Genomic DNA, 67315 nt, shown 5'->3' on the forward strand with positions numbered 1-67315 from the left:
GCAGGGCAGATTCAGCTAACTTACACTCCATGCTAACTGCTCTCCTAATTTTTACCTGATTTGATCCTCTCAATCTTACGTTCACTCAATATTCATTCATTCAGTTCACAAATATCTGCATGCCTCCTATGTTCCAGAAACTTAAGTGCTGGAGGTAAAGTGCAGAAGAATAAGAACTTGGTCACTGCCTACAAAGAGCTTACAAATAATTTTAAGTGTGATGACTGCTACAAAAAAGGATAGGATGGGGCTTCCCTGGTGGCGCAGTGGTTGAGAGTCCGCCTGCCGATGCAGGGTACGTGGGTTCTTGCCCCGGTCCGGGAAGATCCCACATGCCGCGGAGTGGATGGGCCCGTGAGCCATGGCCGCTGAGGCTGCACGTCCGGAGCCTGTGCTCTGCAACGGGAGAGGCCACAACAGTGAAAGGCCTGCGTACGGCAAAAAAAAAAAAAAAAAAAAAAAAAAGGATAGGATGATATAGGAACATGACAGAGAATCCTAACTTAGAATGGAGGTCAGGGAACTCTAAGTAAGTGACTCATATCTGAAGGATGAGTATGAGTTGGGGAGACACAAATGGAGAGTGGGTGTGGGGTCTGATGTGGGTTCAGGAAATAGCAGATACAAGAGTCCTCAGTTGAAAGAGAGTGTGGTAATTTCAAGAGAGAGAAGTATAGTACTTCAGAACACAGTCGGCAAGGACAGTGCTACGAACTAAGACTACAAAGATAAGCAGTGAGTCAGCACACATTTGAGAGCCTACTATGTATCAGGCATTGTTCTGAGTACTGAGAAGAGTGGGTAACAAGAAAGACATGTTTCCTTGTCTTTAAGAGCTTAGATTTCAGGAGGTTTGGGGAGCAATAATAAACATATAAATAAATAAATGTAATTTGAAGTACTGTAAGTATTATGAAGAAAATAAAACAGGGTTTTGTAGTAGAGAGTGACTGGGAGGCTGCTTTAGCTAGTGTGGCCAGCGAAGGCCTTTCAGAAGAGATCACAACTGAATTGAGGCCTCAGTGGAAAGTGAAACAACAAAGTCAAGGGGAAAAGCATTCCAAGCAGGAAAAAACAGCAAGCACAGACGTCCTGTGATGATGGTAGTTTAACGCAGCGGTCTCAAACCTTTTTGGCACCAGGGACCGGTTTCGTGGAAGACAATTTTTCCACGGACGGGGGTGGGGGAGAATGGTTTCAGGGTGATTCAAGCACATTAAATTTATTGTGCACTTTATTTCTATTATTATTACATTGTAATATGTAATGAAATAATTATATAACTCACCATAATGCTGACAGGAGACGGAGCTCAGGCGGTAACGTGAGCGATCCGGAGTGGCCCTAAATACAGATGAAGCTTCGCTCACAGGCCTGCTGCTCACCTCCTACTGTGCGGCCCGGTTCCTAACAGGCCACAGACCACTACCGGTCCGTGGCCTGGGGGTTGGGGACCCCCGGTTTAATGGACAGAAAGGTCAGTGTGACTGGATCACAGAGAATGAAGACAGAGTAATGAAATGAAGACAGAAAGAAATGAAGTCTGAGAGATAGGCAGGAGCTAGATCATATAAGGCCTGTAGGTCATTGTAAACAGTTCAGATTTTATGCTAAGGGTTTTATAAAAAGAAGTGAAATTATTTGATTTATGCTTTAGAAATAGCACTCTGACTGCCACGAAGAAGATGAACTGTAGTTAAGAGTACAAGAGTAGAAGCAGGGAGACTAGTTAGGACGATTTGTAGTAGTCCAGCAGAAAGATGCTTCTGATTTGGACTTTGAGGTCTTAGTAGTTAGTGACTAGTTAGATTTGGGGTATATTTTAGACTGATGGACTAGATGTGGGAATCAAGGATGGCTCTTGATTTTGGCCTCTGCTATTAGAAGGTAATGGTACACACACTTTACTGAGATGGAGAAGGATTCTGGGGAAAAAGATTTGCCATTCTCTTTCTGTTCTGTTTTGGTTAAGTGTGAGAGGCCTGTTAGACATCCTAATGGATGTTTCCAGGGGGTGGTCTCCTACTACGCAAGGAATGGAAATCAGGATAGAAATATAAATGAGTCATCAGTGTTTAGATAGTATTTGAAGTTATTGGAATGGATGAGATCATCCAGGGAGACAATACAGATAAGAGAAGGGATGAGGGCCTTCCTCATAGGCCAGGTTATGGACTGCGAAGTCTATCCTAAGAGAAACAGGACTGCGTAATAAAGAGATGACATGACCACATGTCTGTGAGTTTTAAAAAACAAACAAAACAAAAAACCAAAACAATCTCTCTGACTGTAATGTGGGAAATAACCCAGAACCAGAACAAATGCAAGAGGATCAGCCAGGAGACTCCTGTGGTTCCAGGCGGAGGCTGATAACAGCATGGTCTACAGTGACGAGTGGAGATGAAGAGAAGTGGACTGGTTTGGAAGATGTCTAGTCATGATTTGGTGACTTCATGGCGTAAGGCAGAAGGACAGATAAGGATAATTGTGAGTTGCTTGAACAAACTGAAAAAGTAAAAGTGCCACTTCCCAAAAAAAGGAGCCTTAGAAAGTAAGTTTTTGAGGGGAAGATGTTGAGTCCATTTTTGGACATGCTCCATTTTAAGGTGCCCACGAAGTATCCGAAGAGAGATTCTAGGTAGACTGCGGGTTATTGTGGTAGATTTACTACCTGCAGATGAAGAAACTAAAGTTCAGAAAAGTCCAGGATGTACGGCCGAGTGTACCTTTCCCAGATGCCAACATTCAAGGACCTGAGTAGCTGAACAGAGAGAGCTGAGTGCCCTGACGCAGATTCAGTCAGGCATCTGAAAGCCAGAAACTCATTCAAATCATTAAGACATGATGTGACAAGACATGTTGCGATGGAAGACTTGTTTTCAGGGCAACTGCTAAGCCTGGGTTAGAGGATGGTTATGGACAGAATGATCACTTTTGTCGGTGGTTTTTTTTTTTTTCTTTTTTCAAAGGGGTGCGGTGAGCGGAGCTGGGGGCCTGAGAAGACTGGATCTCTGCCAGAGGCAGCATTCGTGCTGGGTGTGGTGTGGCGGCAAGAACAGCCCCCAGGACAGGGATCTTCGCCTCGGCGCTGCTCACTCGCCCGTGGAAGGGGATGCGGACACAGCTCGCGGCGCCCGCCCGGCTTCCCTCCCTGCCCGCCCGGCTCCCCCTCGCACCTCCACCGCCTGCGACCTGTGCGCCAGGCCTGCCGCCCCGACCACGAGGCCCTGCGCTGGGCACAGCCCAGGCGTCGTGTGCACTGGGCTTCCAAAAGGACCCGGAGCTGCGAAGGCTGCCTCAGGGGGCAGCTGTGGAGTGGGGCTGGGGTCTGAAATCTCCCTCAGAGTAGGGCGCCAACCCCACCAGAGCACCAGGCCAGTGCCGACCGTTACCTCAGACCCGAGGACCTCCCAGGCTCGGCCAGGCTCTTTCTCATAAGGGTTCTTCGTGCCTCATCAAAGTGGCCTCGGCCGGGGTACCCACTAATAACTGCTCTCTGAAAAAGGCAGGCGCCGACCTCTCACGAAGCCTGGCTGGCTGACTCGACGACACGCCCGGCCGCTCGCCCTCGCCTCAGTTAGAGCCGCGCTCCGGCCAGGCCCTTGGCGCACGCGCAGCTGCGCTCCGGGGTCACCTGGTGGGCGCACGCTCCGAGGCCTGGCCGCGGTCTGCGCGTGCGCGCCGCTCCGACAGCGTCCAGGGGTCGCGCAAGGCCAAGACCCGGGGCGGCCTCGGGCCCCACGCGACCCACCCGCTGGAGCACAGAAGTTCAGCGCCATTCTGTGGTTCCCGGGCTTGTCCGCCCGTTGGTCTTTTCGCGCCTACTGCGCGCCTGGCAGGGGAAGGTCCGGTGCTGTAGACCGCGGAGCCCCTACTGTGTGTGGAGCGTCGTGGTAGCACTTTTCGTACACGCTCTCCTTTAGTCCTCACCCCGGTGCTGTACAGCAGTATTAATACCTCAGTTCTAAAGAGGCTCCAAAACGGGAGCGACTTGTGGACATTCAAGAACTACAACACTGGGCTTCCCTGGTGGCGCAGTGGTTAAGAATCTGCCTGCTAATGCAGGGGACACGGGTTCCAGCCCTGGTCCGGGAAGATCCCACATGCTGCGGAGCAACTAAGCCCACAAGCCACAACTACTGAAGCCTGCGCGCCTAGAGCCTGTGCTCTGCAACAAGAGAAGCCACCGCAATGAGAAGCCCACACACTGCAACAAAGAGCAGCCCCGCTTGCCACAGCTAGAGAAAGCCCGCGCGCAGCAACTAAGACCCAATGCAGCCAAAAATAAATAAATAAATAAATAAATATATAAAAGAACTGGAACACTCAGATGGGTATGGGTCTTTGTGATTCCAAAGCCCAGCACATTCCCATCCACTTCCTGCTGATCAAATTCTGACGGTGTTGTGAATTATTAAGCCATTTCGTTGCAGGAAGGTGGACCCCTTCCAGGGCCTGAGAGTGGGCTCTTGTCTAACACTCAGAAATGAATTTTCCGAGGAGACACACGTGCTGACAAAGCAAGGAAGGGGTGCCTCGGTGGAGAACAGGAGGGTAAGAGAACCCAAGAGGACTGCTCTGTGCCACGTGGCTCGCAGTCTGGAGTGTTATGGTGATGGGATTAGTTTTGCCACCACTAATCTGTTCTCCATAATTTTGTCATTTTGAGAATGTTACATAGTGGAATCTTACAGTAGGTGGCCTTTTGAAATTGTCTTTTTCCACTCAACATAATGCCCTTGAGATCCATCCAAGTTGGTATGTGTCTCTGTAATTCACTCCTTTTTATTGCTGAGTAGTATTCAATGGTATAGATAATTTCCCCCTGGCTTTTCAAATTTCCTACTGAGCGTGAAATATTTTAAGTCTTAGGGAAAAGGAAACATACTTGTGAGAGGAGCAGTGCAGAGAGAAGCAGTTCATGCATTCAAGGAAATTTTGTGTTGAATTAAATAATAGAATTTTAGTCTTGGCGTGCCCTCAGCATTCACCTGGGTAAGTTCTTCATGTTGTAGGAGCCCTCCTTGCAGTATCCTGGCAGGTTTTTGTGAAGCCTCTGTGTGGATGCTCCCAGTAACAGGGAAATCACTACCAGATGAAGCGGCTCATTAAATTGATACAAAATATGCCTTCCTTCCTGGAGCCTGTGCATGACTGAGAAATCTTCCATCATAGGTTATTTTTACCCTGCCTGGAGTCCTTCCCTCTCCCCACTAACTAGATAAACACAAGCTCAAGATTGTGAGCAAAGCCTGCAAGAACCTGAGCAAGATGGGGATGTCCTGGATCCAGGATTGGCCTCTCTAGGGAGATTTCAGCATTCACTGGCTTAGAAAAACAAGGGGCTGCAGACTTTTTAAAATGGAATGAAATTCTGCATGAACACACACACGGATACCCATGGTCCCCTAGGAATATTCTCCTTTCTGCATGATAGGAGTGCCCTTCAGAAGGAACTGAACTGCTAATCTCAGAGGAAATGTCTTAGATTCTCTCCTGCCTCGAGTCCCCTGTATCAGACCAGAGATCTCTTCCTTTTCCTCCAGCCATCCTTGAATGCAGATTCTGACCTGTCCATGGTTCTGATTGTTAATGGCTTCACTTGGGGCCAAGGCATGGGTTCTTTCATTCATTCCTTTGGGGTAGCTTATATTTATTGCTCACTTGCTATATGCCAGGGACTGTGATGTGCTCCTTACATCCACCCTTTTCTATTGAAGTATATAAGACATAACAGGAAAGAGCACATTTCATAAACATACAGCTCAGTGAATTTTCGTACAGTGAATATATTCATGTAACCACCACAAAGCTCAAGAAACAGAATATTATCAGCACCCCAGAGGGCCCTCCTGTCCCCTTCGAGGTTCTATCCTCCAACTGTAACCATAACCCTGACTTTTAACAGCATAGATTAGCTATTTTCTACTTTTAAACTTTTTATTTATTTTTATTTTTGGCTGAGTTGGGTCTTCGTTGCTGCGCACAGGCTTTCTCTAGTTGCAGCGAGTGGGGACTACTCTTCGTTGCAGTGCGCAGGCTTCTCATTGTGGCTTCCCTCATTGTGGAGCACGGGCTCTAGGCGCGCGGGCTTCAGTAGTTGTGGCACGTGGGCTCAGTAGTTGTGGCTCGCGGGCTCTAGAGCGCAGGCTCAGTAGTTGTGGCACAGGGGCTTAGTTGCTCCACAGCATGTGGGATCTTCCTGGACCAGGGCTCAAACTCATGTCCCCTGCATTGGCAGGCGGATTCTTAACCACTGTGCCACCAGGGAAGTCCTTATTTGTTATACTTTTGATGGGGCATTTGGGTTGTTTCCAGTTTTCTACCCTTATCCATATTCCTGATATAAAAATTCTGTTCATGTCTTTTGGTGAACATATGCTTTTCTATTATATATATAATATATATTATATTTACACGTATATATGGATATGTATACACATACACACATATACATAGGGTAAATTGTGGGTGGGTACATTTTTCAGTTCCCATTTTTCAGATAAGAAATCTGAGGCTTGAAGAAGTTGAGCCAGGAAGTAGTGGAGCTGGGACGTGAACCCAATCCTATCTGACCCTGGAGCTCAAGCTCTCTCACCATCATGCTTTACTGCCTCCCAGTGAATGAGCTGTTTAAAAGTACTCATGGAGGGCTTGACTAGTTGCTGCCATTGAGGGAGATGGAAAGATAAAAAGCCACAGTCACACAAGAAGGAAAATGATAGATGCTGGTGAAAGGCACATGGGTGTGATTAGGAGCCTGAGGGGGTCACTTTTACCTTGGAGGATCATAGGAGGCTTCCTGGAGGAAGAAGCATTTGATGAGAAAGGATGGGGGCAGATTCTGGGCATGCAGGAGGGAAGGAGTGCCAGGCTGAGAGAGCTCTGGGGCACAAGAAGAGGAGGCCCACATAGAGACACAGCTTCAAGGGCCTTCACAGATCATTTTATCTGGTCCCCAGTGTCCACCCACCCATCTGTACACTGCTGGCTTCCAAATTTATATACCCAGTCTTGACCATTCCCCTAATTGCCAAACTCTTTTTCTATTCAGTTAGATGGCAAATAGGCATCTCAAACTTGACATGGCCAAAACAGGCCTCCTGATCTCCCCTCCCCGCCACACACACCCACTCCAAGCTGCTCCTCTCCCAATCTTTCTTGGTCTTTGGCACTACCAACCACCAGTTGCTCAGGCCCCAAGTTGCAGCCTCATCCTTCCTTCCTCCCTTTCCCCACATCCAATCCATGAGCACATCCCATCAGCTCTATCTATAAAGCACACCCTGAATCAGGCCTTATCTTACCACCTCCCTGCTACCCCCTGGTCATGGCCACCACCATTACTCACCTGGATGAGTACAACAGCTTCCTCACGGCTCTCCCTACTCCTTCTGAAGTTCCATAGGGGAGAAGCCTTCTTAGCTTCTTCCAGCTTCTGGTGGTTCCAGACATTCTTTGGTTTGAGGCTGCCTATCTCTGCTTCTGTCTTCACATGACCTTCTTCTTTGTGTCTTCTCTTCCCATTACTAGCGACCTCCTCTTATTGGTCATTGGACTTAGGGCCCACCTGGACAATCCAGGATGATTTAATCTTGAGATTCTTAACCTAATTACATCGGCAAGACCCTTTTTCCAAATAAGGACACATTCACAGGATATGGGTGGACTTATCTTTTAGGGAGCTACCATTGAACCCACTATAGAGGTGAATACCAGAAAAAAAAAAAAAACAGCTCAAAGAGTTTAAATTGAATTTAAACTTTAGTCCTCCAGTGAGTGATTACTTTTCAAAGCACAGAAGACTCTTGGCCCACACCTACCTGCTATTTCAGCACTGACCGTTCATGCATCACTTCAAAGGTCATTCTGAGGAGTGAGTGTCTGCATTGTACTTGCTGCAAGGCTGCCTTGAGGCTGTGGATCTCTAGCCTTGCTGCAGCCTCAAACCTACCAGATCCTCTCTGCCCACTGTAGGGGCATTGCCACTGCCGCAAAAGGTTCAAAATTGTTTCCTTCTAAAGAAATGGTCTCCCCAGAGAAAGCCAGCTGCTAGTGCTGATGATAAAAGGAGAAAGAAGGGATCCAAGAAAGTGCTGGTTGTCACCCAGTGTGATGGGCAGCCTCTAAGATAGATGTCCCCCAACGATCCTGCCTTCTGGGTTTTATGCCCTTGTGTAATCTTTTCTTCTTCAGCATGGGCTGGATCTAGTGAGTTGTCTCTACTCAATAGAATATAGTAAAAGTGACAGGATGTCATGTCTGAAATTAGGTTACAAAAAGACTGTGTATTCTGTATCGCTCACCTTTTTTCACTCTCTAGCTTACTTGCTCTGAGGGAAGCAGCTGCCATGTTGAGCGGCCCTGTGGAGAGGCCCAAGTGGCAAGGAAATAATATCTCCAACCAACAGCCTATAAGAACCTGAGGGGGACTTCCCTGGTGGTCCAGCAGTTAAGACTCTGCGCTCCCAGTGCAGGGGGCCCAGGTTTGATCCCTAGTTAAGGAACTAGATCTCGTGTGCTGCAACTAAAGACCCTGCACAGCCAAATAAATAAATAAATATTAAAAAGAAAAGAAAAAGAACCTGAGGTCCTCAGTCCAACAGCCCTCCAGAAACTCAATCCTGCCAACAACCTTGTGAATAAGCTTGGGGGTGGACCTTCTGAGGCCTGTAGACAGCCACACAAGTGAGCCTGGATGTGGATCCTCCCACTTGAGCCTTCAGATGATTGCAGCCCTGGACAACACTTACATTGGAGCCCGTGAGACACCCTGAGCCAGGGGTACCTTCTAAGCTATGCCCAGATTCCCACTCCACAGGGACCGAGATGATACATGCTTGTTGATTAAGCCACTGAGTTTTGGACTAATTTGTTACGCAGCAATAGATACACCCAGATACAGATTTCTAGGATATATTCAACCATGTGGAAGGCTTCTGCTACAGTGGTAGCTGTGTTTACAGTTTGGGAATTCACAGATATTAGCTCATCTCCCTCAAGAATCTACAACACCTCCTTGCACTCCTTTGATTCTGTCTATATTTTTAAACAAACATAATATCACGCTATAGTGACAGTTGCACATTCTATTTTTTCTGCTTGATATGTCATAAGCATTTTCTCACCTCACTAAATATTCTTCAAAGCATTCTTTGTTCTTAGCATCTGTTCAGGGTATGAATGTACCAACGTTAATTAAGTGACTCCCCTCTCTTGTTTTGAGCTTAAAGTAGGGTTTTACCTTCTTGGGTCACATCTATGGGCATGTTTCGGCTCCTCCATTCCGGGCCTAACAGGGAAGGTTCCGGGAAGGTAGAAGGCAGGATCACCTGTGGTTAAGTGCTCCTAAAAGTTACATTGACCCTACACCATTTCCTAGCTATGTGACCTTAACACCTCTGGGCTTCACTTTCCCCTTCCAAACAGAGGGGTAATAAGTATATCTACCTTGCAGAGTTATTAGAGTCATCATTGAGTAAACCCGAGTTAAACACAGAGTGCCTGACAAATTTTAGGGTATATAGACACAAGCCAGGCCACAGTATCCTCATCTCCCTGTGAGTCCTGGAGCACCGTACATCATATCGACTCTTGTCCCAGACCTCCAACCAACAGCATCTTGGCTTCCCTCCCACCAGTCTGTTCTCCCTGAACCTACTGGTGACCCCAGCTCTGCAGCCATCCACAATCCTGTGGCCATGACACCTCCTCTTACTGCATGAGTCCAAGCACTTCCATCCCATCTCGAGGCCTCAGTTTCCTCATCTGCAGTATGGGAAGGGGGGTTGGATTAGGGGGTCTACGAGGGATCACCCGCCTCTGAGATTCTAGACTGTTCCCTCTTCTTGCAAAGGCCCTTTGGTTTCAATAGTGCAAAGTACAGCCAGAGCTTTAAACAAATAACCAAAGCAAAAAGAATTGGACAACACTTTATTTACCATAAAGTCTAGGTACCAAGACTTGTACTCAGCATCCTGGAGTGTGTCAAATACTCGCATAGTGTCTGTTTACATGTGTGTGAAAATCTGGGTGAAGAGCTGGAGTTTCTCACCTCAGGCCCCTTACAGTGTTTGTCCTGAGTCTGAGTGAGAATCCGCCACCCCCCACCCCACCCCCATCCCCAAGCAGGCGCTACAGCTGAGCTCCCACCTAGCCCCAAGCCCTGCTCTTCCAGCTGCCATCAGGCCAAAGAGCAATGAGGGGCACTGCTCAGAGGGGCCTGAGGGCTGCACAGGGATGGGGGTGATACCGGAGAAGGCACAGTTCTCACCGCGGCCAGGTTCAAGTCCAGCACTTGCTTAAACATAACTTTGCACCTGGTCCTTCCCTCATTCTTTCCACCTGCCTTTTGTGCATGACGTGAATGCTCTCAGAAGTCCACCCACCATGGCCCATGGAGTTATTGGGGAGTAGCCTGGAGAGCTAACCCTTGGCAATGTCCCCAAGGTCATGGTATGGCTATGGGTACTCAGCGTGTAGAAATCCCAGGGGGGACTGCTCCAGGCTTGTCCCCAACTCCAACCCACAGGTTCAGTTCTTTGGCACTGAAAATAACGGAAAGAATTCACTTCTGGGCTCCTGCCTGGCCCCTCCCCATCCAGGCTTGGACTCTGGACCAGCCCCAGAGAGGGCAAGGTTTCAGAGACTGCAGGGCTCTGTGGCCCTGGGAATCACAAAGCAGAAGGGAGAGCCCCTCCCCACTCCCAGCACTTAAGCCTCTCACACCAGTTCTCAGTTTCTAGGACTTCAGCCCCTGCGGTGACTGGGCCATGACCCCACTAGGAGGAGGAGCAGATCGTGGTGTTTCAGGTCCCAAGAAAGGCTGTGTGACCTTAGCCAAGTCATCTGGCTTCTCTGAGTGTGTCTCCTTCCCACTCCTGAAAAACAGACTGACAGTCTGGACTCTGCAGGATGACCATGAGGTTGAAATAAGAAAGTAGCGGTGACAGGACCTGGCAGAGTGGTGGGCACACAGTAACGGCTTCCCTTCCCTGGTGAAATACTGGTTCAGCTGGTCAGCCAATAAAGGCAGCTTCCAGTGGCAACAGAGGAGATGCCCACGTGCTGAGGCTGCTTCCTGAGTCCAAGGAAGGGGCCAGCCCAGCTCTGGGGGCCAGGTTAGAAGTAGACTTGAGCAGAGGAGAGCAGGGGGAAGGCCAGAGGGGGTGGGGCCCTTGCTGATCTGTTGCGGGGGAAGCAGGCTTTATGCTCCCTGCCCTGCAGAAAGCCCAGCCCCAGAGGAGCTGAGGGGCTGTGGGTTGAGGACGCCAGCTTCCCCCTGGTGGGGTGCTCCAGCCCGAGGGACTGTAGACGGGGAGGTTGGGCTGGGGGGCTGGGCAGGAGGGTGCTGAGCTTGGAGGAAGACCTCAGCAGGCCGGAGCCAGTGGGCGAGGCAGATTGAACAGGGCTAGGGGACGGCTGGGCAGAGGATGCAGTGACAGGGGCGGGACCAAGGGACAGTGAGGGCAGAGGGGACAAGAGGAGGCCAAGGGAACCATGAGGCTGTGGATCTGGAGAGAGCTGCAGAGCCATCGGAGAGGAGACCGGGGTCCGGAACGGGCCTGGCTGTTCCTGGCAGCCATGTTGTCCAGGGCACACGGGGCCTGGGGGCCACTCAGCCTGGCCCCAGCGACCAGGGGACACTGGAGCCAAGCAGGAGGCACAGTCCATGGGGCACAGGCGCTCATGCATGTGCAGGGTCCGACTCCACCACGCCAGCTCAGCCTGAAGGGCCTGGATCTCCTTCCTCAGGGTGTGGTTGTGTTTCTCCAGTGACTCATGCTGCTGGGGGGAGAAGCAGATGGGTGGGGAGCGTTATGTCAGCCAGAATCAGGGGCCCAGCAAGAGCCCTATTTCCCAATCCCCCAGGGCCTTCGATTTAGGAGGAAGGATGCCACCGCCGTCTGAATGCCCTTTGGCTACTCTCTGGCCAGCCTTCTGTAACACCAGCAAGTCCCCCCAACTCACCCTCCTGCTAGGGCTCAGATCTGCCTGCTCTCCATCCCTGCTGCCAGGTCCCTGAGCTAGTCAGCCTGGGATCTCCACTCACCTGGGAGCTCCACCAGCCTCCTAACTGGCGTGCCCCCCAAACCACCCAGATCTCTTGGCCCAGAGGAGACATTCAGTGATTGCGTCGTTAATCGAACATTAAAGCCCTTTAAAGTCTCTAATGACTCCCTGTGCATGGTGGCCCCAGTTCACACCTCCAGTTTTATCTCTCCGACTTCTCTTGATGCCCCTACTTCCTGTTCCCCATATGGACGCTGCTTCCTTGCCACACTTCCGTTCTCCCCTGCCTGGACACTTCCAGCACCCCCATCCTCGGGCTAATCCTGACACGGCCTTCTTGTGACAACTTAGATGTCCTCTGTCCTGGACACCTCTAGGCGGCTTAGTGCCACTGCCAGACCTCCCCAGTGCCCAGAACTTTCCCACTGAGGCACCGTGGCCGGAGTCCAGGGTCATGTTTTACAGGTTGGTAGCACAGGTGTGTTCTGTTCCACATTTAGGTTCTGTTCTGCTGAACCCTGGGTGCTGTCCCAGTGGGACAGCAGTTCTAAACAACCATTTATGATGACAGCAATGGTGGAAAACGCAGAAGGAACTTTATTTCTACAGCTCATCAGGCTCAGTGACTTCCTTTGGCCCCCTCCCCCACCTACCCCCCTTTATGGACACTTTTTAAAAGAAGAAGCTGCAAGGGTGTTTCGCATTAAAATGTTGCTTAAGCCATGGACTCAAAGTTCTAACAGGCCTCAAAGCCACCCGCAGCCCCACTCCCAAGATGGTTTCTGCCGTGGAATGTGGAGACATTTTAAAAACATGTCATTAGGTCACCCTTCACCTAAATTCTCCAAAGGCTTCAATTCACCTCCAGAAATTGAGTCACTCGCTCCTCACTCATTCGTTCACTCATTCATTCATCTGCCACCTTCAGGCTGCTCAAATGTCACCTCCTCAGGGACGGCTTCCCTAGTTAGGTTTCTATCACCCCACGTGCCGCAGTCCCTTCCCTCTTCCCTGCTTTACTTTTTACCAAAGCACGTATCACCATCTGATATCCCAAATACCTCATAGGTCATTTATTTGTCCGGCACCCCCCATGAAAATACGAGCCCTGGGGAGGGTGAGCTGGGCTTTTGTCTGCTGTCGTCACAGCTGTAACTCCAATGCTTAGAATTGTGCTTGCCACACAGGAGATACTCAATAGGCATTTCTGGAAGGAAGGAATAAACGAACGCATGAAGTCTCTACCACTGCCAGGCAGGCGCCATCCCAGGCATCAGTCCTCATTATCATTCATTCTACAGGGTGCTACTCTCTTATGGCCACGCCAGCCCTATTTCACTTGCCTGAAATGCCTTTTCTTACCTTCATCCATTTGGAAAACTCCTATTCATCCCTGAAAACCAGTTCAGGCTTCATCTCTATACCACCTTGACCCAACTACCCGCGTGTTGCTCTCACCTATGTGTTCCCAAAGCACTTTACCCTGACTCTATCATTCGCTCCACAGGGAATTATTGAGTCCCTTCTATTTGTCAGGCACTGGTCCAGGTGATGGGGAAACAGCAGGGAACAGAATAGGTCCCTGCCCTCAGAGTGCTTACAGTCTGGTGAGGAAGACAAGCAGTGATCACATCTAAATATGTGATAGAAAGTCAGTACTAACCAGAAAAATAAAGCCGAGTAATGGGAGAGGTCTCTTTAGATCAGATGTTTAGAAAGACCACCTCCTTCTGAGGACGTGACATTTGAACCAACAACCAGAAAGAAGTGAGGATATAGCTAGGCTGCTGTCTAAAGGTAGACGGAGCAGCCAGGGGGAGCCCCTGAGGCTGGATGTGCTTGGCCAGTGAAGGAACGGAGAGAACAGGGTGTAGGATGTTAGGAGAGGGCAGTGGACAGGTGGGGGCGGGGTTACAGAGAGTGTAGGGCCTTTGGGTGTGGAGGGCTCTGAATGTTACTCATTGCTATAAGGACTAACATGTATGCAGCCCTCCCAAAGGCCAGGTCCTGAACCCAGCCTAATAGAGCCCCTGGGATGGAACTGGTGGTGTCCTTTCTCTCTGCATAGAGGTAGAAGGGAAGCTCCAAGGTCAGGTTACCATCCAAGGTCAGGTTACCGTCCAAGGTGAAGAGGCAAGTGTGAGTGGAGCCCTCCCCCTTCCCACCGGGCTCCTTTGCCTTCTTTAGTCTCCACAAGGGTCCTGCCAGTGGGCAGGGATTACTGTCCCCGTTTTCAGATGAGGACAGTGAAGCTCAGTGAAGGAAGTGACTTGCAGCTAATGAGTGCCCCAGCTGGGACTCTAAAGCCAGCCCATCTTAACCCCGAACCGGTTTCTCACAGCGTGGTCTTGGCCAAACCCATCAGAACCCGTCCATCAGAGTGCAGCATCTCCTGAGGTGGGTCCTGGGTGGGGAGGGGCCAGGAGCTGCATTGTAACCAGTGCCTCAGCTGGTCACTGAGCCAGGTTTTCCCTGTTTGCCTCCCTCCTTGTCTCTTCCCCCTAAATTGAGGGTGCCTTGAGGGTAGGCCCGGGCTGAGGATGAACTGTCATGTCCCTGGAGCCCAGCGTGTGTCTGGCACACGGTTTCCACTCAACACCCAGGAATTTCCAAATCTCAGTTGCAAAGCCCTTCCCTCCTCCCAAACTCAGGCCCCCTGGCACATACGGCAGTGCAGGGGGAACTGCTCATAGGCGGGACAGAGAAGAGGTGGCCAGGCCAGGTAAGTGACATCAGGAATGGGAAGGGAGGCATCCCCCACCTGGTGCAGGGCATCCGCCTTGTTCGTGTGCTTCTGCCGGCTCCTCTGGGCGGCCGCACGGTTATTCTGTTTCTTCTTCAGCTGCCTCTGATGTTCCTCAGGGTCCTGTAGGGAGACAGGCCAAAAGCTCAGGGGTCCTGGCAGGGGCTGGCTAGCTGTAAAGCCATACCCTTCTTGAATCAAGTCCCCGAGGGTCCCCCTCCTCCTCGAAGCCCTCTCTGGCTCCCTCGGTGTCCACACACCCCATCGCAGACACAGCACTCCTCGGTGGATTGCCAGCCTCACCCACGTGTCCTGCTCACAGCTCACGATGGGGCAGCACAAGCGAGGATTCAAACCCAGACAGGACCGACTTCACACCCACCGTCTCCTTATCAGCCGTGCTACTCTGGGCAGATCACTCACTTCTCTGTGCCCAGCTACCTGATCCATACAGTGGAGGCACCAGCGCCTTCCTCGCAGGACATAAAGCAGGCAGGGGTTAATAAAAGTCAGCCGCTCTTGTTCTGATTGCTATTACTTCCACGGTCAAGGTGTTGATTTCTCTAGCCATGAGCTCTGTCTGTAAGGGCAGGGCGGGGGTTCTGATTTCACTCCATATTCCCATGCCTAGCTCAGGCCCAAAGCTGATATTCACTTACGCAACAAATATTTCTTGTGCGCCTACTATGTGACACACACTGAGCTATGGGGACACAGCAGCAAAGAAAAGAGGCAAAACTTCCCGCCCTCAAGTTGCTCGCATTCTAGGGGGACAGCAGCCTAGAATGGGTGAATCGAGTCCCTTCTGATAGAAGAGTGGACTCAAAGGTTGACAGCTGTGACCCTCCCCCTACACTGGGGTTCATGAAACTTAGATGAAATGTTTAATCCAAATGCCCAGGGCTCTGGAAGGTCAGGCAAGAGGGAACATTGGAGACCCCACAGCCCAACTCGCCCTCCCACAGGTCACTCTGGGAGGTGTGTTCTGAGTGTAGGGACCTCAGGCAAGACCCTGGCCTCCCTGGTGGAGGAGTCTGTGCTCCTAGGTTCATGGCATAGCAGGCCCCTTCCTGGTGATGCGGGGACTGAGAGACTGGAGCCTGGGGGAAAGACCTGCAGAGAGAGAAGTGGGTGGGCCTCTGGTACCTGGGTCCTGGGAGAGAGGCAAGGTTCCAAGGGAACCATGGCTAGAGAACTCGGGGAGGAAAGAGAAGGCTCCTGTAATGGCAGTGAGCGAACAGGTAGGTTAGGAGAGAGCAGTATTCAGAGGCTAAGTTCTAAACCGGAGGCTGGATCTGCAATGTGAGAGCAGGAGAGCCCTCGATCCAATCCCCTAAAGAAACTGAGGCCCAGAGAGAGGGTGTGTGAGCCCTCGGCCACAAAGCCCATGTGAACAGAGCTGGCACCGGGCACCCTGGGGCATATTCCCCTTCTCATCCCCTGAACCTGGCCCCTGTACTCACCATCCTGATCAGCGGCCCATCAGCCCCACAGAGGTGCATGGTGGGGCAGGAGAACAGAGGCTCACACCCGGTTCAGGTCGTCCCTCCTCCGCTGTGACCTCCCAGTACCCTCTGGGAACCCCAGGAAGTGGCAGCTCTTTAAATCCCCCGTGACCACTCCACCCCCAGCAAGCCAAGTTTCAGTTTCTCCTAAAGCCACCGGCTGCTCAGAATCCCAGGCTTGGGCTGGCTCATGTGGCTGGAATTTCCTAACACAAACTGGCCTTCCAGTTGGGCCCCTTCTCTGGAAGGAGGACGATGGAGGGTGGCGAGAGGAGGGAGCCTGGATGCCAGGTGTGGGGAGGGGTGTTCTGGGAGAGGGAGGGCAGGCTGCCACGGACAGAGCCAAGAGGAAGCCAGTGGGGGACCGAGGGCTCACATGGGATTCGGGAGAACCCCTGGTATCTACAGTTGCAGGAGCCCAGGTTCACAGTCCACCTCTGGTTTGCTGAAGCTGTGCAGCTTTGAGAAGGCGATTTACCCTCTCTGAGCCTTAGCTTCCTCATTTGTAAAGGGAGATGATACAGACATCCACTCACAGGCTTGATGTTGGAACTAAGCAAGATAATACAACCGCCCCCAAACCCTGTGAGACTAAAGTTGAGGCATGTCTGCAAAAATAAGCAACGGCCCTTAAATAGGAGAACAGATGGCTAATGACTGTGTTTTCATACAACAGACCACGCAGCAGTAGAGAGAGTGATGTCTAGCAATTAAGAGCACAGCTTCCAAGCTATGTGACTCGGGTGCATAATTTCACCTTTCTGTGCCTCTGTTTCTAAATCTGTAAAGTGGGGATAAAAATAATTTTGTTGTGAAGGTTAAATGAGTTAAGGCAGGTAAGGCACCTAAAAGCATGCCTGGTGTAGAATGAGGGCTCAACAAATATTCACAATTATGATACGGTGGAAGATTCAAAGCTGCGCTTATCATCGTGCCTAAAAGATCATAACATCCAATTGTATGAAAATGACAAGTGGCAACAAGATCTGAACAAATATAATTTCTGTAATGTTGAATAATATGGATATGTAATTATGTGAGAAAAGTATAAAAATATGCATGAGAATGAGAAACACAAAATTCAGTGAGTGGTAGCCTGGCGGGGGTGGAGGTAGAGATGGACTGAAGGGGACACACAGGGATTTCGGTTGTGTCAGGGATGTTTTGTTGCTTCAACTGTGGGAACACAATTGTCTGTGATAATCTTATTAACTACACTTTGGGGTATACCTGAATGTTTCATAATAAAAACTTCTATTAAAGACCTAAAAAAACCTGAAGCCCCAAGCAAACCTGTATGGTTGTTGTGTCTCTAAGAGAGACCATGCTTGGAAGGGACAACAGTTCAGGGGATGGTGGAGCCATTAATCCCTCTCCAAGAACAACACAGCAACTGATGTACGGTGAAGAGTCCTGTGCCCTGCTGACTAGGGCATCTGGGGGTTGTGCCTGAGTCCTGAGGACTCAAGGCTGATGGTGTGGGCTCACCGGAATGGCAAATACTGTGGATTCGATCTTCTGATAGGAAATGGTGTCCTGGAGTACTGTGTTTAGGAGTTCACAGCTGCCTCTGAGCTTACTAGAAAAGAACACTGCAATTGATTAGCAATGTCTGCCATGCCATGATTGATTAGTGATGTCTGTCATGAGCAGGGTATTAACTGTAACAGTCTCTTGCTATGCAATGAAGTGGGTATGAAACCAGTTTGGGCTTTAGAGTCAGGCTTGACTCTGACACCTGGCACTCTACTCACCAGGTCTATCACCTGGAGCCTCAGTGTTCTTGTATGTATGCTGTGGATGACCAAGAAATTATACCTACTTATAAAGTTGATTTGAAGACCGAAAAGAATGAGATGAGAAGAGAGCTCTTTGCGTATTGGCTAGGATCCATTCCCACTCCTGAGATTTATGGGTACACAGGATTAATTATGCAGCCTCATAATTTAAAACACCTGGGTGGGTGGGGCTGGGCATGACACCTGGGCCTGGCCCTCCTTGCTTGTGAAGGGCATGGGAGAGGAGCCTCTCTGAGTTATTTTTGTTTCCCAGAAACCAGGAGGGCTGAGGCATCTTGCCTAAGGAGGGCACCTGAGGGGCTCATTAAGCCATGAGCTCCTCAGGGAAGGATCCAGAGAGCCTTGCATGATGTAACCAAGAAAAAACATCTGGAGGCAGATGGGGTGGGGGGAGGCTAGGGCCCAAGTATCCCCACTCTAAGCCCCCAGCCCCAGACCTGGACCACCGGTCTTCCCCTCTCAAGACCCTGGCTTCAGGTGTAGAGGAGACAGTCAGCAAGTATGCCTGTGGCCCCTCTCAGAGGCCCACAGCCCTGGAGGAAGATGGAAGAAGGCAGCGTTTATGGCTTGATCTCCCTGAGGAGTGGCAGGGAGGGAGGGACACAGAGTGGGTAATGTTTAACCATGAATGGCCATGCAAAGCTGGCAGAGCAGGCTTCGGGGCCAACCAGTCCAAACTCTCACTTAGAAGGTGAGGAGCTAATGCCCAGAGAGGCAAGGTCACCTGGCGGAAGTGGGCAGAGCTGGTGGGAGGACGCTCTTCTCTCCTCCAAACCCTCAGTCTTTCTCCACACCCAGCATGGAAGGGCCTGGTCCTTTAGTCCCAAACCTGCTGCCCCCTGTGGGTGGAGGCTCAGAGGCCTCCCCAAACCAGAGCTGCAGAGTGAGCTCCTGGGCAGCCGGATCGTTGCCCATCTTACTCTCTGAAGCACCCCCAGTGCCTCAGACACTGCCACCACATAATAGGCGCTCCATTAATGAATACATAAGGAAATCCAGCAGGCAGCTTGCCATCCGGGAACCCCAAAAGCTTCCTGGATGAGTAAAAAACTTCTGCTTTACTCATTCCCACAGGAACTTTCCTAGGTTCCTGAGGGACTCTCCCTAACCATCCTCCTCATTTTACCAGTGAGGAAACTGAGGCACCGGGAGGTGACAGTCACACAGCTGGTTTGGGAGAGGCCAGGATGCATTGATACCCTGTCCCAATTCCTTCCCACGCCTCCTGGGGTTGGAGAGATGCCTGCGGTCTTCAGCTGTCCGGGGATGAGGACCCCTCTCTCCAGGTCCCCCACCATGAGCACCCCTCATTTGCCTCCTCAGGGCACCTCGAGGGAGCTTCGGATGATGGAGAGCAGAGAAAGAGGCCAGGCGACTGCTGGTGGGGCTGAGGCTGGCTGTCGACTTCCTGCCCACAACCATGGATGGGCCTGTGTGGAAGCTAAGCCTCAGCTGAGAGGGGTTCACAACCAGATGGGGTGTAGGACACATGCCCAGCCCATTGACTTGCAGGGCAGGGCAGGAGGGTGACAGCCTGCCTCTGTGAGGGCATCTGGGGCGGCCAGGGGGCACTTCCTGTTGGGGAGATCAGAAAAGGCTTTGCAGAGAAAGAGCTCTTTGGGAAGGACATTGAAGAATGGGGGGAGGGGCTTGATCCCAGGGCCTGGAACTTGATCTTGAGCAAGTCATTTAACCTCTTTGTGCCTCACTGTAATAATATAAGTATTTAATGAAGTAATATATGTAAAGGGCTTAGAACAGTGCTTGGCGCACAGTAAGTCCCATGATCATGTTAAACTTTTAACAAACGCACTTAATAAACGACTGGTGAATTTTTTGCTCACATACAGCAGGCTTGTATTTTATTATTATTATTCTAAGAAAAAACGGCAGAACGCAAGAACAGGGATGAGTTTTTTTTCTAATGAAATACATTTGATGAAAAGAGGGTTAATGATTGTGTCCATATGTAAGAAGCAGCACTTAATATTTGATGAAATCTGCTAAAAATTTCTCATGCTTACAAAGGAGTCTCAATAAGAGATGGGAAATTAGTTATCTCTGGATCCTTAGCTTCATAAATGATCTAACTAAGCTTAAGTTACTGACAAGTCTCGAATATAACAGCTTCAGGTGGGCTAGATCATGATGCCCAAGCAATGTCACCAGCAGTCATTGTCTCACCCTATCTGCTCTCCCCCGGCTGGATACATTCTCAGGCAGGTCTGGCTCAAGGTGGTAAGCTGGCCACCTGAAACACCAGCTTAGCTGCCCCAGGAGGGCGCATCCCTCCATCCCCTGCCACTTTCCCAATACTTCCAACAAAGGTCCCAGACCTGGCTCTGCTTGGTCTGGCTTTAGTCCTGTGGCTATTCCTGACATCAGTCACTGTGGCCAGGAGATAAGGTGAAATAGTTAAAGCTGGGGTCCCATAGGGACTGGGGGTGAGGGAGGGGAAACTTCCAGAGGGTACTGGGGTGCTGTCGGCAGGAGAAGGGGGAACGAATGCTGGGCTGACACCGCCACCTTTGTTCAGATTCAGATATGAGGAAGCTGCCGCTCAGCGGTACATCCCTTGGCCAGGTCACATCCCCAGGTGGGACGGACTCAATCCCCACTTGTCTCTGACACCAAGCCCAGCCCTCTCTCTTTTTATTGTTTCACAGGGACCCATAAGTGGGAAAGGAAAGGCTTGCTAAGGGGATGACTCCAGATGAACTGAATGCTGGGCAAGGACTGGGGCAGTGACATCGTGGGGACAACCCAGGGCATAGGGAGGAAAGGATTGACCTTCACTTCAGCACAGCACCTTGACCTTGGGGGCTCTCATTAAAGCTGGAATCTGCCAATAGCTGGGCCTCCCAGGAACTGGGTGACTTCACAGGGGCTCTATGACGCCATCACCGCCCAGTCCTAGGTGGGAGCTGGCGCACGTTCCCACCCCCAAGTCCTGCTGGGCCCCCTGCTGCCTCCAAAGCCTTGTGCTTCTGATTCTCTGCTACTCCTTGAACGTACACATCTTTCTGGGAAGCCGACTTAAACTTCTGGAAGAGGGCAGGGACTATAAATTATAAACAACTGAGCACTGAAGAGTCAGCGAGCCTCCCAGGGTTTCGTGGGATGTGACAGCAGTGACCACAGCACGTGGATTTTCCCCGGTGGTCCAAGTCCCAAACAGGCTTGAGTTCAAATCCCTGCTCTGCCTCTTTTAACCATGTGATCTTGGACAGGGCCCTTGGTTTCTCTGGGCCTCAGTTTCCTTGTCTGTATAATAGGCTGTCATGATAACTGAAACCATGCATGGAAAGCAGTCACCAGGGAGCTCCTTCTTGTCCCAGTGTCCCTGGCTGTACCTCCCTTGTGATGTCACATTCCCACTGTCCACTTTGGATGGTGGAGAAGTCCATGCTGGGCACCCTGCTGAGATCCTGAACACTGGAGAGAAAGGACAATCACCCCGGCCCTGGAGGGAGCCTTTCCACTCCTCAAACAGCCCTCTCCCTTCTTAGCTTCTGTGTCGGTTCCCACAAGAGCGCTGAGAGACAGGAAGGCCTCACTCAGAGGCTGGTTTGGGGAAGTGGCCAGCCAGGGTCACGAGCAAGAGCCTGGAGGGCTGGGGTGGGATGCGGGATAAAGCCCAACCCTGTGTGGCCAGTGACTCACAAGCACAGACAAGAGAGGGCTTGCCTTGGCTGACCCAGCCCAGGACTTGTACCAAGGGTGCTAAGAGCTTTGGCAAGGTGGATTGGCAGTCGGTCATGGTCAGAAGATTCTAGAGATTGTCGTCCACTCTCCTCGCTTTATAGCTGGGGAAACAGGCTCAGTGAGAGGAAGGTACTTGGCCCCGGGCGGGGAGGAGGCAGAGCCAGGCAGACGGGGTTCTGTTGCAGCTCCGGTGCGCTCTTCCCATCTTACTCCTCGCCGATCCAGCTAACGCCTCCCAGCTCTGGAGTGGAAATAACAGGGACACAGGGCACTCTCAGAAGGGAGGGGAGCATTCGCACCTGTGGCAGAAAGCTGCCGTGGGTCAGAGGGGGCAGGACTGCTGAACTTCACTGAAGCACCATTGAGGATGGGGTCTCCCACGGGTCCTGGGCCAGGGTTCCTGAAGCCGGGAGGGGGCCCCAGCCAGAAGGCGGCTAGGAAGTTGTCCCAGGAGAACTGGGTTCACCTGCAGTCAGGTGCTACCAAGTGCAAGGCCTCAGGCAGCCTTGTGCCCTCTCTGGGGCTCAATTTCCTCTATGGAAAATGAAGGAATGTGACAACTGACCTCGGAAGGCCCCTTTTCTGTGGCTGGAGGTTGGGATTAGCCTGAGGCCTCTTGGGAGGTGGACACCTCCAAGGCTGAGGGGGGTTGTGCCATTTGAAAGAACAGAGTGGGCATTTTACCGAACCAGGGGCTGACCATTGAACTGAGGGTGGACATGTGGGCACAGGAGACCTGGCACTTCCCTGCCTTCCACTCCAGGCCCCAGCTCCCACTCTGGACATGTGCAGGAGGGCTGCCTATCAGATGCCCTCCTCGGTTTGGGCCTGGTCTAGGAGTTACCCTCTGTGGGATCTCACAGGAGACAGTGGGGGCCAGGCCTGCCTTGGTCTGGGGACTGAGAAGCCTGGTGGTTAGGAACAAGGCTGATGAGGTTCTGCTGCTTTCTGGTTGGGTGAGTAGCTAGAAAGCAGTTAATGAACCCTCTGCTCCATTCCTTTTACTTAATGGATATTTATTGAGCATCTACTATGTGGCGGGCCTTGTTCTAGGTGCTGCGAGACAGCTTTAAAAAAAAAAAAGATCCAACTCTCTGCTCTCATGGTGCTTCCATTCTAGAGGGGACGGAGGGGTGGGGGAGAATAAATGTAATAAATTAAGGGAATTATATAGGCTGGTAGAAGACCTTAACTGTCATGGGGGAATATAGAGCAAAATAAAGGATTTGGGGAATGTGGGTAGGGGATTGAGCAGTTTCAGACTTAAATAGGGCGGTCAGGCTGGGCCTTATTGTGACATTTGAACAAAAAAATTTTTTGAGACATTGGACATTTGAGCAAAAAATTGAAAAGAGGGAGGTGACAGGGAGGTATGGGTTAAGGGTGCTGGCCCCTAATGCACTGGCCAGCTGGAGAATTGGTAAGCAGGGGAGGAACAGGTGATGGGGGCACAGAGCCATGGGGACCACTCATGCAGGGCCTGGTAGGTCACTGAAGCCCTTGGGCTCTAACACGTAAAGATACGGGGAGTACCCAGCAGACAGTGGAGGGCTTTTTTTTTTTTTTAATATTTATTTATTTAGGCTGCACCCAGTCTTAGTTGTGGCATGTAGACTCAGTTGTGGCACGCAGACTCTTAGTTGTGGCGTGCGTGTGGCATCTAGTTCTCCGACCAGGGATCGAACCCAGGCCCTCTGCATTGCAAGCGTGGAGTCTTACCCACTGGACTACCAGGGAAGTCTCCAGTGGAGGGCTTTGAGCAGAGGCCAGACATGATGTGACCAGAGGTTAAAAGGTCCCTCTGCCTTGGGGAGGCGGAACAGGGAAACGGGTGGAGAGGCTACGGCAGCAATCTGGGTGAGTGGAGCCCCTGGCTCACCTGTCGAGTGGAGGTAAGTGTGGTACCTGCCTCTCAGGTTGCTGAGTGAAGGCACAGCAACTACTCCCTCCCCCCAGCCCCATTCACCAGGCCAGGCCCTGCAGAGACACGAAGCTGCTGGCACAGCCTTACTCTTGGGGATGCCAAGGCACAGGTCAGGTGGACGTGGATGTGGTTGTTGGAATAGCTCAGATTGTCATATCCTTAATCACTCCTAAGGTTCTGGAAAGGCCTGAGGATGTCACGTGCCCTGAGGAGGATGACAGGGGTATAACAGCTCATTGCATCATCTGGAAGTTGAAGAGGATACCTCCTCTGTCTCCCACAAGAGGCAGCTGGGCTGAGACCTAGAATGAGGATGCTCAAACACTCTGACTTGCCATTTGAGGCATTCTGCTGTGGCCTGCACGTTGCACACATGCACTGGGGACAGGATGGCCGTTGGATACTTAAGGCTTATAGAGAGATAAGGGGGGGGAGTACAGGAGCAGGCCAGAGTAGAACTGTCGTCTGTAGGCAGTTGCTGGTCCAGTGATTAGGATGTACATTCAAGCCTCCAGTTGTTTACTCATTAGTAGGACGAAAGCTACACTTGGGTATGCTGCCATCAAGTGCTGGTTGGTGACTCTGTCATATGCATGTGGTCCCCAAAATAAAACTTGCATCACAGATGTGTTTCAACAGAGAGAAAAACAGGATTCCTCTTATCAAAACTGTAACTTGATTTTAAACCACCTCACATGAACATTACAGTTTAAAAGAATCAAATAGGAAATTGATCCAGAGCAAGCTTAAATATATTTATATATACAAACAAATAAATAAAATACTTAGATATACTTCTTGCTAATGCTTAATGATCAACAATTATACTTAAGCAGCGTCTTTTCCCCTGGCTTTTTGTTGTTCTTGTTGTTTCTGAGTAACAAATAAAGTTTCTTTTAGGATTATAAAGGTGATACATGGACTGTCTGGATCAAAAAGGCTACACCTCTTAAAATTAAAACCATAAAGCCAAATTTTCCTCTCCAGACATTGGGTAAATTTGCCCTTTTAAAAGGCATCTAGAACTCTACCCTCAAGTTATAACCCACTTACTTAGCCCCAAGAAACTCTCCTTTCAAACGCCTGTTTCACAGCTGTTAGGATTTGGGTATTTTAATCTCATGATTATTTCCTGTGAATATATATATATATATTCACAGTTATATATAACTACAGCTCTAGAGATCTTCTTTCCCAGTTTTCTTCCAAAGGTATACCCCAAAGATTTTATTTCCTCAGGAGCACCCTTTCCACCTTTCCATGAGGCAAATGAAAATACTGTCATGAGGCCCCTACATCAGTCCTTAAAAGCCCCTCCACCTTCATTCCCCTACCCTTGACTTCTAGCTACTGGCAATCATTATTCAAAAGTTCAATACAGTTACCCCCTGGTCTCCTAATGTTTCACCAAGCTATGAGGTTGTTTTTCAAATTGGTGTCCACTGCAATCCTACTCTAACCCCTGGGAAGCTACACTAACAGCTTGGACAGGACAGGGCTTTAAAGCCTGACATTTAAGGATTTCAATGCCAGTAGTAGTAGTGAAGTAAAACAATCCAGAAGTGCTTATGGTAACAATTTTAAGTTTCCCTCAAAACTGCTCCAGAGTCAACAGCTGAACTGCAGCAATTTTAAAACTTTTGGGACTGTGACTCAGTGTGTACATATATCCATATAAGTATCTGAAACAAATGTTTCAACAAACACCACTTACCTGCTCTTCAAGGGGGCACCGGCAGCAATGTTTTCTGCTCTGTTCATTCTATTTAATTTTTGCTAATGCTACTAGGTTGAGCTATATGAAACTGATATCTTTGTTGTCAAAATGGTCAAATATGGGCAATTTCATACATTTCAACTTGTGACACTAAAATAATTTCACAATATACTTACTGGGCTGTATCCCATAGTGTGAGAAAACATTGTTTAGGGGGTTGTTGTTATTTTAAATGTTAAAATGGGTTTGAAATTCGGGTTTTTCACTTAATATGGCATGGACAGCTTTCCACACAGGTACTTCACCTTTCTCAAAGGCTTCATGGAACCCACCACACAGGGGTACCCCGGCTTAGGTAACTGATCCCCGGTGCAGGCACTTAGATTTTTTCCAATTTCTTGCTGTTCCAAACCATGCCATAGTGAACTTCCTTGTCATAAAGGTCCACGTGCTGGTGCTAGAAATTCTGTAGCATAGACTCATGGAGGCAGGATGGCAACACATTGTGATCTTAGTTGTGTCTCAAAGGCTTTGAAGAGGAGTTCCGCTCACTTCCTTCCCTTGTGTGCGCTTGGTGGAGAGCAAACGGTGCTGATGGAAGGGGCCCAGCCAGGCACCCGCTTCTGTCCAGCCCTCATCTGTCTACAACCTTCTTCTGCAAGATGGGGAGCTCCAGCTCACTCCAGACCTCTCCCTCTCTAGACAAACACCATGGAGGGACCCAGAAAAACAGTGCCCTTTCCTGTTGACCAGACACGAGTTTAAATTGTTGCCCAAGCTCCTTAAACTCTGGGGACTCCACTATCACATCTACAAAAAGGAAATAAACCTCTCAGGGTTGCGGGGAGGATAAAGTAGAAAACGTGAATGCTTTACAAAATGACACAGAAGTTAGCCATTATCTTCATCTGATGCCTCACTGTTCTTTCCCAAGCATTAGAAAGAGCCCACTCTGCTGCCTACTCACATTTACCCTGTGGTGGCCTGGGGGAAGGGCTCAAGAAAAGACAATAAGGCTCACCCTTCTGTGTTTACAATCTGTCTAGTCCCCGGCCTCGGCTTCCTCACTTTTTCTGGACTTGAGCGCTAAGGTTAAGAACCAAACGCTTGCACAGTCATTCATTCAACCACAAATATTTACTGAGCACCTACTGTATGTCAGTCACTATGTCAATCACGCTAAGCACCATGTGAGCTTCAATTTTCTTATCGGCAAAATGAAAATTGTGCTTCTCAATAACGAAACAATGAGCATCTTGGGCGGGACAATTCTTTGTGCAAGTCTTTCCCCTGACCTCTAAACGACAGGGACTCTACCTTGTAATCGGTACAATCCAATGACGCCTCCACACATTTCCAAAGGGGCCCTAAAGGCCATTTCCACCCTGGATGGAGAATCCCCGGGCTACCCTCTACGATTTCAGGAGCCAGGAAAAGTAGGGAAGCCCTGTAACTGGCAGATTTGGGATAATGTCGAGTCCCAAGATGAGCAGGATATGGACCATGCTCCTGGGGAACTGAGCCTCACAGTGGCCGCAGGGTGACGTCAACATCCTTGGGGCTCTTGGTTCCGGCTCCTAAGTCAGAACTCCTACTCCCTATATGCAGCCAAGATACAACCCAGGAATTTCAGGTTTCCGTTCCCAGCCGAGCCTGGGATCCTGGAAAGGAAAGAATGGCGATGCTCTAGTCACCCAAGCCCTCGGGATGCTAAGGGTTAACTCAGGTGGCCGCGCAGAATCAGCCAGCGCCGGTAGAGGGACCTTCCGTCGCAGCAAAGCCAGGCAGCTTCACAGTCACGTGGGAACGAGGGCGGGACTAAGCGCGAAGCCCGCCAATAGGCTGTGCTGTCTGTGGCCGTGATAGCCAATAGGAGCAGGGAAAGGGGTCCCGGGATTACGAAGAAACGGCGGCCGGTAAGGGGCTACTGGGACATGGGGCTTCTGACCATTCTGAAGAAGATGAAGCAGAAAGAGCGGGAGCTGCGACTGCTCATGCTGTATCCTCCCCGGTGCCGGAGCCGCGAGGGTAGCAGGGGGGCCCCCGCCGGGTGGGCGGTGCCAGGCGCCCCCTACCGGCTGCGGATGTGCTGCCGGCCGGCCCATACCAACTGCCCTTTGTGCGTCACGCTTGTGGGCCCTACCAAAGCTTTTGGCGGGTGGCCGGGAGGAGGCCGTACCACCGGCTCGGGGCGGGGGGGGGGGGGGGGCTTCGTTCCTAAGGCCAAAGGGTGGGCGTAAAGGCGCAGCGGCCGGACCAGATGTCCCAGTGTAGGGGGAGGTGGGGCCCGGAGGTGACTCGAACGTTACCACCCGTCGGTCTGGCCCGAGCGTGGGGCCGCTGTCCTCTCGGGCCCTGGGCGCCTCCTCTCCCTGTCGGAAGGTGCCCGGCCTCGGCCCCGCCCTCAAGGTTGGAATCCCGGGGGCGTGTGGGCCCCGCCCTTCACTCCTGGGAGAAGTGGGTGTGCAGTCCGCGGGTTGTTCAGCCCGCGGGTCCAACCGTGCGTCTCCTTCCTGCCTCACGGCCAATCGGTGTCCCAGCGGCTGACGGCTTGCAGGCCCGAGGGCCCCGCTGACCTTCTGAGTCCCATTAGTAGTCATCTGCACTCGTTCGCCCTCCTCTGTGCCAGGCCCGGGGGCACCCCTAGCAGAGAGAAGACATTTCTGTGCGCAGATAACTTAAAAATAATATTTACATCATGTCTGTTTTGAAGAACTCTGAGAAAGGCACAGAGAATTCACTCATGCAGTAAACATTTATTGAGCGCTTACTGTGTGCTAGGCACTGTCCTGGGGGCCGGGGTAAAACAGCAAAACAAAAAAACCCGAACTTCACGGACATTCTAAGTAATGCTGAGGGGAGAAAGACCTTAACAAAATGAGTAAAATGCATAGCATGTACGGAGAATAATGCAGCTTAAATAAGGTGGTCAAAGAAGGCCACACTGAGAAAATAACAGTTGAATAAAGACAGGGAGGTGAGGGATGAACCATGTAGATATCTGGGGAAAATTATTTAAACAAAGGGAGCAGCAAGTGTAAGGGTCTCCAAGGAGGAACTCAGCTGGTGTGTTCAAAGGATTGTCAAGGAAGTCAGATGGAAGAGCCACCTCACGTGGGACCTTTTGGTTCTGGACTTTTCCTTGTTTTTCTTTTCTTTTTTTAATTTAATTTTCATTTTATATTGGAGTATAGTTGATTTACAATATTGTGTTTGTTGCAGGTGTACAGCAGAGTGGCTCAGTTATACGTTTACATATGTCCATTCTTTTTCAGATTCTTTTCCCATAAAGGTTATTACAGAATACTGAGTAGTGTTCCCTGTGCCATACAGTCGGGGACTTTTCCTTAAATGAGAAGCGCAGGGAGGAGGTGAGATCTGAGACTAGTTAAGCCACTGCAGTAACACAGGTGAGATACTATGGGAGCTTGGATCACGACGGAAGCAGTGAGGTGATGGAAGTTGAGGGACGTCTTGATAGTAGGCCAGTAGGAATTGCTGCTGGATTGGACATGAGTGTGAGAAGGAGTGTAAAGTCAAGTGTGACTCCTAGGTTTCTGGCCTGACCAATTAGAAGAATGAGGAGCCACTTGCTGAGAGGTAGAAGGGGGCGGGGAACACATTCCAGGGGGGAGGATGAGAGCTCAGCTTGCGCCATGTGAGATGCCTCTGAGACATCCTAGAAACGTCATCTAGGCAGCTGGATATAGGGACCAACGTCCAGGGGAGCAGCTGGGTGGGACATGTGAATTTGGGAGTCATCAGCATAAAGATGGTATTTGAGGCCGTGATCCTGGATGAGATCACTGAGGGAGGGAGTGTGGACAGGGAAGAGAACCTAGGCTGCTCAGATCTAGAGGTCAGGGAGATGAGTAGGAATGACCAGGTAGGCCAGGGGAGACCCAGGCAAGGGCGTGGCCCGGAGTGGGGGGCGGGGCTGGGCTCTGTCAGCGCTGCTCATTGAGCAGGGGGAAGAAGGTTGAGGACTGCCCAGCCAGCTGAGAACAACATGGCGTCTCTAAGGACTGACCTTGGTCAGAGCAGTTTCGGGGAAGCAGTGGGAGCAAAAGTCTAACGGGTTCCAGAAAGAGAAGGAGGATAGAAATTGGAGAGGGTGAATATGGACAACAGTTCTGAGATTTGCTATAAAGGGAAGGAAATAAAGGAAAAAGTCAGGGGGAGAGGGATCAAGAGAGGGTGTTGGGGCTTCCCTGGTGGCGCAGTGGTTGAGAGTCCGCCTGCCGATGCAGGGCACACGGGTTCGTACCCCGGTCCGGGAAGATCCCACATGCCGCGCAAAAAAAAAAAAAAAAAAAAAGGGTGTTGTTTGCTTCTTGTCAGCTGACGGGAAGCATCCAGTGGAGAAGGAAGCATGGATGCTGGAGCTGCGGCGGGTGAGGGGGGATGATCCGCCGCCAATTATCAGGGACTACGGCTGGGTCTCCGGAGAAGTCCTCCCGCCCCCTCCCAGCTGCAGGCCCCCTTAAGTGTTCGAAGGAAAGAGGAGGGTGGTTCTCTCCTGCTGCTGAACTTACCCATTTGTGTGCACGCTCAGCAGCAAAGGGTTTGGAATATTCGAAAAACAGAAAAGGCAAGGGTGGCTGCCTCCACATACTTTGTTTTGTTATTCCCTCTGCCTAGAATGCTCTTCCTCCAGTCCTTCAAAAAGCTGGCTTCTTGCAGTTTGGGCCTCAGCTCCAGACGGTCAGAGAGGCCTTCCCTGGTGCTGAGCTAAAGGAGGCTCCTCGATGGCCCTCTCTGAAAGCCTCTTCACTGTGCTGACACTCACCGGGCTCTGACAGCGCCTTCCTTCTCACTTGTGTGCCCCGTGCCACTGTCCCGCCCTAGAGTGTAAGCTGCACAAGGTGGGGACTGTGGCTCCAGGCTGCCCCCAGCACCAGAGGTGTTCTGGCTCAGAGCAGGCCTTCAGTATATGTCGTGGGATGAATTAAGGAGCCTCTGGTCAGAGATGATAAGGTATTTCTTGACACTTTCACATGTATCGTGTGGGTCTGGCATGTATTCAACTTATTTTGATATGTGGTGGGAAATGATTTGTCCCCCAAGAGAGGGGCACTGTGATGATGTCACCAGGCTGCAGAGCATGGGGACTTCTCCTTAACCTGGCACACCCCAGTGGCCTGGACAATGCTGGCAAAACAACCATCCTCAAGAAGTTCAATGGGGAAGACATCGACACCATCTCCCCGACGCTGGGCTTCAACATCAAGACCCTGGAGCACCGAGGGTGAGCGGGGTCCCCGAGGGGGGGCCCGCCCAGAGCAGGGCAGGGAGGACAGGTGAGGGGCCAGGCTGACCTCCAGCCACCCCCTCCCTGTCCAGATTCAAGCTGAACATCTGGGATGTGGGCGGCCAGAAGTCCCTGCGGTCCTACTGGCGGAACTACTTTGAGAGCACCGACGGCCTCATCTGGGTGGTGGACAGCGCCGACCGCCAGCGCATGCAGGACTGCCAGCGGGAGCTCCAGAACCTGTTGGTGGAGGAGGTGGGCAGGAGGCTTGGCTGAGCAGGGGAAGCGGGGCTTTCCCCAGTGTCCGGGCCCCAATACTTTGTGCGCATGTGTGGATGTGTGCACACCTTCCTCAGCAGATTCCCTGAGGGGGCCGTGAACCCAGAGGGACACCTCAGGTGGGGTCTGTTCCTTCACTGAGCCCTCACCACGTGTCCAGCACCCTTGTGGAGGCAGAGACAACCTGTACAGCTGGTCTAGGGAGGCCCACAGTGCCTTGAGCAGGACACTCTGTGGATGGAGACATTAGTTTATATCCCTGCGATGTCACTGCTTCACCACCCTGAGCTTCAGTTTCTGCACCTTGAATTGGGCTTCAGGGAGGATGACTTGAGGCCAGTGTGTGAAGCTTTGGGAAGCAGTGGAACCTGGCTCAGCAGTCGGACTCTTCGCTGTGTGACCTCAGGCAAGGCACTTAACTTCTCTGAATCTCCACTGCCTCATCTCTCGGATGGGCATTATAATTATGGCAATCTTAAAATTTATTGTCTGGGCCAAAATGCTCTTCTTTAAATAAAATTTTAGATCTACAGAAAAGTTACAATGATAGTAAAAAGATACCCCATATGCCTTTCACCTCGCTTCTCTTAATGTGAACATCTTACAGAACTGCCATACAAATGGCAAAACTAAGAACTTAACATCGGTAAGTTACTATTAACTGAACTACGGGTTTTATTTGGATTTCACCAGTTTTTCCACTAATGTCCTTTCTCTGTTCCAGGGTTTGAGCCAGGTTACTACACTTCATTTAGTTGAAAACCAGGATACTTTTGAGAGTAAAAGAGAGCTGTTAATAATTATGGAGGGACAACTGGCATAAACAGGGGTGTCGAGCAGGTCCAGTGAGACCCTGGCTGTTGAATGCTCAGCCCTGGGCTGGCATGTCATGGCCCTTTTTAGGGGCCAGACTCACAATGCACATGGAGGAACTCCCAGGCACAAACACACGTATGGAAATAACTGGAATCCCAGGCAGAGAGTGAGGCCTGTCAGGGCAGTGGGACAGTTAGTTAGAGGGCTGCATGAACTTGGAAGAGGGAAAGGTCATTTCCAACAGACCCCATAGCCTCTGGGACAGTCGCATTCCTTGTGCATGTCAGGTCATCAGATCGGAGCAGTCTAGAACTGGGGAGCATCTTACCCATCACCCCCTCCCCATTTATGGAAGAGGAATGTGAGGCATGGAGGAGAGAAGTGCCCACTGGGCTGGTGATTGGGCTGGAACCAGGGTCTCAGCCCAGCCCAGGGCTCCCTCCACCCCATAAATGGCTGGACACGAAGGCCGTCTCCACACTACCCACCCCGCTTGTGCCTTCGCAACTACCACGGGACCTTGCCCTGAGCTTCCAGGTTGATCTGTGACCCCAGGTGCTCTGGGTGATTAGTGCAGGGGCCAGGCTGCCCTCTGAGCCTCCACCCCCTTGACCCCCTCTGTTTCTCTTCCCCAGCGCCTGGCTGGAGCGACCCTCCTCATCTTTGCCAACAAGCAGGACCTGCCCGGAGCACTGTCCTCTAATGATATCCGTGAGGTGAGTCCAGGCCTTGACGCAGGCTCACGGAGGAAAAGGGGCACGCATTTCTTTGTTAATTTATTTAAAAAACATTTATTAGCCCCTCCTGTGTGGCTGGACCTATTTGGGATACTGGAGATTCAGTGATTAATAGGATATAGTTGTGCCCCACAGCCTGGGGGAAGGCAGACCTGCAAATAGATTATTCCACAGGATAACAGTAGCCAACAAACGGTGGGTGCTTTCTATGTGCCAGGCTCTTTGCATAGGTTAACTCATTCAATTCTCAAAGCAACCTCATGAGGTAGGAGCTCTTATAATCATTCTACAGATGGTGAAGCAGGCTTAGAGAGATTAGGTAACTCACCCAAGGTCACATAGCCAGTAAGCAGAGAAGCCAGGATTTAAACATAGGCCTGTGTAACCCCAGGTTGCATCTTAACTCCTATTCTAGGGCTTGAACACCAGAATGAGAAAGAGTGGGGTTAGAATCTAGGTTCTGCCACTTACTAGCTGTGTGACCTTACACAGGTTGCTTAACCTCTCTTAGGTTTCCTCCTCAGTAAAATGGCCAACACATCCCTGGCTTATGGGGCTGTTGGGGGGAATGGATGAGAGGACATTTGTAGGGCCCATAGCACAATGTCGGAAGCCTTTGTTGTACTGACGTGGGGGTGTACAGAGAGCCTGGGTGCCCTGGGGCCCTGACAGATCTTCACCAGGGGTCAAGGGAGGCTTCCCAAAGCAGGCCCTTGAGGGAGGCATGAATTTCCCCTGGGCCAGCAGAGGGCAGGGGCTGAGGGTGGGCAGGGCCTGTGGTTACTGGAGCCCACCATCACCTTCTACCCTCCCAGGCCCTGGAGCTGGACTCCATCCGCAGCCACCACTGGTGCATCCAGGGCTGCAGCGCTGTCACTGGGGAAAACCTGCTGCCCGGCATCGACTGGCTCCTGGATGACATCTCCAGCCGCATCTTCATGGCCGACTGAGGCGCTCCCAGCAGGCCCTCACCAGGCACCATCCGTGGGGGGATGGGAGTCAGCCAGGCCACCTAACACCCCCTGCCCACCCTGTAACCTGCTGCTACTGCTGCTGACTGCTGCGCTGTGGCCAGCCGGTTCCCATGGCAGGAGGGCTGCCGCCCTGGCTGTCACCCTGGCTCCTGACCCGGCCTGCTTGCAGCTGCCGTACCAAGAGGAGAGGGCTGGGGCTGGGAGGGCCTGCCTCTGCTGCTACCGAGGCTGTGAGCCTCGCCATTCGCTCAGCCGTGAGAATAAATTGTTCCTCGCTCCCATTCCTGGCTGAGTCATTTGTTGATTCAACGGCTCTAGAGACTGCCTAGAACCCACAGTCCAGTAGGGGACAGAAAGGGACAGGTGATTCCAGTCAGAGGGCTAACTGTCGCTGTGTCAAAGGGATGGCAAAGAATTATAGAAGCGCAGGACAGCACTGTGTAATTGCATTTGGAAGAGTCCAGGTGGACTTCCCAGAGGTGGTGACATGAAAGCTGAGAGTTGGGACTTCCCTGGGTGGCGCAGTGGTTAAGACTCCACGCTCCCAATGCAGGGGGCCTGGGTTCTATCCCTGGTCCAGGAACTAGATCCCACGTGCATGCTGCAGCTAAGGAGCCTGTGAGCCGCAACTAAGGAGACTTCCTGCTGCAACTAAGGAGCCCCCCGGTTGCAACTAAGACGTGACGCAACCAAATTAATTAATTAATTTTTTTAAAAAGCTGAGAGTGAAGGATGAGTAGAAGTTTTCTGGTGAGAGGATGGGAGGAAAGTTTACTAGAGCAACTGCTACCATCAGATGGTATGAATTAGAAAAAGGAATGCACCGCCACATCAGGGCTCACAGCTTATTGACTGGAACATGGGCTGAATTTCAGCTCCCAACTTCCCACTGCAGCCAGGAACCCATGTGCAGTAGACAACCTGCACAGCCCTGTGAGGCAGCATTGGTTCAAGTAGAGATAATTACAGGAAGAAAAAAGGAAAGCAGAACAAGGGCTCTTGGGAAGCACAGAGGGGTAAGGTCTCCGGTGAAGGATGTGGACATCAAGCCAGGTTAGCTCACCAAGAGCGGAGCTGGGAAGGGGCCTTCCCTGAAGGCTAAAGGGCACTCTCTGAAGCTGGGAAAGAATGGGAACTGGTGGGGGGGGGGGGAGCCCGGGCCCCCCACCCAGGGGGCAAGATAGACGGGTGTTTTCAAAGGGCCCTCTGCTGTGGTCCTACCAGCGGGGCCTTACTCTGTAGGGTTCGGTTTGAAGCAGTCTCACTTGCCGTCACATTGAAGAACAGCCCCAAGCAGGACAGACTCTTAGTGTCCCCATCTGTATAAGAACTGAGCCTCCAGAAGTTTACGGGACTTACTCAAAGCCACCCAGCTAGGAAGCAGGGGGGCTGGGATTTGGACCCAGCATGCTTAGCCACTATACCCTACTAACCTGTTTTCTTTTTCTTTTTTTTTTTTTTAATTCGGGTATAGTTGCATTTCAATGTTGTGTTAGTTTCTGCTGTACAGCAAAGTGAGTCAGCTATATGTATACACATATCCCCTCTTTTTTGGATTTCCTTCCCATTTAGGTCACAGAGCATTGAGGTATGCTATACAGCAGGTTCTCAGTAGTTAATCTATTTTATACATATTAGTGTATATATGTCAGTCGCAATCTTCCAATTCATCCCCACCCTTTTCCCCCTTGTGTCCATACGTTTGTTCTCTACGTCTGGGTCTCTATTTCTGCCTTGCAAACTGGTTCATCTGTACCATTTCTCTAGATTCCACATATATGCGTTAATATATGATACTTGTTTTTCTCTTTCTGACTTACTTCACTCTGTATGACAGTCTCGAGGTCCATCCATGTCTCTACAAATGACTCAATTTCATTCCTTTTTATGGCTGAGTAATATTCCATTGTATTCTAGTTTTGTTTCTCTGCTTGAAATTCAAGTGCCAGATAGAGGGAGCCTAATGTGTTTATGAGGGAAGGTCAGTTTTCCCAAGGGAAAGGCGAGGAAGAGATACTGACTTACTCGTAGACTGCCACTGGGATCCCTCGTGGAAGAAGGGAAATGGATGTTGGGTGGACAACCTTAGAACATAAACTGTCCTTCAGTGTAGAAATTTAGAACCTCTTGCCCTGTCCTCTGTGCAAGACTGGCACTGTGGTCCCCAAGGTTCCATCCCTGCGGTGAGTGGACACCCAGTCTCCAGAGCCAAACCCTGGCTCTGCCACTCACTGATTGACGCTGAGCAAGTTGCTTAACCTGTCGGTGCCTCAGTTTCCCCATTTGGGTTAAAGATAGTGTCACCTACCTCCTAGGGTTGGGAGGAGGACCAAATGGGTGGGTTCCTTGTGTGTCATAAGCACTGTATGTCAGCTATAATTATCATTATTTGAACCAGTAGGATCCAATCAATGTGAACTCAGCCATCCACTGATCTGGGTTGACTCACTCATCTGGGCAAGGGAAGGGAGGGAATGATGGGCAAGAAGGGAACTTGGAGCCACAGCCCTGCTGAAAGAGCTCTGAAGACCAGGAGCGGATGTCTAAAGGGGTCTCCAGAGGAGCCCTGGTGTGGGCTGTGGGAGGGGACACCACTCCATCCCAAACACCTCCTGCATGTAGTCCCCTCTTTCCATGCTCCCAGGAGTCTGATTTGAGAGTTTGCTTTGTGTTTCTTTCTGGAGTTAAAGCGCCCACTCATCTGAGGTCCAGTAACAAGAGTAGCCATGAGCGCTTCACCCATGGTACTGCATTCAAGCTTCGAAACCTGGTGGTGGTGGTGTTACCGAAAGCTCGGCCTCTCTGTACACCAGTGCCGAATCAAATCCCGGAGACAGAGTTTTGGGTGAAGTAGAAAAGGATAGCTTTATTGCTTTGCCAGGCAAAGGGGAACACACCGGGCTTCTGTCTCGAAAAACTATGTGCCCCGACCCCAGAGGATATGATGGAGGGTTTTAAAACAGTGGTTCAAAGGTGGGGTCTCTGGGCTTCCCTGGTGGCACAGTGGTTAAGAATCCGCCTGCCAATGCAGGGGGCATGGGTTCGAGCCCTGGCCTGGGCAGATCCCACATGCCGCGGAGCAACTAAGCCCGTGTGCCACAACTACTGAAGCCTGTGCGCCGTGCTCCGCAGTAAGAGAAGCCACTGCAATGAGAAGCCCGCGCACCACAACGAAGACCCAACGCAGCCAAAAATAAAAAATAAAATAAATTTAACAACAACAAAAAAAGGTGGGGTCTCTGACAAGATAAGGGCGTGAGCAGGCTAATCTCAGGTGGTCATCTCAATCTGGATGAGGTTCTTTGGTCCCTTTAATCTCGCCTCAGGTGGTTTCCTGGCTGCTCCTCCCTTGATGAGCAACTGTTCCAATCCGCCCTTTGGAACTCAGGAAAGGTCATGGAGGCTGGAGTCTTGCCTAAAAGAAGTGGTGGACAAAAGGAGGCCTCTGTGCCCAGGCCCCACTCGGTTTCAGCAGTATCAGTCAGGGTCCTGGATGGTTTGCCCAGACACAGATTACTGTCTTTAGCAGAAAAAGCCTCTCTTGGAAGGATACTGGGAACTCATGGCATCTCGATGGAGGTCGGTAGCAGAAAAAGCCTCTCTTGGAAGGATACTGGGAACTCATGGCATCTCGATGGAGGTCGGACATCCAGGCTTAGAAAACAGAGTGCTCCAAAGGCTGGGCAGCCAAACCCACAGCCAGCACTGTACTCAAGGAACAACTTAGTCCCCTTGCCAGGCACTGTGCCCTCTGTCCCTCACTCAAGATTCAAGGCTTCAGGAGGGAATCCCCTGCCCCCACTTGGGACCTGGGGCAAGGAAAGGGGCTGGCATCTTCAGATTCTGGACGAAGAGGCTGGAGGGCTGCACATACTAGCGAACTGCCTCGAAAGATCTGGTGCTATGGTGCTAACAGAAAGAGGCAGGGGTGAATACTGGATAGACCAACAAAGGAAAAAGAAACATCCACTGCAGTAGATTCTATTATAAACATCCCCATTCTAGAGATGACAAACTGAGGCTCGAGTAGTTAAGGGAATCTTTTGCAGCTAGAAAGACATGTGACTTCAGAACCCATGACGCCATTGTGCTTCTCTGGAGTTCTTTTTGCTCCCCCCACCTTTCCAGAAAACGTGAATTTAGTGACTCCTCGGGAAGGAGACAGGGAAATGACTTGGCAATGTCTGGCACATACTGAACACAATAAAAGTTGGGTGGATGGATGAAAGAAGGGAATTGGGAAGCAAAGGAGAAGTCATTTGGAGATATGTGATGAGGGTTTACGATCGCATGGGGTGGGCTTATCTCTAAGCAGACCTGAGTTGATCCAACCTCCCCAATCCTTATTCTCAAATCACTTAGTTCCTGCTTTACCAACAACCGAGGACTTTTTAGACGCTCCCTTGGCCAAGCGCCCTGGCCGAGAATTGCACTGTCACTTGCGACCAGCTCCCTGGGCCCGAGGACGAAGGGCGCAGGCCCGGGAGAGGCTGTGGCTGGCGGAGACAGACCTGGAGGGGCAGGGGCGGGGGCGGCGTGGAGGAGGCGGAGGAGCGGTCAGCTCTGCTCCAGCTCGATTGCCATGTCCCGCCAGGCGAAGGACGACTTCCTGCGGCACTACACTGTCTCCGACCCCCGGACCCACCCAAAGGGCTACACAGAGTACAAAGTGACGGCTCAGGTGAGGTGGGGCCCAGCGGGGACTTTGCCCTTTTAACAAGGTGGGGGGGGGGGGGCCGTGTTTTACGTTAAGGCAAGACGCTGCTGCAAGCTCCCATGTTAGACGACAGATATGGATTTCCCCTTTAAGGGGAGGTGCCGGTAGGGCCTTAGTTTACTTCTTTAGCCATCAAGGGGCGGGGCCATAGGAGGGCGGTGCCTTTTTAAAAGGGCGTGACAGCCGTTCCCAGACTGAGGTGTGGGTGACCACGCGCAACGCGTGACATCTCTCCGTCAGGCTGTGAATTTCTTTTAAGTTAACATGAAAGCTCTGGCTCAGCTCAAATACTGGTTAGTTCTCCAATCTCTTGGAGTAAGTTTTATCTATTGGTTTGTTTGATATTTATATAAAAGCCCTTTAAGGAGTTGAATTACTTTTAATTTTTTAAAAAATAATGCTTGTGTATGACTAAAAATTCATACAGGTCAGAAGAAATTAAGGAGTAAGCCTCTTCACACAGCAGGAAGTCAATAGATAAAGACTGAAGTTGATGTATGAAGCAGTAACAACGTTATAAGCGTATATAAAGACGGAGGAAATCATGAAAAGAATTAAACAGTGTAACAATATCTGTAGAATGATATACAAGAACTGCCTAGGGAAGATTTTTCACTGTAAAATTTTTGTACTTTTACAATTTTGAAGTAGGCAAATATTAAACTGGTGCATTAATGACTATTAAAGTGGAGCAAAAATGTAGAGACTTCCAAAGTGATTTAGAAATTTATTTATTTTTATTTTTGGCTGCGTTGGGTCTTTGTTGCTGTGCACGGGCTTTCTCCAGTTGTGGTGAGCGGGGGTTACTCTTCGTTGCAGTGCGCGGGCTTCTCATTGTGGTGGCTTCTCTTGTTGCAGAGCATGGGCTTTAGGCGCGCGGGCTTCAGTAGTTGTGGCAGGTGGGCTCAGTAGTTGTGGCTGGTGGGCTCTAGAGAGCAGGCTCAGTAGTTGTGGTGCAGGGGCTTAGTTGCTCCGTGGCATGTGGGATCTATCCGGGCCAGGGATCGAACCCGTGGCCCCTGCATTGGCAGGCAGATTCTTAACCACTGTGCCACCAGGGAAGTCCTCCTCAATGTTTTTTAAATATAGTTTCTTTTATCCAAAATATTTTAGGCAAGTCTGTTGTGAAAAGCAAAGTCCAGGGTTTCATTGCTAGCAGTCCCTCCACAGGTCATGTCCCCTCTCTGAGCCTCTACTTCCTCATCTTTTAAATGGGCATGTGAATCATGTCTGCCTCCCTGGGGTCTAGGATAATGAACAGATGTTTTGAAAACTGTCAAAGTTACTTCAAACTGTAGGATTTTTTAAAAAATTATTATGAACGTAACATAATGAAAATGGAGTCTTTTTTTCCACCTAAGACACCAGTCTGCTCTTTCTGGGTCACAACCCCAGTGAGGGTTTCTTCTGTGTCCGGGAGTGTTCACACACAGAGGCTTCCTCCTTTAAGGGAGAAGTGGCTCCTGGGACAGAACCTCATTCTTTAGAGAACTTGGGGTTCTTTGTTGTCCGAAGGAGATGCAGAGACCCTTTGAAGGACCTGAGATAAAAGTTGGGCTGAGAATGGAGTCCTCTAGATGGGCCTTTAGGGATGGAGCCTCCCATTTTGAGACAGGCTGGGACCTGGGACCCTTTACTGGAGTGCTTGCACTTGCACCTAGACAAACAGAAAAAACAAAGAAACTATAAGGGGCTAAAAATAACTGCATGCCTGCAAAGCCTAGGCAATTATGAACAATAAGATACAAAAAGACCACAAACCAGTTGCCACTTCTGAGGTGCCTGGAGCAGAAGCAGGGTACTGCGCATGATCCTCGCACACAGCACCACCAAGGGGGTGGGCAGACCACCTAAGCCGCCCCTCCAGCCCAACCCACAGATCTGCCCCTGCCCTCACCCCATTTAAGGAAACAGTCAACCCTTCTCGGAGACAGCGGATAAGGGCACATGTTACTTGTTTTCCATCCCAAACCGGTAAAGCCTTAGGTCCCAATGAAGCCGTGCCTGAATTTCTCAGCTGGCCTCATCAATTTCTGTTGATTAAAGAGTCCAAGGACCGGTAACAATTTGACAGATGAAGAAACTAAGGTGCATGGTAGAAAAACTGCTAAAAGTTACACTCAAAGCCTTAAAGCCAGGACACCTTGATACCACTGGCCAAAGCGCTCTGCCCCTTTGAAGGTGGCTAGGAGGTGGCCCCAATTTTACAGGGTGATGGGGTGTCTGCGATGTCGATCTCTGGTCTCACTGGTTCTTAACTTTCTTCCTCAGTTCATCTCAAAGAGGGACCCGGAGGATGTCAAAGAGGTGAGCCTCCTGGGAGGAAGGGACCATTTCGTAATTCCAGATCTGGAAACAGTAAAGGGACGGGGGTAACTCTGCCAGGAGACCAGCCCCCCTTCCTCGCTGGCCCTGGGAGGAGGGGGTGCTGTGCCCTAATGCACACACAGTGTGGGGCCAGGCTTGGGGTGGGGAAGGCCACTTCCTACCGTTGTTCAGCCCTGTCGAGTCACGTGTCCCTCTTAGGTGGTGGTCTGGAAGCGGTACAGTGACTTTCGAAAGCTGCATGGAGACCTGGCCTATACCCACCGCAACCTCTTCCGCCGCCTGGAGGAGTTCCCTGCCTTCCCCCGCGCCCAGGTGTTTGGTGAGTCTTGATCCCAGCTTTCAGGCCAAAGATGGAGAGGGCATTGAGCAAAGGGGACCCCTGCTGGTGAGGACTGGATAGAGGGACCCTGAAACTCCTGGCAAAGACGTGTTTCAGACAGCTGGAAGGGCCCTTAGAGATGGCCTCATTTGACAGATGGGGAAATTGCTCTGCCCTTATTGTGTGTTGAGCCCTTTAACATTCCTGTTCTCATTAGCCCCATTTTCAAGATGAGGAAACTGAGGCTCAGGGAGATGAAGGGGCTTGACCTGTAAGTGGCAGAACCTGAACTCCAAGCCACAAGCCAGTGTTTCCTCTAGACCTGTGCTTGTCCAGAAATAGCAGCCACGGACCACCTGTGGTTGAGGAGCCCCAGAGATGTGGCTAATCTGAACTGAGATGTGCTGTCTGATCGAATACACACTGAGAAAAGAATGTAAACTATCTCAGTGATTTACATATTGATTACATGTTCAAATGAGAATATTTTGGATATACTGGGTTAAGTAGAGTGTATAATTAAAATTAACCTGTTTCTTTTTACTTTTGTAAAATGTGGCTTCTCGGGAATTCCCTGGTGGTCCAGTGGTTAGGACTTGGCACTTACACAGCTGTGGTCCCGGGTTTGAGCCCTGCTCGGGGAACTAAGATCCCACAAGCTGGTGCAGCACGGCCAAAAAAAAGAAAAAAGGTGACTTCTAGAAAATCGTAAATTATATGTGAGGCTCATATTCCTTGTTACGTGTATCTCTAGACTCAGAGGAGATGTTCTTTTGTAGCAAGGTGAAAGCTCGTTCCTGGTAGATTATGCCAGGTAATGCGAAGTACAGCAGGCTACCCACCCTGACAGCATGATAACTAGCCCAGAGTTAAATAACTCTGCATGATACCTAGACCAGAACAGTGAAACTAAAAATGGGGCTACTTGCTGTGTGACCTTGGGTGAGTCAGCTCCCCTAAGTCTTACTTTCCTCCCTAATACATCAAAACCACCTGTAATTATTTGTTTCCTGTTGGTTGCCTGCTTCCCCCTGTCTAAGATGTGATACGCATGAGGGCAGAGACCTTGCTTTTCTCTCATTCACCTTCTGAACCTAGCACATAGTAGGTGTTCAACAAACATCTGGTAAATGGATGAATAGGGAGGTTGGTCCCTCCTTGCAAGACCCTCACCCCAGGCAGAGCCAAGGAAGATTCCTAGGAGAATGGGGAGGGGGGCAGTGGGCTCCTCAGAACCAGGAAAAGTGGCCTGGGGGCCAGAAGCCCCTGTGGGTCACTGTTCTCTCCCTGCCCCTCGTCCTGGCGGGTGCAGGCCGGTTTGAAGCCTCGGTGATCGAGGAGCGGCGAAAGGGGGCCGAGGACTTGCTTCGCTTTACTGTGCACATCCCTGCACTCAGCAACAGCCCCCAACTCAAGGAGTTCTTCCGGGTATGTGTACCTGCTCTTCCCCCGTCCTCTGTACCTGGGAAGCTTACCTGCCCACCAGCCTGCACCCTGTGACTCCCCGTGGCTGGTCTTTCTCTCCTGAAGGGTGGGGAGGTGACACGGCCCTCCGAGATGTCCAGAGACGTGCATATCCTGCCACCCCCTCTGATCCCCACACCGCCCCCTGATGAACCCCGGGTGCAGCCTCATGAGCCCTGGTTGCCCCAGCCGCTCCCTGCAGAGAGGAGGGGCCTCGAGGAGTTGGAGGTGCCAGGTACATGGGGTGGGAGAAGGAGCCAGGGCTGGAGGGCCCAGAGCATGTGTATATGGGGGGTGGGGACCACTCCCTCCTCAGTGAAAAGCCTGGGGTGTTTCCCAGCTCCTCTACCACCATCCTGCTGAGGAACTCTGCACAGGTCATTTTCCTTCTCTGGGCTTTAGCTTCTTAATCTGTAAAATGGGCACAAACCCTAAGAACGGGCTTATGTATGCCTGTGGTTGCTGAAAGGATACAGTGAGAGGGTAATTACATTTTGAAAGCTGGGAAATAATAAAAGCAGGCATGTCCTCAATGATCTATTCCTCAGTGGACCCCCTGCCATCCAGCCCTGCCCAGGAGGCCCTGGATCTCCTCTTTAACTGTGGGAGCACCGAGGAGGCGTCCAGTTCCCCTGGCCGAGGCCCCCTCACCGAGGCTGAGCTTGCCCTCTTTGATCCCTTCTCCAAGGAAGGTAACAAGTTGGGACAAGTGAGGGGTGGGGCGAGGGCGGTAGCTGGGCAGGAGGTCCTTAGGGGCAGGGAGGCAGAGGCGGGCACAGCCAGTGGCTGGCCTCGCCTTGCCCATGTAAATCTGAGAAAGGCGGCCCCTGTGGGCAAAAGGCAGCCTTGGTGAGAATTAGAAGCAGTGACCTTCCCCCGTGCTGGCGAGCTGGACGGTCCTGTACAGTGAGCAACCACGGAGGAAGTGAGCCACTTCCCGCCATGGCATCTTCTCCCTGAGAAAGCTGTGGAACCAGCAGGATGTCACCGTGTCCCGGGAGGATTTCAGTTCCTTTTCTGGAAGCCCGAGGTGGAGTTTCCTGGCTAGCTTGGGGTCTGGCTGTAGATCTTCTGCCAAGAGGCCCTGTTGGTCAAGGGAGGGGAGGTCTGGGTTCAGAGGACAGCAGAGGAGGCCCCTGGAGCAGCCACTGACATGTGAGGGCACCAGAGATGGAAGGCCCCCCATGGAGGCCCTGGTCCTGAGCTCCTTGTCAGATCAGGGACTTGACCATCCCAGGCTCTGAGACACGGGGTCTTTCCGTTTTAAAATTCTCCAAGTTTATGCTGTTACTGCAACTGGGGTATTGAAGTGGCTGATTGCACTTCCGGATCATCATGCAGCACTTTCATTCTGGATTCCGCAGCAGTCTTTTTAAGCCCATTTTGTTGGCTTCCCTTGGTGACCTCTTGGGTAGGCCCTTAGCTTTCTGAGGTCCGATCCAAATCAGGACCTCAGTCTCCCATCCACTTTTCTCCCATCCACGTCCCCGCCAGCTCAGGCCTGACTGCCCTTGGCCATGGTGACAAGGGTGTGAGGACTGTCCTTTTACTCTTCTTGTTCTTCTTATCCCCCTGCCCCGCTCCCAGGGCTGGGGAAGGGAAAGAAGGGACTGGAGGGGAAAGGCAAGAGTGGTGTCACCATGGCTGATGAACCGGCCACCGGTAGGTGGGCATCCAGATACTCTGCCTTGCCCCAGCCAAACCCCCTGGGGTACCCAGTGCCCAGATGCTTGGGCAGGAGCCTGTCAAGACTCCTCAAAGGCAGCTCCCATAAGACATTCCCTTGGCCCACGGACAAACTCCTAAACCCTTGCCCACACCAGGCCTGGAAGTGCACTTCACTCAGATGCTGCCTTCTACCCTTGCCCCACTTTGTGGGCACCTCCAGCCAGCCTTTCACCATCGGAATTCTCCAGGCGAGGAGCCGGCGCTCGTCTCTCTCGCTTCAGCACATATACCAGGCTCTTGAACTCAAGTACTAGGGCATCCCAAGAACTCTTCCGTCTTCTGCTCCATTAGCAACACAGGGAGGGCTGTAGTCCAACTGGGAAGTGAGATGTCACCTCCCCTTCCTGTAAGAGGCCCCTGGTCTCCACATGAGGTCCCTTGGATAGGGTTGGAGAGAGGCCCACCCTTCCCTCTCCAGGCCGGTGGTGTGCAGCGGTGGTTCCCAGTCCTGCACCTTCCCTTCAAAGGCCCTTTCATCAAAGATTCACCAAATCTCTAGGCTTCTTTTGTGTAAGCTATGGAGGGCATCTTTAACCATCTCTTTGCCAGTCCTAGAGGATATAAGAGCCCTTCTCTCTGGAATGTGCGAATACCTACCACCCACTGTCTTCACATTTGGGGGCCTCAACTGAAATTGTAAAACCTTAAAAAAGCCTTGAGATTTTCTGGATCCATTATCCTAAGGTTACAAGGCTTGGAGCATTTCTGCCCTTGACCTGGCATAGTTGGTCTAGCATCCTTCAGTTAAACTTTATGGAGGAAACTCTTGGATTTATAGGTCAAGCGTAGTCAGGACGGCAGTAGAACCAGTGACCCAGAGCTTGCAAACTAATGTTAATGTGTACCTAAAGAAAGAATTAGGCTACACTGTACATCTGAAACTTATATAATATTGTAAATCAATTATACCTCGAAAGAAAGAAAGAAAAAGAAAGAAGGAAAGGGAAACAATGAATTAGGGAAGTAAGGGTGTTTTTACCAAAGTACACGAACTCCACCAATCAAATAGATCATGGCTAGTGTGCTATGTACAAGTGGCTTTTGGATTGCTCAGGCACTGAAGAACCCAGGACAGGTTGGTGGGCAAGAGAGGTCTGGGGATGGACAGCAGGCCCTGGGAATAGGAGGTCCAGTCTGGCTTGAGTCCTCCATATCTGATTGCAGAAGGTGTAGGCCCCAGTCCTACCCACATGGGTGAGCTGGCAGCATTGGAGGCAGAATCTGAAAGACTGGACCAGGAACCCTGGGAGCCAGGAGGGCAGGCGGAGGAAGAGGACGAGGAAGGAGGGCCCGCCCCTGCCTATCTGAGCGAAGCCACAGAGCTCATCACCCAGGCCCTACGGGATGAGAAGGCAGGCGCCTACCCTGCAGCTTTGCAGGGTTACCGGGATGGTGTGCACATCCTGCTTCAGGGAGTTTCTGGTGAGCGGGACTGGAGGGCGGAGGGTCAGGCCTGGGGTACTGGCTGGTGCAGTGAAGAGAGAGGAAAGTAAAAAACAAGTCAAGGATCAGAATTGCTCATCACTGGCCAATTGTATAACCTTGGGTGGCCTCAGTTTTATTTGTAAAATGGGGAGACTATATCTGCCTCCCAGGGAGCAGGGAAAGACACATGGTGATGCTCTGAACTGTAAGGGGCTAGACCAGGGGTTCTGAACCCAGGTATCTCTGCTGAGCCATTCTGTCTTCACAGGTGACCCATCACCTGCCCGCCGGGAGGGTGTGAAGAAGAAGGCAGCTGAGTACCTGAAGCGGGCAGAGGAAATCTTGCACCTGCATCTGTCCCAGCTCCCACCCTGAGACGGGAGAGGACCCTTTCCCAGGACTCTAGCTCCAGCACTGCCAGCCACCCTCTTCTCCTCTCCCTGGTGCCTGGCCTGATCTTCTGGTCTTGTAACTCCAGAGGCCATTTCTGTGTGTAACTGGACCAAGAATGAGACAAATAATGAATTCTCAGCTCCCTGACCACACCTGCCGCCTTGGAATCAGGGACTCACAAGTCTGATCCTGCCTATCTCTATCTTGATATGTGAGCAGCAGCTCTGGTCCCTAGGCTCTTTGTTTATCCATGTAGAACCGGGGTCTGCAGCCTATGTCCTGCACCCAAATATGGCCCACTGCCTTTTTTTGTAAGGCCCACAAGCCAGAAGAGTTTTTACTTTTTTTTAATAGTTGAAAAAATTCAAAAGAATAATATTCTGTGGCAGGTGAAAATTACATGAAATGTAAGTATCTAAAAAAATAAAAGTTTATTGGAACACAACCAGGCTTGTTTACGTGTTGTCTATGGTTGCTTTTTCACTACACCAGCAGAGTTGAATAGTTGCAGAGTTGACTGGTTACGACCTGTAAATCCCAGAACATTTACTGTTCTGGCCCTTTGCAGAAAAAGTTTGCTGACCCCTTATCTAGAAAATAGGGAGAAGAGCCTCCAGGGAAGCATTAGAGAATGACAGCAAGGCCCCTTGAGCCAGGTTATTGGGTGAAGAGGAACCAAAGCGGGTGCACGCACTTCGGGCCCGTGGTTCAAAGCCAAACCGTGATGATTGAGAGGGCTGGAGCCTGGGAAGGCGCGGCCCCACTCCTGCCCCGCCTTTCCTACAAAGCGATTGGTTGCGGAAGGGACTACAAACCGGTGCATCATGGGAGTGGCCCAGACCGCAGAGGTGCATGATGGGCGGGCTTTAGCTGGGCCTGAGCGTGAGGAACAGTGTTGACACTGAACTACAACGCAGAGCATCTCGGGAGGCCTGCTCGAAGATCTGTGGGAAGCCACAGGACTCGGTGAGAGAACGGCGGAGCCAAACGGGCGGCGGGGATGCTTAGACCAGGGCGGGGAGGCGGGCCCGTCGGGGTCGGCCCCGCCCCGCCTCCCCTGAGCCTCCGACGGCCTTGGCGTGCTTTCCCGCAGGATGGGGCGAGTGGCCGCACCTGTCCACGGGATGCTGAGCGCCCATCCTTCCCCCCCAGCCCACCCATGTCCGGCTACGGGCTGCCCGTGGGCACGTGCGTGGACATGTGTCCGGCCGCTGAGCGCGCCCAGCGCGAAAAGGAGCGCCGCCTGCACCGCTTCGAGGTGGCGCCGGGGTGTCGCGGGCACAGGCCCCGAGCCGACCCGCAGCGCGCAGTGAAGGAGTACAGCCGGCCGGCCGCCGGGAAGATCCGGCCCCCACCGAGTCAGCTGCGTCCGCCGTCCGTGCTGCTGGCCACCGTGCGCTACCTGGCCAGCGAGGTGGTGGAGCGCACCGACGCGTCCCGCGCAGAGGTAGCCAGCTTCGTGGCGGACCGGTTGCGCGCCGTGCGGCTGGACCTGGCCCTGCAGGGCGCGGGCGACGTCGAGGCGGCGTTGGTGCTGGAAGCGGCGCTGGCAGTGCTGCTGGCAGTGGTGGCGCGGCTCGGACCCAGCACAGCGCACGGGCCAGCGGACCCGATGTTGCTGCAGGCCCAGGTGCAGGAGGGCTTTGGTTCTCTGCGGCGCTGCTATGCGCTGGGCGCCGGGCCCTACCCCCGGCAGGCCACCTTCCAGGGCCTCTTTCTGCTCTATAACCTAGGTGAGTCGGGGTCCCCGCGATAGAACAAGGGGCAGGCGGCCCTCCGTGAGGACAGTGGAGGCCGGGAAAGGAAGGAGAAACTTTAAAACCTCACCAGTAGCTCCCTCTCCATCCCTGCCTCCTAAATGTGTGTCTCAGCCAATGCACAAGATGTACCGAGCTCCTACTTGGACCTTCTGGCCTGTCTCTTCCCATCTTTGGGTCTCAGTTTTCTCGTTACAAAAGTGGAGGGGTTGGGGTTAGAATGGGACAGTTGACCTAGATAGTGGTTTTCAAGCATTTTTTTAAACCTCCAGTTCAGTCAGTGTTACAAAGCAGCCAAGAACGCATATGCTAACAAACGTATCTGAAACAGAAGGTTCAAGACTAGATCTTTTCTATGGATGGATGGTGCATTTTAATAAATTCTTTTTAGTTGTAATAAAGTGCTGTTGACTTCACAACCCACTAATGGGTCAGAAGCCTCAGTTTACAAAAAGTGACCCAAGTTTCCAGTGTCGTGATTCTTGGAAGGGGAGCAGAGGCAGAATTTGAAAAAATAATTGCCTCACCAGGCGGACAGAGGAGGATGTGGCAGAAGCAACTCCCAAATCTTGGGGCAGCTACGACAGTGGAGAAAGGACTGGGTTGGAAGTCAGAAAACTCAGATTTGGTTGGGTCAAGTTCTACTACGTACAAACTCTAAGGCAGTCTGAGGCAAGTCATTAAATTATCTGGGCCTGTTTCCTTCCTCTGTAGACACTGCCTCACTTTATTATGAGGACCCAGACTATTTGAAGGGGTTCTCGAACCTCTGGCAACAAATTCTGATGTGGCTTAGGAAGGGGCCAAGGGGGAAAGGGGGAGGGAGGGTGGGCTTGGCCTGGGGGAGGGGCGTAGCCAGACTGGGAGGTGGGGGTGGGGTGGGGAGTGAGGTAGGGTGATGAGCTCCGAGGAGGGCCGGAAGGAGGTGGCGGAGGTGGCGTGGCTGAAGACCTGAGCAGGTGGGAGGGGAGATAGGGGGAGACCTAAGGGGATGGCACGGAAGGTGGGCCTGCTCCAGAAGGAATCAGCGTCCTCATTCGGGCTTCCCGCCCCCACAGGCTCGGTGGAGGCCCTTCACGAGATTCTGCAGCTGCCCACTGCCCTGCGTTCCCGCCCAGCCCTGCGCACTGCCCTGGCAGTCGACTCTGCCTTCCGCGAAGGCAACACTGCACGCCTGTTTCGCCTGCTCCGGACCCTGCCCTACCTGCAGAGCTGCGCCGTGCAGTGCCATGTGGGCCGTGCCCGCCGGGGAGCCCTGGCCCGCCTCGCTCGTGCCCTGAGCACCCCCAAAGGCCAGACCTTGCCCCTGGGCTTCATGGTCCACCTGCTGGCCCTGGATGGGCCCAAGGAGGCACGGGACCTGTGCCAGGCCCATGGACTGCCCTTAGATGGACAGGAGAGAGTTGTGTTCCTGAGGGGTCACTACACTGAGGAGGGGCTGCCACCTGCCGGGACCTGCCAAGCACTGGTGGGGAACAAGCTTGGAGGGCGCACCCTGGAAGAGGTGGTCATGGCAGAGGAGGAAGATGAGGCTGTGGAGAGACCCAAGTCTGCGGCGTGAGGAGGGCTGTGCAGTCTCCCCGAGCCCCAGGAGTGGGGCTGAAGCGCTCAGGGTTTCTTTTCATGATTCCCACACAGTAAAAGGAACTCGTTGGGCATCGCTGGTGGCGCAGCGGTTAAGAATCCACCTGCCAACGCAGGGGTTCGAGCCCTGGTCAGGGAAGATCCCACATGCCGCGGAGCAACTAATCCCGTGCGCCACAACTACTGAGCCTGTGCTCTAGAGCCCGTGCTCCGCAGCAAGAGAAGCCCCGGCAATGAGAAGCCCGTGCACCGCAGTGAAGAGTAGCCCCACTCGCCGCAACTAGAGAAAGCCCGCACGCAGCAACGAAGACCCAACGCAGCCAAATATAAATAAATAAAATAAGTCTAAAAATAAATAAATAAGTGAAAGGAACTTGTCTTGCAAGGACAGCAGCTAGGCTCAATTTATTTGGGGAGGGCAGGGAGGAGTTGAGACATGCTAGGGGCGTGGGGGGAGCAGAACCCAAATTGGGCAATGCCCTATCCACCCTGGGTCTCAGTTTCCCTGCTGGTCACTGAGGAGTAGCTCTGGTGGTCTCTGAGTTGACATCTAAGGTTGCCATTATGCGTCCCATCCTAACCCACCCACCACCAAGAGCAGTTGGTGGTTTTGCCATCCCCACCATCCCTATCTCCTGTTCACCCTCTGACAACCAAGAGCCAGGAAGAGGGAAAGTTTCATCTGGGGCTTGTCACTCCCTTCAAGTGTCCGCACCGGTGGGGCCCTGAGCTGTTGCCTCAGAAGTTTGAGAGGGTCCTGTGGTCGTGCCCTTTCCTAGCATCAGGAGAGACGGGGACACACTCAAAGAAAACTGGAGTGGGAGAGGGTTAGGATAAAGGGTGGGGATGGGAGCTGAAGAATGAGGGCTAGGGTCAGAGGTCAGCCACAGGCCTCAGGGTGGCTGCTGCGCCCTCCAGGGCCACCACCAGGATGCTGAGCTGCCTCTGCACCTCAGCCCAGGCTGCAGATCCGGGGCCTGTGTTCATGGCCTTGGAGCAGGCATTGGACAGGCCCGGGAACGTGGCTACAGAGCCGGTGCGGGGTGCCCAGAGCACATGGCTGACGGGAGAAATGGGGGAGGATAGGACCATTCAGGGGCCAGGAGAGAGGGGAGCTTCAGCCCGGAACAGCTCCTGTATACAGCTAGGCACAAAAGCCCCTCTCCACTGGTGGTGGGAAGAGATGCAGGTTCTAGTCCCAGGGTGACCTTCACCGATTTGCCTCCCATCCTTTAAGCCTGACTCCCCAACTGTCTCAAGGGACTGGGTTGTGCTCTAAAGGCCAGCAAAACTGACATTTTCGTCCCTCCAGCGGGTGCCCATTGCCCAGCCTCACTGCACCTCGAAGAGCTTCAGGATAGGTTCACCTGTAGTAGCGTTCCTCTGGGAAGGCTCGTGAATTCAGGAAAGTCCGTTCCAAGAGCATCAGCTGGTCATTGAGCATCCGCACCTGTAGGGGGCTGGAGGTGACCGGGCCCTCTGGTCACCCTACAGCCAGCAGCCCAGCTGCCAGCCTGCATCCCACCCTGGATGCCGCCCTCCCAGACACCTGCTTGCAGCCCTTGCTCACTTGGGGGTGCCCTTCTGCAGTGCTGATACGTGTTGGCCCAACACCGTGGCTGCCTCCTCAAACTTCTCCACTGCGGTCACCAGAGGTCCTGTGGGGAACAGCCAGCATCTTAGCCCTGGGGGTGCAGGGCTCCCCATTCCTCAATGTTGGGGGGGGGCTCCGTACCCAGGCTGATGTTGTGCTGCTCCAACAGGCCACCAAGGTCCTGCTGGGCAGCCTGCAGGAGGCTGCGGAGGGTCTCGCTGTAGTCACTGACATTAAGAGGCAGGAAAAGGCTGTCACTGAGCCGGAGAAGCACACTGCCCACGGTCTGGGCCACGGCCTGATGGCTGCTGAAACCTTGCAAGAAGCGCAACAAGGCCAGGGCTCAGTCTTCAGCCCATCCTCCTCCAGCCTCAGGATGCCCCTTGCCCTCGTCCTCACCAGGGTCCACAAACTTGTCCACGTAATCAAAGGTGTCAAAGGCTGTGTGGTAGGTAGGGTAGATCCGGGCTGAGGTCTTGCTCTGGGGGAACAAGACCCAGAGGTGACAAGCTTGGGCTGGGAAGTGGAAGGAAGTGTACAATGTAGAGACATTATTTCAATTCAACTGTCACCACATCTGTGAGGAAGGTTCTAGGATTCCTACTTTACAGAGGTGGAAGCAGGCTCAGAGAGGTTAAGTAACCTTCCTGACATCACACAGCTAATAAGTGACAAAGCTGGGTCAGGTGCCAGTTTCCCGTTTCACATGAAGGAGAAGAACCTGGGGTTTGCAGTCAGACAAGAGGATTCAAATCCCAACTCCACCACTCAAGAGTGGTGTAGCCATGGAGGGGTGAAAGGGCCTTTTGGAGCATCAAACAGGGAGACAGGTTGGGCACTCTGCATCCCTTATCTCACTTTACCCTCAGACCACCCCCGGTTTATACTGTTATTTAAGCTATTCTGAGATAAACATTTTAAGATCTCTGACATCAGGATACTTCTTACAGTCACTGTCATCCTGCAACTACTTGACAGTGCTTTTTTCCCTCCTGAATAGTGCGCATCATAACAGTGCATCTTATACTCAGCTGTATCTTAAATTTGATAAAATAACATAGATGAGGGTGAACATGCTCAAGAGAGGTAAAGAAACTTGGCTGAGGTAGCACAGCTAATGAGTGACGGAGCCGGATTCAGTTTGCACTGGAGCGGCCCGAAGGAGAGGAGGGGGCTGGTGGAGCAAGGAACCGGGATGGGGGACGGAGGGCTGTCCGCTTACCCGGTCATAGGTGTAGGCGATGTCCATGGAGGAGATGCCCAGGAAGTGAATGAAGGGTGCGTAGTCGCTGCCCGCACCCAGAGTGCCCAGGCTGCGGGAAGGAAGATGGTTAGGCTGCAGGGCGCTGGGTCAGCTCACCAGCCCGGAGTCCACATCCCGGCCCTGGGCTCACCTGGGTACCAGGCCGTACACCGGGCTGCTACGGTTGGAATATCGGATCCAGTTGTCATAGATGCTGAGACTGCTGGGGCCTGGTGCGCGGATCTGAGCGGAGGGGGATCTAGTCTCGGGGCTGGCCCCGCCCCAGGCCCCACGACCAGGCTGGTCCTCCTCTCTGCCCACCCAAGTTTCCAGCCCACGCACAGTCCTACGGGTCCTACAAGGCCCACCCCGCAGCCTCAGTCCCACCCCCAGCCCTTCTAATAAGTACCAGCTCCGGCTCCTCCTACCCCGTGTAGCCCCGCCCCGCCCGTCCTCCTCCCAGCCCAGCTCCCAGCCCCTCCCATTTCCACCTGTTTGGCTGCAGAGAAGATGACGCTTTGGACCGGGGGCGTCCCCTGCGCCCTCAGGGTGGCATTGGCTGTGAGGGGATCCGAGAAAGACTCTATTCGGGCCCCGCCCTTTCGTTTCCCTCCTCCCCGAGTAAGCCCAGCCGCCCCTCATACCAAACACCGAGATGTCCACGTTGATGTAGGCTACGGCGCGCTCCTGCAGCTTGCTGAAGGACTCCTGCAGGTGGGTGGGACCCCGTCAGCCCCGCGCTGCCCTGCCCCGGAAACCCCCTCGAGCGGCGAGCTGCGGGGCTCGCTCACCTCCGTGAACTCTGTGGAGCCGATGAGCCCAAACTCCTCTGCCCCCCAGCTCGCAAACACGATGGATCTTCGGGGACGCCAGGTGCCTGGGGAGGGGGATAAAGGGCTGGAGGGCAAGATTCCTCGGATCCTGGGGTGGCTTAGGGGGAAGGTTGGGGATGTGGAGAGGAGGGAGGGCTGGAACGGGCCGGGCACAGGCGACTGGAGGTAGGTCCTGGCACCTCCCTGGCCAAGCCTTCCCTGAGGCTCCATCCTCCTTTTACCAGCGCCCCTCCGCTTCTGTGACAGCCCCCAACATTGACGCCAACACCGATCTCCCTCCGTCAGGTGGTACCTTCTGCCAGAAGGCCGTATGCCCCTCTTCTCTCTGGCTGTGCTGATCAGAGGTCCCCCAGCTCTCTCCCCCGTGCACCCTATGCCAAACTCTCCCCTAATCACCTTCACTTGGCGATGACACCTTCACATTCTCCTTAGAGCGTTAGCCACCTCGAGCCAATCCTTACGACACGTCGTGAGGGACAGACTATGACTCTCTCCATTGAGGAAACTGACTTGCCAGGATTACACAGCTGGTAGGCAGCAGAGCCAGGGTTCAAATCCAAGGCCTGGCTCCAGAATCCAGGGGCTTAACCAATGCCCCACATTGCTTCTCATAGCCTCCCGCAGCCTGGCTTCCATCTCCAGTCTCTGTGCCCTCGCTGCTCTTGCCACGGGCCTCAGCCACCTCCCGGAAGCCTCCGAGGTCCTTGCTTGACCCCCTCACCGCCTTCAGATTCCCCCTCCCCCTCCACGGCGCTATGGGCTCCTGGCTGTGCTCCCGTCTCTGGATGCAACTCAGTCCCCTTTGATCATTCCTCATCTTTTTGCTTTAAACCAAAATTTTTAAGTATAGGGACTTCCCTGGTGGCCCAGTGGTTAAGACTCCGCGCTCCCAAGACAGGGGGCCTGGGTTCGATACCTGGTCAGGGAACTAGACCCCGCATACCGCAACTAAAAGATACTGCGTGCCACAACTAAGACCCGGTGCAGCCAAATAAATAAAATTTTAAAAAATTTATTTTATTTTATTTATTTATTTTTGACTGTGTTGGGTCTTCATTGCTGCGCGCGGGGTTTCTCTAGTTGCAGCGAGCAGGGGCTACTCTTTGCTGCAGTGTGCAGGCTTCTCTTGTTGCAGAGCACGGGCTATAGGTGCGTGGGCTTCAGTCGTTGTGGCTTGCGGGCTCTAGAGCGCAGGCTCAGTAGTTGTGGCGCACAGGCTTAGTTGCTCCGCGGCCCGGGTATCTTCCCGGACCAGGACTCCAACCTGTGTCCCCTGCATTGGCAGGCAGATTCTTTTTTTTTTTTTTTTTTTGGGTTCACGGGCCTCTCACTGTTGTGGCCTCTCCCGTTGCGGAGCACAGGCTCCGGGCGTGCAGGCTCAGCGGCCATGGCTCACGGGCCTAGCCGCTCCGCGGCATGTGGGATATTCCCAGACCGGGGCAGAAGCCCGCGTCCCCTGCATCAGCAGGCGGACTCTCAACCACTGCGCCACCAGGGATGCCCGGCAGGCAGATTCTTAACCACTGTGCCACCAAGGAAGCCCTAAAAAAAATTTTTAAGTGTAAAATGATTACATGCTTGCAATGAAAATTTCTCATTTTTTTCTGCCAAAAATGCATAAGATGAATCTAATCAGACAAACCCAAATTGAGGGACAGTCAACAAATGAAATATCAGGATCATGAAAGAAAGAACAGCTAAGAAACTATTACAAATGACCCATGCAACTACTACATGTGCAACGTGTGATCCTGGATTGGTTCTTGGACCAGAAATTTCTTTTGCTCTAGAAGTTATTGGAACAGGGGCTTCCCTGGTGGTGCAGTGGTTAAGAACCTGCCTGCCGGGTTTCCCTGGTGGCGCAGTGGTTAAGAATCCGCCTGCCAATGCAGGGGACATGGGTTCGAGCCCTGGTCCGGGAAGATCCCACATGCCTTGGAGTGACTAAGCCCATGCGTCACAACTACTGAGCCTGCACTCTAGAGCCCGCGAGCCACAACTACTGAGCCCATGTGCCACAATTACTGAAGCCCGTGCACCTAGAGCCCTTGCTCCGCAGCAAGAGAAGCCACTGCAATGAGAAGCCCACACACCGCAACGAAGAGTAGCCCCCACTCGCGGCAACTAGAGAAAGCCCGCGCGCAGCAACGAAGACCCAATGCAGCCAAAAAAGTAAAATAAAATAAAGTACTTTGCCCATTTAAAAACAAAAGTTTTCAGAACAATTGGCAAAATTGTTAATTTCCTGATTCTGAGCATTGCACTGTGGTTATGAAAGAAAATGTCCTTATTTTTAGGAAATATCCAGCTCTGCCACCTGGTCCAGCTGCTCCTTCCCACATGCTGTGCCCTCCACCTGGATCTCCACCCCTACCGCTCCCAGAACTGCCGCCTCCCTGCGCTCCGGCTTGCATCTGGAAAGCCTCGTAGATATTTTTCCTTATAGCACGTTTCACAGTTGTCATTACCGCATGAACTCTGGTGTTCACTGGGGGATGTCCAGTGCCTAGAACTGGCCTGGCACATAGTAGCCATGGGGGACATATTTGTTGAGTTGACAATTGTCTGTCACCCCTGCCTCAATTGGGCTGAGACTCCCTGAGGGCAGAGCCTGGGCACTGCCTCGCTCGAGGCCACATCTGGCCTCGCTTCATTGGAGGGGCCCAGGAAACCCTCAGAAGGTGTTGCACAAGTTCCCTGCACCACACTGGGCTACTCGAGCGAGGCCAGGGCTGGTGTCCATGCATGTCTGCCCCCAGGGCCCTCAAGCTACGCCCAAGTGGGGACTGGAGAATGAGAGAGAGGAGGGGGGACAGGGCGCCCAAAAGCTCGGGGAGGACTGAGCTGGAGGCGACCTCCTGGGGAGAGAGTCCCTGGACCAGGGGAGCAGGATCCGCTCACCCTTCTTCAGCAGAGTCCCCAGGACGCGGGAGAGCTCCAGGAGGACAGCAGTGCCACTGCTGGGGTCCACAGCCCCGTGAACCCAGCTGTCCCGGTGGTTTCCATACAGCACATAGCGGTCTGGCGGGAGGAGCAGAGTCAGACGCCCAAGTGGAGGAGCGAGGGTGGGCGGGGCAGCCAGGCTGGGCAGAGGGGGCGTGGTCAGGGGCGCTCAGAGCAGGGCCGGGTCCTGGGGGCGCAGGGAACAGTGAGGCGGCGCTCACCAGGCTCCACGGCCCCGCGGATGATCCCCAGGACGTTGGAGGAGTTCCGCAGCTCCAGGCGGTTGTAGACACTCACGTTCACCTGGCTGGGGGAGCGTAGGGGTGTTAGGAGTCTTCCCCTCCACCAAAGTAGGAGAAACTGAGGCCCAGAGCAGGAAAGGGACCTGGCAAGATCACTTGCCTGGAAATACCAGGAGAGACAGCGAGGCTAGAGCCCAGCTCTTCTGATTCCAATTCTCCTTTGTACTCACTCACTTATTGGATACCTAGTGTATGCCAGCAGCGTACCAGGCTCTGGGCGATGACTGAGACAGACATGGACCCCACCCTCGTGGGGCCTCCCTCTCCTGAGGGAGGCAGACCCCAAGGAATTGAACAACTGCAGGCAGTGAAGGGGCTTGGGAGGACACCGACAAGGTACCTGGTGGCAGGTGGGGAGGTTAGTGCAGGCCAGGAATGACAGAGCGTAAGGAAGGATGTTCCCATCAGCAGGAACAGCAAGTGCAGAGGCCCTGATGTGGGAAGGAGCTGGGTGTGTTCAAGAGAGGGGGCGGCTGGAGAATGGAGGTCCAAGATGAGGTGGGGGGGGACCCCACAGGGCCTTGTGAGGCACGCAGCTGTTTCACAGGCTTCCCCAAAGACAAGACAGATACTCTGGAATCAAGGAGGGGTTGGGAGACAGGAGAAAGGGAAAGGCCAGGCCTTGAAGTGAGCACTGAGGAAACCAGGGTCAAGGAAGCATAACAAGGGAAGAGAAGGGGAGCGTTGGGAGAGGAGGGGGCCCCATCTCACCTGCCTGCTGGGAAGATACCATCAGAACGGAAGCCGGGCCCCAGCTTGTAGTCACAGCCCAGGGCTCCCTGCCAGGCAGCCGGGGCTGAGGCTCCCTGCAGGTTGCTGGGGAGGAGGGGGAGGCCCATCAGAGCAAATATGGGTGCCGGGGTTGAAGTTTGGGGGCCACTGGAGAGTGGGAAGGAGACCCCAGGGCAAAAGCTCACCAGAGAAGGACTTCTGCATCCTTGAAGCCAATGGGCTGAGTGGGAATTGGGGGAAATCCAGAGGCATTGTCAGAGTCCAGGCGGAAGGAGGAGGGGTTGGCTGGAAGGTAAGGAGTCAGGGGGTCCCCAAAATACTCAAAGTAGGAGCCTCGCTCCACCCCTGAGGGAGGAAGGCCCCAGGAGTACGGGAAGGTCTCGTTCGGCAAGCTTCTCCCGTCGTTGATATCTGCAGGGTCCGTGTACACCAGCACCCCAGCCACCCCATACTTGGCAGCATTCACAGCCTGCAGAAGGCAGAGGAGGCTGTGTTTAGGGAGGGGCGAGAAGGGGGCACATCTTGTTCCTCTTCCTCCCTCCCTCACTGTGGAAGCCAGGACAGATCTGTCTTCCCACCGGCAAGATGATACTTAACGCAAGTCATTTGTTGCAGTGCTGCTTGAGGCAGCAGAAGACTGTTGAGCCTAGGCAATGGCTCATCAATGGGGTCATTAAATAAACGGAGGTGCCCTACAGTGGAGCACTATGCAGCTGTGTAAAAGAAGGAGGATGTGCTCCTAGACCCATGTTCATATAAACACTGTTCATAGTAGCCAAAAGGTGGAAACAGCCCAACCGTCCATCACTGATGAATGGATAAGGAAAACCTAGTATATAACGTGCAAAGGAATATTACTGATTCTTAAAAAGGAGTGAACTTCTGATACATCAATGAACTTTGAAAACATTATGCTAAGTGAAATAAGCCAGACACAAAAGGACACATATCACATGATTCCTCTTATGTGAGGTACCTAGATGAGGCAAATTCATAGAGACAGAAAGTCAAATAGAGGTTACCAGGGGCTGCAGAGGGAGAATGGGGGCGTTAGTGTTTAATGGGTACAGAGTTTCATCTGGAACCATGAAAGCATTCTGGAAATGGTTAGTAATGACGGTTGTGCAATATGGTGAATATCCTGAATGCCATTGCATTGTACATTTTAAAAATGGTTAACCTGGTAAACTGGTAAAATGTATGTTACATATATTTTAGGACAGTAAAAACAAAACAGTACATTAAAAAAAAAAAAAAAAAGATCAAGGACAGAGTTTATGTACCAATTGAGAATGATCTCCAGGACGTATTAAGGTGAAAAAAGCATAGCTCAGAACAGTATATTTATGCTACTTTTATATAAAAGGAGAAAGAAGTAAGAATATATCTTCATATATTCTTCTTCCCAAAGAAACTCTGGATACATATCCCATAAACAAACAAACAAGCTACCTTTTTGGAGGATGGCATTATGAGAAAACTTTTTCACTCTATACATTTTTTTTAAAACTGGAAGTTTCATAATCTGTATAATTCCACCACGCCTGTTCGCCTTTCTTCTCTTTTCTTTCCATTTTTTTACCCCCAGCTCTTATCATGGGCACTTCTTTTATTTATTTATTTATTTTACTTCTTTTTAAATTGTGATAAAGTACACATAACATGAAATTTACTATCTTAACCATTTTAAAGCATACAGTTCAGTGGCATTAAGTATATTCCTATTACTGTGCTACCATCACCTCCATTCACCTCCAGAACTCTCTTCATTTTGCAGATTTGAAACTCTGGACCCACTAAAGACTAACTCCCTAGTCCCTGCTCCCACTCTATACCTTTTTATATTAAAATAAATAAGTAAGTAAACATTTAAGAAAACACAAACATGTAACCCTCAGTCAAAATTTTGTGTTGAGGGCTTCCCTGGTGGCGCAGTGGTTGAGAGTCCGCCTGCCGATGCGGGGGACATGGGTTCGTGCCCTGGTCCGGGAAGATCCCACATGCCACGGAGCGGCTGGGCCCGTGAGCCATGGCCGCTGAGCCTGCGCGTCCGGAGCCTGTGCTCCACAATGGGAGAGACCACAACAGTGAGAGGCCCGCGTACCGCAAAAAAAAAAAAAAAAAAAAAAAAAAAAAAATTTGTGTTGAAAAGAAGCAAGTTGTGGAGGAAGGGACAACAGGAGGGATTTAAGTCGAATGTTCAGAAGAACTACGTCACAGGAGGACTTAGACTTCCAGAATATACCAAAGCTGAAAAATGTGCCCAATTCCTTTATTTCCCAAGGCTCAGGGAGGTTAGGGGAGATATCCAAGGTCACACAGCACCTAAGTGTTCTTTGGGCCAATCAATGGGCTAGAGCCTGGCTGGGCAAAGTGCCAAAGCAGGCCATTGGTGGGTGGAAGGAGTCCTTCACCCTCTACTGCCCTGAGCCCAGGGCTTGGCCTACCCCTCAGCCCTGCTCCATCCCCTTCCCCGCACATCCTCCTGTCCACTGGGGGCTGCTGCTTACCTTAGCCCTGCGCCCTACACCCCCATAGCGGGTCAGGACGATGCTATCTTGGAGTTTGATGCCCTGTTGGTATAGCTCCATGAAGTCTTCTTCCGAGCCCCGGTTAGCATAGACGAGGAGGCCCTGTTCCCCAGAGAAGGTGACCCTTAGAGCCAGGCCCAGGAAAGAAGGGGAAAGGCTGAGTGGCAGGATGAAGGATTTAGATTCTGTCCCCCAACCTTGCCTAGAGCTTATAAGCTCCCCAAGACAAAGTCACACCTGCTTTGCTCTGTGTCCAGATACCCTGTATCAGGCCTGGCTTTGAGCAGGGCCCATTAGTGTTTGTTGAATGACTAAGTGATGGGCAAAAGGAGTCGTAGTGGAGTGTGGAAGCAAGTAAATTCTGGGTGGGGCTGAGCCCCAGTTGAGGCACTTTTCTTCAACTGCCCGTGGGTCAGGATGGGAGCAGCTGGGGTAGAAGCCAGCGGGAGCTGGGCCATGGCAGTGGGGAGGGGGTGTCCCAGGCCCACCTGAGGGGTTCCGGGGGGAGCATAGGCAGCATATGGTGGCACCACATTGGGGTCCCCCTGCTCCCCAGTCAGGTTCTCTTCACTTCGTTGGGAGGAGAAGAGGATGCCCCCAGCAGGACCCACTGTGGAGAGAGGACAGGGTCCGGGCTGGGCCGGCAGCTCCCCCGGCCCACAGGCCTCCCCAGGCCAGAGCAGGACCTCACCAACATCCACACGGTTGGGCTGCTTCTGGCTGGGGAAGGACAGCAGCACTTCGTACTCAGAGGTCCCGGCTGAGTCCAGGCCCGACTCCGGGTCCTGCCAGCGCCGCAGTAGCAGCTGCACCAGCACCTCATCCCGGGGGCTGGTGGCCAGGTGCGGCTCCTTGGAGAGTTCTCTGCAGGGTGGGCCCAGGGTCAGGGAGGAGCCTCTGGCAAACAGGAGGGGCACATGGGCAGGCTTCTCACCTAAGGTTCTCCCGGATCCTGTTGGCATCGAGCTGTCCCATGACAGCCTCAAGGATCTCCAGGTCCAGGTCCTGGGAGGCTGAGGCACTGGGGGCTGGCAGGTCAGTCCCCTTGGGGATGGCAAAGTGGCCCAGGATGATCCCCAGCCCCAAGAGGGCAGCGGCCCCCAGCACCCCTCCAAGCACCTTCACGCACTGCATCCTGTGGAGTCTTGGCCAGCTGGTGTGGCTCCTTATAGATGGGGTGTCGGGTCCAGTTAACCATTACCTAATAGGTGGCCCTGCCCTTTGGCCACTAGCTGGCAGGGAGAGTAAGGGAGTGTCCTGCAGGAAGGGCCAGGAGCTCTTCACATCCAGCTCGATTTCTGCAACATTCACTTGGAAGAGACCTCCAAGGGGCATCAAATCCATACCTGGACGCTGAGGCTTGGAGAGGGACAAAGTTTCACCCATGGTCTCCCAATAGGAGAGGCCAAGGTAGGACTAGAACTCAGCCCCTGTCTCCAGAGCGGGGCTGGGCCTGCTGCCCACCACCCCTGCCTCTGTTTCCCTGGTGTCATTCCATCTCCAGCACATCCAGCCCTGGCTACTTGATTGGGTTTTAAGTTCAAATCCCATCCTTTGCTAGACGTAAGTTGTGTGACCTTAGGCCATTCACTTAGCTTCCCTGAGCCTGTTTTCTTAGCTGTAAAATGGATAATAGAACCTATTTCACAAAACTGTGGTGCTGTTTTCATTAAACAAGGCCACAGCTGTAAAAATGTCTAGCGTGGTGTTGAGCCCATAGTAGGAACTCAGTACATTTTAGCCACTCCTGCCTCATCTGACCCCTTAAAATGCTAAGCCTAGAGCTAAGGGAAAAAGAGGGACTCAGAAGAATTCTCTGTAACTATCCTGCAGGGGTCCCAGTTTATGGGAGAAAGTGGGACTCTTAGAAAAGGAGACTGGGCACTTCCCTGGTGGCGCAGTGGTTAAGAGTCCGCCTGCCAACGCAGGGGACATGGGTTTGAGCCCTGGTGTAGGAAGGTGTCACATGCCGCAGAGCAACTAAGCTTGCGAGCCCCCACTACTGAAGCCTGTGTGCCTAGAGCCCGTGCTCCGCAACAAGAGAAGCCACCGCAATGAGAAACCCGCGCACCGCAACGAAGAGTAGCCCCCGCTCGCTGCAACTAGAGAAAGCCCGCGTGCTGCCACAAAGACACAACGCAGCCAAAAAGTAAATTAAATTAAAAAAGAAAAGAAAGGAAGCCTGTTCTAGAGGACAGAGCCGGAGAAGCACACTTTCTTGACAAGCTGACCTCCATCCCCTGACCCTACCAGGAATCCATCCATCTATTCATTCATCCATCCATTCATTCATCCATCCATTCATTTATTCACTCCTTCACTCCTACCTGCAAGCACCTTTCATTTATTCAGCCCTATGCCACATCCATGCCAGGCCCTGGGGAAGCCAAGGTGCCCAGGGACTCAAGTCTAGCAGGGGAGTCAGATAGGCTTTGGGTTCAACCATGTGGTAAGCGCCTCTATAGAGGGAGGACCAACATGCTCCCAGTGGAGAGAATGACAAATTCTGTCCAGAAGGGAACACTTGAGGGGAATCTTCCAAGGATGAGAAGGCATTCAGCGTGCAAAGAAGGCAAGGGGCAGGCCATCCTTACAGATGGCCTGGCATGTATAAGGGCTGAGAGGGAGAGGGAGCCACCAAGTACTCGCTATAAGCCTCTTTCAGACTTCATAGACAGCCAGGCAGGGCTGGGAAGGTCCCTGGGGCTCAAGTGTGACTCCTTCCACCTGCCATGGCCTATCCTGTCTTGGGATTCTGCCCAGCCAGGCTGCAACCCATTGGTTTTTTTTGTTTGTTTGTTGTTTAAATATTTATTTATTTGGCTACATTGGGTCCTAGTTGCGGTGCATGGGCTTCTCCAGTTGCGGCATGCGGGCTCTCTAGTTGTGGCGTGTGGGCTCCAGAGTGCGCAGGCTCAGTAGTTGTGGCGTGCGGGCTTAGTTCCCCCTCAGAATGTGGGCTCTTAGTTCCCCAACCAGGGATAGAACCCGCATCCCCTGCACTGGAAAGCGGATTCTTAACCACTGGACCACCAGGGACATCCCCAGGCTGCAACCCATTGATTGGCCCAAAGATGCCTGGAAATCTGGGGGAGCTGGGCACGGTAGACTTTGTGTGTGCACGTGTGTGTGTGTGTGTGTGTGTGTGTGTGTCTGTGTGTCTGTGTGATTTCACAGCACCCTCTCAGAGCAGCCCCCTTCCTACTGCTTACAGCCCCATTCACCTGCACCACCGTACCCACGTCCCCTTGTGCTGGTTGGGAGGGTTAGCGTGTTAGAGTGGCGGGACTAAGCGTAGGGTATAGTGTGATCAGGGACTTCAGGAAGGTGCACCAGAAAGCCACAGTCCTTGGAGAGCTGATTATGAGCACCCAGAATATAATATTCTCAGAAGGCCATCAGTGTGGGGAGAACACACATTCCTTATGAGGGCACAGGGGGACAGCCACCACCAGGCAGCCAGCCAGACACCAAGGTCAGCTGATAAGCTGAGGAACAGACATGGTGATGACACCATGAGGCAGCAGCTCCATGGTCCTGCTCCACCCTCTCCTGGAAGGAACATGTGAAGCCACATACATGACATCTGGACAAGAGCGTGTGACATCTGAGTGGGTGACACCGGAGAGCTCCGGCTCAGGCTGTTGGAGTCAGCTGATGTCTATGCTGCTGTAGGCACCAGACAATAACTCGATCAATCTTTTTTCCCCTTCTTGGATGGGAAGATCGTATGGCCCCTCCCTGAACATTTTGGACTGTGAGTGTTGATGGAAATCCCTTCAGGGAGCTAATGCATTTGATTTCCTTTTTATCTTCCCACCTCGCTTGCTCCATCACTCGGACTTGGAGAATTCTTCCACCCCTCCAGGACAGCCAGTCCATTGGTGCTAGCTCCTTTCCACTCTCCCTCACCTCCCACGTGTGCTTTCTTCCCTCCTGGCCCAGCCTGAGTCCCTTGCAAACCCTCTCCACCCCCTTGATCCTCTCTGTTTTGGTCACATTCACTGGAAAACCCCCGACCTGGTTACATCTGCCCCTCCACCTACTCTGAACCTGCACCCTTGACCCTGAATATGCCTGTGGAGTCAGATGACCTCCCTCATCTCGCTTTAAGTTTACGATCCTAGACCTCGAACAGGTCCTCTGTTCGAACTGCCCGGCAGTCCTACTGTCCTTCCCCGGTCCACGCTCCCACCAGCACTCCTAGATGGGAGTTGCACATCCCCTCCTCTCTTCTCAAGCCTCCAACACATTCTCCTCCACCCTCACGCTCAGCTGATGACCGTGCTTCCTACTTCAGTGAGAAAATCAGAGGGAACGTGATGTGTGATCCACACCCCTGTCCAAGGCAGCCTCTCCCCTGTGCAGAGCCCACCCCCTCGCTGCTCAAGGATGTGGCCCCACAAGTCTCCCTGCCTTTAGTGGATCACTTCCATCCACCTAAAGCCCCTGTTTATGGTGTTTAACACCATCTTTAAAAAAAAATCTCTCAATTCCACTTGCTCCTCTAGTAACCGTCCCATTTTTCTGTCCCCTTTTATGATAAAACTCCTCGGAAGAGTGGACCATGCTGGTCTCCAGATCCTCTCCTCCTATTCTTTTTTTTTTTTAAATTAATTTATTAATTTATTTATTTTTGCCTGTGTTGGGTCTTCGTTGCTGTGCACGGGCCTTCTTTAGTTGCGGCGAGCGGGGGCTACTCTTTGTTGTGGTGCGCAGGCTTCTCACTGCAGTGGCTTCTCTTGCTGCGGCGCACGGGCTCTAGGCGCACGGGCTTCAGTAGTTGTGGCATGCAGCCTCTAGAGCGCAGGCTCAGTAGTTGTGGCGCATGGGCTTAGTTGCTCCGCGGCATGTGGGAGCTTCCCGGACCAGGGCTCGAACCCATGTCCCCTGCATTGGCAGGCGGATTCTTAACCACTGTGCCACCAGGTAGGCCCTCCCATTCTTTCTAGAGGCCACTCCATTCAGGCTTTACTCCACTAGAATTACTCTTGAAAATGTCCACTTTGCTCCATGTGTGCTGGATCCAGTGGTCAGTTCTGTCCTCTCTTCTTACTTGACCCAGCAGCAGCGCTGGTCACAGCTGATCAATCGTCCCTGGATCGGTTCTCTAGCTACACCCAGTTCCCAGGCCATCTCCTGACTGTAAATTCCATTGTGGCCCCTCCCTCAGGTCCTCCACACCTCTGCTCAAATGTCACTTCTGCACGAGTGCCACTTTCTCTGAATTGTGTTCCTTCTCCTCCCTCAGGCTTCCTCTCCGTCTCCAGCTTCATTTTTCTCCATTGCATCTATCACTATCTAACATTAATTATTCCTTATCTCCCCTCCTAGAATGTAAGTTCTACTGGGGCCTGGATCTTTGTTTTATTTGTCGCTGAATCTCCAGAACCAAGAGCAGTGCCTGGCATGTAGGAGGCACTCAATAAATACTTGTAGAATGGATGAAAAACTGACCCAAACGAGCTCAGTTCCTCCACCACCCTGGGCATTCGTACAGCTGTCTGATATTTAAGGAGTGTCCAGGGCAACCACAAGGGATATAAAAGGTGGGCACAGAACTCCTGGGAAACAGACCCCATCAGAACAAGCCTCAACAGGATTGCTGAGCCAGCCGTGGGTGGGAGCCTGCATAGCACAGGGGCTGTGGGATTTAACAGACCTCTACGGCAGGATCTTTCTGAAGGATGATTCCCCTGGATGGAGGGTGACGCTGCCAGGCTGCAGGATAGGGGCCACCTTCTCGGGCAGGAATAGCAGGACCTTTAGGCTGGGCAGGAGTGGGGAGCCTGCTGGGAGCCTCTAGAGGTACCCCAGCCCACTTCCACTGGGCCTCCGAAGCCAGTCGGAGGTTTGGGTAGATCCACTGGAGGTTGGCTTCAGAAGAGAGATGGGACCATGCGGACACAAGAGGCTGATTTGCCAACCTGGCCCCAGCGTCTTGATGGCATAGAGGCTGGAAGATCTGGGCACAGCTTGTGACGAACACAGTAGCCTGCTTTGACTAGTAGTTCTGGGGGAAATGTGTGTCTGTGTGTGAATTAAAATACCTGGTAATGCCCTGGGGCCCACACAGCTTTGCCTTGGGACTTCCCCTTGAGAAGGGCTTCCTGACTGGGCTGCAGGATTGCAGGGACGTGGCATCAACAGGAGTGGTTGTAGGGACTGAGCTCGGGGCAATGCTGGGGCCCTGGGCTGCTGGGCTGTGGCCAGGATGCATTTGGGACATCTGTCAGCACTTCTGTGGTTTAGACATAACTGGGGAGGGGGCTCTGTAACCGTCTCCATTTCCTGCAGCCAAGCAGCATGGATGTCGCCACATGTGCTTGCTTTCCCAGGCTGAGATGCTGGAGGCTTTCAGAAAAAACTCTTAAAATAAAAAATAAATCGTGGATTATTTATACAGCAATAAAAGAACAAACTACATTTACATACTCTCACCTGTAGCAACATGGATGAATCTCACAAACATAAAGATGCGCAAATGAAGCCCGACACGAAAGATAATATATTGTAGAATCCCATTTATATGAAGAGTCAACTCATATGAATTTATATGAAGTATATTAGTTATAGACTGTTGCAGGAGGACGTGACCGCCAGTTGATCCGTGAGCTGGACCGGGGCAATTGGGCGCTCCCCGCCCCTCCCGTGTCTTCAGAATGTCCGCTCTGCCCCACAGTTCCCACACTAGGAGCTGTTTTAAGGATGCTGCCTTGAGAGAGTAAGGTGGTGTTGAGACCATCTGGACTGAATACCTGACCAAGCCCAGTTAAAGCCTCTATATAAATCTTCAGGATTCTGGCAGGCGGATGCAGGGATCTACTGGTCTTTTGGAGCCCAAGATAAGCCTTGTACGTAAGTTCCTTTGCTTATCAAAACTGCTGCCTATCTTGCCAAGGGTGGGGGGTAGGTGGAGAAGGGATGGATAGGCGTATGGGATTAGCAGATGCAAACTATTATTATATACAGAATGGATAAACAACAACGTCCTACTCGATAGCACAGGAACTATATTCAATATCCTGTGATAAAACCAGCCTAAGGCAGACACTCCCCACTGTCCAGGTTATAACCTGGTGCCAGCAGAGACTTCCCAGGGAAGACAGAGCTGTTCCAATTATGTATGTCTTCTGTAGAGGGGATTACTGAGACAGAGAAGAAAAGTGCAAGAATTGGTCGCTGGTGCTACATGGTGGCAGCTTTGACATTTCTCTGGCTTCTACTTTATTTTTTAAATATTTACGATTCTCACCTGCCCTAATCCAATATTTATAAAAGAGGCAGTCTAGAGGAAAAAAAAAAAAATATATATATATATATCTCCTGTAATAAACCATATGGAAAAGAATATGAAAAAGAATATATATATGTGTAACTGAATCACTTTGTTGTATAGAAATTAACACAGCATTGTAAAACAACTATACTTCATAAAATAAATTTTTAAAAATATGCCACCTGTCAAATGGGAGCATGCTGATGACTGTATCTTGGTGACAGAAGCCCTTAAGTGCTTACATTGATTTAATCATTTAGCTGTTGGTCCAGCTATGCCCCTCAATCTCAGTATCGGATGATTCCCATCAGGAAAATAGCAAGATGGCTGTACAGCTGGGTCACTGGTTGGCTAGGCCACTGGTCAAGAGCCAATCAGGGAGATGCCTGGGAGCCCTGGAGCCATCCAGGGGAGGAGGGTAGGGTCTTGGGAGAGGAGAGGAGCTCAGCTCAGCCTAAAGCTGTGACCAAATCAAACCTTCACTAATCAAGTGCGTCATCAGTTTTTGGCCTGGGCAAGGTCCCACGGGTCTGTTATAAGTCAAACCAGGTCTGACAAGGGGCCACAAACCTGGATTTCCATCCTCTTGGCTAGTGTCCCCCCTGTAGTGGGTATAAGGCAGAAAGATGGTCACAGTTCTTTCCGTGTCATATTAGAGGATTCTGCCCAGTAAATAATACC

General features: G+C 52.1%; 5 protein-coding genes across 10 annotated transcripts; 3 read left to right on the forward strand and 2 right to left on the reverse strand.

Moving 5' to 3' along the window:
- Positions 1-9931: 9931 nt before the first annotated feature.
- Positions 9932-16277, reverse strand: BATF2 (basic leucine zipper ATF-like transcription factor 2). 4 transcript variants are annotated; one of them, XM_029208656.1, is made up of 3 exons: positions 16219-16277; positions 14774-14878; positions 9932-11784 (listed from the first exon to the last, which is right to left on the reverse strand). In XM_029208656.1, the coding sequence occupies exons 1-3, from the start codon at positions 16255-16257 to the stop codon at positions 11122-11124; spliced, it is 807 nt and encodes a 268-aa protein (XP_029064489.1). In that variant the 5' UTR covers positions 16258-16277; the 3' UTR covers positions 9932-11121. The 4 variants fall into 4 exon arrangements, with proteins under 4 accessions (XP_029064489.1, XP_029064488.1, XP_029064491.1 ...); XM_029208655.1 differs by having other exon boundaries at positions 9932-11787; XM_029208658.1 differs by lacking the exons at positions 14774-14878; positions 16219-16277 and adding an exon at positions 13074-13612.
- Positions 16278-27237: 10960 nt separating this feature from the next.
- Positions 27238-33741, forward strand: ARL2 (ADP ribosylation factor like GTPase 2). The gene is made up of 5 exons (XM_029209619.1): positions 27238-27404; positions 30543-30653; positions 30749-30911; positions 32387-32467; positions 33304-33741. Exons 1-5 carry the CDS (start codon positions 27340-27342, stop codon positions 33436-33438), a joined length of 555 nt encoding a protein of 184 aa, XP_029065452.1. The 5' UTR covers positions 27238-27339; the 3' UTR covers positions 33439-33741.
- A 4170-nt stretch (positions 33742-37911) lies between these two features.
- On the forward strand, positions 37912-46277 carry SNX15 (sorting nexin 15). Of its 2 annotated transcripts, XM_029209544.1 has the most exons (8): positions 37912-38143; positions 40451-40486; positions 40706-40826; positions 42139-42254; positions 42357-42525; positions 42839-42982; positions 45183-45440; positions 45712-46277. In XM_029209544.1, the coding sequence occupies exons 1-8, from the start codon at positions 38045-38047 to the stop codon at positions 45816-45818; spliced, it is 1050 nt and encodes a 349-aa protein (XP_029065377.1). In that variant the 5' UTR covers positions 37912-38044; the 3' UTR covers positions 45819-46277. The 2 variants fall into 2 exon arrangements, with proteins under 2 accessions (XP_029065377.1, XP_029065378.1); XM_029209545.1 differs by lacking the exon at positions 42839-42982 and having other exon boundaries at positions 37994-38143; positions 45712-46273.
- A 397-nt stretch (positions 46278-46674) lies between these two features.
- SAC3D1 (SAC3 domain containing 1) lies at positions 46675-49437 on the forward strand. Of its 2 annotated transcripts, XM_029208661.1 has the most exons (3): positions 46675-46802; positions 46989-47569; positions 48652-49437. In XM_029208661.1, exons 2-3 carry the CDS (start codon positions 46996-46998, stop codon positions 49152-49154), a joined length of 1077 nt encoding a protein of 358 aa, XP_029064494.1. In that variant the 5' UTR covers positions 46675-46802; positions 46989-46995; the 3' UTR covers positions 49155-49437. The 2 variants fall into 2 exon arrangements, with proteins under 2 accessions (XP_029064494.1, XP_029064493.1); XM_029208660.1 differs by having other exon boundaries at positions 46767-47569.
- Positions 49438-50011: 574 nt separating this feature from the next.
- On the reverse strand, positions 50012-60506 carry NAALADL1 (N-acetylated alpha-linked acidic dipeptidase like 1). The gene is made up of 18 exons (XM_029208899.1): positions 60290-60506; positions 60047-60219; positions 59844-59965; positions 59335-59457; positions 57010-57293; positions 56804-56908; positions 56012-56097; positions 55749-55868; positions 52806-52891; positions 52659-52722; positions 52506-52573; positions 52166-52257; positions 51994-52084; positions 51171-51252; positions 50913-51086; positions 50748-50835; positions 50545-50637; positions 50012-50237 (listed from the first exon to the last, which is right to left on the reverse strand). Exons 1-18 carry the CDS (start codon positions 60487-60489, stop codon positions 50051-50053), a joined length of 2238 nt encoding a protein of 745 aa, XP_029064732.1. The 5' UTR covers positions 60490-60506; the 3' UTR covers positions 50012-50050.
- Between the last annotated feature and the right edge of the window lie 6809 nt (positions 60507-67315).

The sequence above is a fragment of the Monodon monoceros genome, unplaced genomic scaffold (assembly GCF_005190385.1).
Source record: "Monodon monoceros isolate NGI ecotype Baffin Bay Population unplaced genomic scaffold, NGI_Narwhal_1 Super_Scaffold_7, whole genome shotgun sequence".
NCBI classification, from domain to species: domain Eukaryota; kingdom Metazoa; phylum Chordata; class Mammalia; order Artiodactyla; family Monodontidae; genus Monodon; species Monodon monoceros.

What these genes read in the sequence shown, in the direction of transcription:
- BATF2 (XM_029208655.1), bottom strand. Translation starts at nt 16,257, where the DNA reads ATGCACCTCTGTGGGGCTGATGGGCCGCTGATCAGGATG. An exon ending in ATGGGCCGCTGATCAGGATG is followed by an intron (nt 14,879 to 16,218) that starts GTGAGTACAGGG and finishes GTCTCCCTACAG; the next exon opens with GACCCTGAGGAACATCAGAG. An exon ending in AGGCGGATGCCCTGCACCAG is followed by an intron (nt 11,788 to 14,773) that starts GTGGGGGATGCC and finishes TTCTCCCCCCAG; the next exon opens with CAGCATGAGTCACTGGAGAA.
- NAALADL1 (XM_029208899.1), bottom strand. Translation starts at nt 60,489, where the DNA reads ATGCAGTGCGTGAAGGTGCTTGGAGGGGTGCTGGGGGCCGCTGCCCTC. An exon ending in GGGGACTCTGCTGAAGAAGG is followed by an intron (nt 52,892 to 55,748) that starts GTGAGCGGATCC and finishes CCCCCTCCCCAG; the next exon opens with GCACCTGGCGTCCCCGAAGA. An exon ending in TCTTCTCTGCAGCCAAACAG is followed by an intron (nt 52,258 to 52,505) that starts GTGGAAATGGGA and finishes CCCTCCGCTCAG; the next exon opens with ATCCGCGCACCAGGCCCCAG.
- ARL2 (XM_029209619.1), top strand. Translation starts at nt 27,340, where the DNA reads ATGGGGCTTCTGACCATTCTGAAGAAGATGAAGCAGAAAGAGCGGGAG. An exon ending in AAGACCCTGGAGCACCGAGG is followed by an intron (nt 30,654 to 30,748) that starts GTGAGCGGGGTC and finishes CTCCCTGTCCAG; the next exon opens with ATTCAAGCTGAACATCTGGG. An exon ending in AGAACCTGTTGGTGGAGGAG is followed by an intron (nt 30,912 to 32,386) that starts GTGGGCAGGAGG and finishes TCTCTTCCCCAG; the next exon opens with CGCCTGGCTGGAGCGACCCT.
- SAC3D1 (XM_029208660.1), top strand. Translation starts at nt 46,837, where the DNA reads ATGCTTAGACCAGGGCGGGGAGGCGGGCCCGTCGGGGTCGGCCCCGCC. An exon ending in CTTTCTGCTCTATAACCTAG is followed by an intron (nt 47,570 to 48,651) that starts GTGAGTCGGGGT and finishes CCGCCCCCACAG; the next exon opens with GCTCGGTGGAGGCCCTTCAC.
- SNX15 (XM_029209544.1), top strand. Translation starts at nt 38,045, where the DNA reads ATGTCCCGCCAGGCGAAGGACGACTTCCTGCGGCACTACACTGTCTCC. An exon ending in ACCCGGAGGATGTCAAAGAG is followed by an intron (nt 40,487 to 40,705) that starts GTGAGCCTCCTG and finishes TGTCCCTCTTAG; the next exon opens with GTGGTGGTCTGGAAGCGGTA. An exon ending in CGAGGAGTTGGAGGTGCCAG is followed by an intron (nt 42,526 to 42,838) that starts GTACATGGGGTG and finishes TCTATTCCTCAG; the next exon opens with TGGACCCCCTGCCATCCAGC.